The sequence below is a fragment of the Mobula hypostoma genome, chromosome 1 (assembly GCF_963921235.1).
Source record: "Mobula hypostoma chromosome 1, sMobHyp1.1, whole genome shotgun sequence".
Lineage (NCBI taxonomy): Eukaryota > Metazoa > Chordata > Chondrichthyes > Myliobatiformes > Myliobatidae > Mobula > Mobula hypostoma.
The window spans coordinates 156,036,908-156,108,996 of record NC_086097.1 but is presented as its reverse complement, the minus strand read 5'-3'; the positions used below and the strand labels follow the sequence as shown (position 1 = coordinate 156,108,996).

The 72,089-nt window shown below is 41.8% G+C and overlaps 1 long non-coding RNA gene across 1 annotated transcript; it reads right to left on the bottom strand.

Annotated features, from left to right (window-relative positions):
- Positions 1 to 17,648: 17,648 nt before the first annotated feature.
- Positions 17,649 to 66,694, bottom strand: LOC134342409 (uncharacterized). The gene is made up of 3 exons (XR_010017020.1): positions 66,588 to 66,694; positions 37,919 to 38,035; positions 17,649 to 17,998 (listed from the first exon to the last, which is right to left on the bottom strand). It is a non-coding gene; the product is annotated as an uncharacterized LOC134342409 (long non-coding RNA).
- Positions 66,695 to 72,089: the final 5,395 nt, after the last annotated feature.

Sequence of the window (72,089 nt, the reverse complement as noted above, 5' to 3'; positions counted from 1 at the left end):
GGACATGCATTTTGTCTCAGTGGGATAGGTTCATCACCCCTGCACTCAGAGTTGCCAGTGTGTACAGTGGGTTACATGACTCAGTAAAGAAATTAATCACACTGTTCCATTGTCGTTCTTGTTCTTGTTCCACGCATAGGTAACAACATGTAGATAAAGTAATGAAGAAGTCATACCAGTTTTGCCTTAATTAATCAGGGCAAGGAATTCCAAAGCAAGGGGATTATGTTACAGATTTATAAAACACTGATTAGTCTACAGCTATAGCACTGTGTGCAGTTTTGGTCATCACACTATACAACAGATGTAAAAGTATTAGAGAGGGAGCAAAGGATGTTGACTGAAATTGAAGGTTTCATGTATAAAGTGAAAGATACAGTCTAGCTTGTCACACATGTGTGCATTAGTAAGCTTTTGCACAACACGTGAGTGCATGTTTCTTGTCAACTAAGGAAGAATTCCAAGTAGGTCTCAGTCCATGGAATCAAGTAGGCCTATTCCCTGGTGACCAATGTTCCCTCTAAGGGGTGCACAAGTGGAAGTACACACAACTTATGCAATTAGCACACAAGGGAATTTAAACTGCGCACAGAAGGTTGGCACCCTCTACCTCATTGGCATGTTAAATATATTTCACAATCATACACAATCAAATATCCTTTCCTGGTTTCTGATGCAGACGGTCATCAACACCATGGAGTGTGCATTGATTTGCCTGCAGATTTTAGAAATGACTTATTTATACTGTTTTTGTTGAAGAAATCATTGATTCACTATGTTGAATTCCAAAGAAGCAAATGGTATGAAGCACAGAAGAACTGCTAGTTCATTTAGAGTGGAATGGCTTAATGAAACAGCAAGAACTGCTACACCAGAAGCTCATGAGGTCAGGAACTTGTCAGTTAGCTTTGAAATTTTATGTTTTGTTTGACCATTTCAAAAAACTTTAATAACATGTGAGAATATTGTTATTATATTTCATGGTGTCACAGTAAATCAGAAATAAGACTCATTGATGTGTATTATATTATTTTTTTTAAACAATGAACAACAAACTGGTCTTGGTAGTTTATTATCTTTAGAATAGCTTCAGGTTTACATCCACTTAAAAATTCAGTGTGTCCATGTTGTTGTTGCTGGGCAATTGCACAGAACAAGATTTTTGTGTATACAAATTTGTGTCATTACAAATTAGAGTGAACATTAGTGGCAACCGTCCCTCAGTCCCATTAATCTGCATCATTTCATCCTAACATACATCCTAACTATAACCAACAACAAACAAATGGGGTTTTCCAATCAGAAAACTTTTAGTTATTTATTTCTATTTCTACCTCTACCATGGTAGAATTATGATCAGTAGGCAGAAACATATTTTGCACAGGTTGATATGACCATTGATAAAACAATGTAGTTATGAGACACGTATCTTCTAATTACAAACTTCCATCCAGTTTATTTTGCAGCTTTGATGTAATATTATTTTTTATGTTATCCCTTCCGTATGTTCATTAACATCACCTTTTCGCCATGTCCCATAAGAGCTAACTAAATATATGAAGTTACCTAAATCTTACAAAACTTGAAGCCACAGAGCAGATTTTTAGCTACATCACCTGGTTGGTTATTTAGAACAACTAATCCACTGGAGATTCCATTAACATTAATATAAATCAGAATTGATTTATCAATGGTAAGTGATCTACTGTGATAAATGACTGCCAAACCCAAGACATCCCAGTTACAGTAAGTGAGCATTCTGTGCACATCACACAAAAGCTGTATTATCTCTTTATGCTCCATTGCACTGACTGTTTGCTCCTATTACTGCTGATAGTTTCATCTTCAGAACAAGATGCCTCTCCCATCTTTCATTCATACTCTGCTTAGAATCTGATTGCTTCTTCCACTCTTCCGATCAGAATAAATACACACCAGTGATTGTCATTTGTTGGCCAAATTCCCACTTTATCTCAATTGATCTGAGAGCTAACATTTTCTTTTTTAATGACAGAACATCATTGTGTATGCTTATTTACCTTAATAGAATTAACTATTATTTATCTAACCAGGAGCAAAACTAATAGGCTCAACATTTGCATCAAAACTAGTAAGTACTTAATAGAATTCTGAATGATAAGCAACTTATATAAGCAACATTCAACATCATTGAACATGTTTCATAACACAAATAAGAGACCAATTCTCCCTGGACAGTTTGTGAACATGCACCGAAGTAATTTTCTACCAAGATAAAACATATCACTTTCAAATTCCCTTCTTCAGGTGAGCCTGGTCAGTGTATTCTATTCTGTACTTCTGCTGCAGTATTCAAAACTGTGACTAACCTGTCCATATTGGCTTGGTATTTTTTTTTAGCAGCAAACAAAATTATAAACAGAATAAATGCAAAAAAAGGCTGAGAAGGGATTTGGATATCAGCTTAGGCTACAGGGACAGGGATGTGGGGGAGTTAGAAGAGAGGCCGGAGTCTCCGCATCAGCTCAAGATTCGAAGGTTAGTGACATGGACATCCAGATGTTGGGCCTTAAGAACAGTAAGGACAAGGGCTGCAGTAATCAACGTCATCCAGGATCTAAGTTCCATTTGAAAACTAATGACACCCTTGGTATGAGGGACATGAGACCAGGCTTCATGGTTAGTGTTCAGGGTTCCGTCATTGGTGAGTCTGGAGCTCAAGGCCTGGGTCTTCATGCGTCGTCATTGGGAAATCTGTATCATTCCTGAGGATTAACACCGGCGGATCAATTGGAAGTTCAAATTAAAGTCCAAGGGTCAATCAGAAGTTGAGGCCCAATTGTTGTGTGTTTAATATTTCAATAATGTTTGAGTAATCTTGCTTATATATTGGTTGATTAAACATTCTTGTAAATTAAAATAATTAATTACCGGTTACTGTAAATGTAAAGATATATTAATTGCGCACATCATCCCATTACCATGTAATATGTGCACACCTTGCTTAAAGTAAGGACGAAGTTACACCTGTATTTCAGACTCCCTACCTTGCTTTGAACTAATTTAATGTTTCGAAGTTACAAAACTTAACATCGGTGACAAGATGTGATTTAAAACAAACCCATTACATCTTCCAACCCATTTATGTACAGTGAAACGTTCAAGTAAAACAAAACGTAATGGTCGAGCTACAAAAAGCACAGGCAGATACTATCTTCAGAAGGGAAGACATGGTCAAGTTTTTTATTAAAGTCAAAACAGAAAAATTCATGAGTTCATAAAGAGAATGGAAGGATTCATGGTTTATAAAGAGTGAGTACTGGGTGCTAATAATCATAAAAAATAATCAGATGTGGTTGGCTGCATCAGAAAGATGGGCGGGTTTGCTTACACAATGGGGACATTGAGGACATTATAGCAGCAGGTGCAGAAAGAAGGCCTGGAAGATCATCGGGGTCACCAGTCATCCCAACCATAATCTGATTCAGCTGCTTCTATCTGCAAAACGGTACCGCAGCATTAAAGCCAGAACCAACAGGCTATAGGACAGTTTCTTTCTACAAGCCATTAGACTTCTAAATTCACATGTCCGTACATTGTGACAGAGTCATAATGCAAAGATTTTGACTTCCTCAAGTTGTGGTTTTAATGTAAGATTTGAATAAATTCTAAATTCTAATTGGCTCATGTATACGGAGCTATTGGAACAGTATTTTGGAGCAAACGAAATAGCTAATGAGAAGCGAGTGCCAATTTTGATAAGTTCAGTGGGCTTAAAGACATGCAATTTGCTTCAAAGTTTGACTGCTGCAATTAAACTTGCAGAAATGAGCTTTTCTGATATTATCAAAGAGATACAGGGACACTTAGAACCAAAACCATTGTTGATTGCAGAACACTTTTATGGTTCGTAAGTGGAAGCTAAAAGAAGGCGAGTCCATTTCAGCGTACGTGGCTGAGCTGAAGTGATTGTTTGAGTATAGTCAGTTCAGTGATGAGCATAATGACACACTGAGGGAATGTTTAATTTGTGAAATCTTACAAGAAAACATTCAAAAATGGCCCCCAACTGAAGCACAGATTACATTTAAAAGAGCAGTCAAAATCCCTGCATCAATGGATACCATAGACTGAGATGCAATTGAATTGCCGTCAGGAATGAAAGTGAGCATGAATAAAATTGCAGCAGCTAAACAGAAACCAGCTAGCCATATAAATTGTGTTACTGTTGTGACAGCGGCTCACACACACAAATAAATGCAGATTTAAAGCCAAAACTTGCAGAAAGTGCAACAGAGTAGGACACATACAAAGAGCATGTTAAGCAGACAAAATAAATTTATTACGCATAGAAGCGAAAAAGACACAAGTTCAGTTTGCATTTTCAAAAAGAGTACTAAGCTGGATGCTGTTGATGAAAAATCTGCTAATGCTCAGTGTGATTGTGTAGCCTTGAGATTTACAGTGTAAAAATTACCAATGGACAAGCAATATGGCTTATGCCAGAATTGAACAGCAAATTAATTTAAATGGAATTAGACACTGGTTCAGCTGTTTCAGGCAATCCAAAAATGAGTTTGAGTAGCATTTCAAACATACCAAACTGAAGCCTGCAGATACCAAACTAAGAATGTATACTGAAGGAAAGATACGTAATTCCCGTGGTAAAAGACATCTGCAACAATAATATACAGCAACCAATAAACCACCTTGTATATGTTAAAAACAGAAGGGCCAGCATTGTGCGGACATGATAGGCTGAGACAACTACAGCTTGACTTGAGATCCATTGACCATTGGCATGCCATATCCCCTGCAATGAAGCCATATGAAAGCAAATTTTGAAAATGTGCTGAAGGATAGCACCTCTGTCTCCACCGAATACCATGAACTATTGACCAACAGAGGACAAAGATGTGTTGGTGCCAACCTCTGGGTCTCTGGTTGGAAAGCATATTGGACATAAAATGGACCATGCTGCTGAAAGGAATTATGACAGTGACATACGCAATGGTCTGACTACAACAGTTTTTGTAGGCGATATATCTAAGAAAGCTTCTAATATATTAATCACTCAGTTACTTGTGAAATGTGTCTTGATTTTAAGCTGTAGGAGGGTTCAAGGTGCTCAAGAAAGTTGCAAGCATTTGCCTTTGTGAATATAGAGAACCATGATCACTCTACATGCATTAAGTTTATTGCACGAGCTTCAAGAGGGAGACTAAAAGCATCCTGTAAATGTAGATTCAAAGACCAAAGTCATTGAGTGGAAGGCCAAAAAGAAAGGAGTCAATGGAGATATGAAAGCAGAGGATTTACCAGATGATGTTGTGGATGAGGAAACCACGAGGAGAGATCAATTGTATAAGGAGCAACAGATGGATTAATAAGAGAATACTCTAGTGAACGCCTAAATGCACCTTCCAGAGATCAAAATGCATAAGCTGGAAGAAGGACAATGAGAGAAGAGATGGAGAGCAAAATGTGAATGAGAAAAATTAAGGTGTGAAAGAGAGAAGGAATGTGAAAAAGAAAAAGGAAGAGATTGAAGTAAGTTCAGAGAGAGAAAAGTGGAAGAAAGGTACCTAGGGCTGTCAAAACAACTTCTTGTTGTCGCAGAGTTAACTCCTACAACCACCACTCCAGAACCAGGGAGTGTTTCAGAACCGGGGATTGTTTTCACAGCCACAAATCTCACCTGCCAAGTAGAATAATCCCCCTTGTCAGGAGAGGCTTTATCCCACAAGAGTAAGGAATCCTCCACAGCAATGAAACCTTTCAGCCTAAATGGGATCATTTAAAATTTACTATGCTGTGGATGTCTGTATATAGTAGTTATATTATATAGTATACTCTGTACATAGTTGAGATGCATTCTATATTGAGTTGGAGTTTATAGCTAAGCAGGGAGGAGTGTTGTGTATTTAATATTTCAATAATACTTGAGTAATTTTGCATATAAATTGGTTGATTCAGCATTCTTGTTCATTAAAATAATTAATTATGGATTACATATAAAATATGTTAATGCATTTGTTGTCACGCTGCCACGTGATACGTGCTTACCTCACTTAAAGTAAAGGTGAAGTTAAAGCTGCATTTTGGACTCTGTACCTTCCTTTGAATTAATTTAATGTTTTTAACACCGGTGGCCTTGCTCTTTAAGATCACTTTCTACATCAATGTTCCTAAGAACCCTGCCATTTACTCTATACTTACCTAATGTATTTGACACAGAATACAACATAAACATTTGACTTAATTAAGCTCCAACAGTCATTTCTCTGCCCGTCTTTACATCTGGTTTGCATCCTGCTTTATCCTTTGAGAACAGTCCCCAATATCCACAACTCTACCAATATTTGTGTCCTCTTCAAGATCTCTTATCAAAACACCTTTGTTTTCATCCAGATCATTTATACAGATATCTCACTAACAACAAAGGTCCCAACAGTAAATCTTGTGGCATGTTACAGGCCAAAGATCACTACCAACTATCAAGCCATTGTGTGTGCAATTTACCAACTTACTGTGGATCCCAAGTAACCTGATGAGGCACGGTAGCATAGCAATTAATGTAACACTCGTACAGTGCCAGCGATCCAGGGTCAATTTTACCTCCATCTGTAAGTAGTTTGTACATTCTCCCCATCACCACATGGGTTTCCTCTACATGCTACAATTTCCTTCCACATTTCAAAGACAGACAGGTTAGTAGGATTATTGGTCACATGGTTGTAATTGGGTGCTGCAGACTCATTGGCCCAGGAGCGCAAACTACCATACTGTATCTCTAAATTTAAATTATGATTAATCTCTGGACTAGACTACTATGAGACATCTTGCCTTGTCCTTTACCCATGTATATGTTGGCAACAGGTATTGCCCTACCTCTGTCAATCATGTTCATCACTTACTCAAAAAACTCAATCTGATTTATGAGACGGAATCTCTGTAACAAAAAGCCATGCAGGCTCCCCCTAAGAAGATAATTTATTTTCCAAATGAAAGCAAATCCTGTCCTCAAACCTGTAAGTGAAGGGGAAATTAACTAAATTAATGAAAAAAATTCATAAGCACCGGCTATGTTTATTCTCTATTGTGTCTACAGACTGACTTCCAGATAAACAGTAAAGATTAAATTTCATGAAAAATCAATTCTAAAGACATCAAGGTAAGTCATGTATAACATACACAAAACATGGAAGGAATTCAGTAGAATATACAGTATCTATGGAGGGAAATAAGCAGTCGACATAAGCAGACCATAAAATATTAGAGCAGAATTAGGTCATTGGCCCATGAGTTTTTCTCTCCCATTCCATCATGGCTGATCTATTATTCCTCTCAACCCCATTCTTCTGCCTTCCCCCCATAATCTTTGAGGCCCTTACTTGGTTTTAAATATACCCAATGATTTGGCCTCCACAGTTATCTGTGGCAATGAATTCCACAGATTCACCACCCTCTAGCTAAAGAAATTCCTCCTCATCTCTGTGTTAAAGGGGCATCCTTCTATTCTGAGGTTGTGCCCTCTGGTCCCAGACTCCTCCACTATTGAAAACATCCTCTCCATGTGCACTCCATCTATGTCTATCAATATTTGATAGGTTTCAATGAGATTGTTCCCTCATTCTTCTCAACACCAGTGAGTACTAGCCAAAGCCAACAAACCCTACTCAAACAACAGGAATTCTGCAGATGCTGGAAATTCAAGCAACACACATAAAAGTTGCTGGTGAACGCAGCAGGCCAGGCAGCATCTCTAGGAAGAGGTGCAGTCGACGTTTCAGGCCGAGACCCTTCGTCAGGACCTGCTCATACATTATTCTACTCATACATTAATCATGTCATTCCCAGTCTCAGCACCAATTATTAAATAAAATAACTAACAGAACTGGGCTCAGCACACACACTTTCTTAGGACTCAAACATATATTTTACTTGTGCACAAGGAGAACAGCATGGCCACTGTCACCCCACTGGTTTAAAGCCAGGACAGAAAATTGCCATTTTTATACAGAATTTGCTTTATCAGTTCGGACACTGAGCATTTGTTAAGTGGTATCTTTGAATTCCTTACTTGCACGACCACGACCAATCACCATTCACAACAGAGAATGTAAAACTCAATAACAACTGCAACCTGATGCTTTGAAGTTAGTAAAACAATTATCCTTTGGATAATGGTGTATTTCACATCTTTCCTTTAATCCTATCTTGTTTGTCTTCATCACATCCCACTGCGGAAAGAGAAACTATGTTCTTCTAGATCGATTACACACTGCCACAGTCCTTCTGTAGTAAGTAAATTTGGCTCAGGTAGTTTCACTTCAAAGGTCTCACTTGCCTATGCAAGACTATGCCATTATTTCTCCTACTGAAGTTATTTACCATACACTTCCCTACACTATATTCCATCTGCCAATTCTTTATCCATCCTCCTAATCTATTTAAGTCCTTTTGCGGACTCTGCTTTCTCAACACTATCTGCGCCTCCACCTATCTTTGTCCACAAACATATCCACAAGGCCATCAGTTCTGTCAATTCCTAAATCATTGACATATAACATGAAAAAAAGCAGTCCCAACACTGACCCTTGCGGAACACCAATACCCACCTCTTGTTCCCACTCCTTGACCCCTGCCAGTCAGCCAATCTGTGATCCATGCTAGTATCTTTCCTATAACACAAGGGGTTATAACTTTGTTTAGAAGCCTCATGTGCGGCACCTTGTCAAAGGCCTTCTGAAAATTCAAGTAAACAACATCAACTGACTCTCCTTTGTCTCTCCTTCCAGTTATTTCAAAAGATTTGTCAGGCAAGATTTCTACTTCAGAGAACGAAACTGACTTTGGTCTATTTTATCATGTGTCTCTAAATACTCCAAAACTTCATACATACTTACTAATGGACTCCAACATCTTACCAACCTTTTGATGCTCTGACCAATCAAGAAACAATCAACTTTTGCCTTAAATATATGCACAGACCTGGCCTCCACTGCAGACTGTGGAAGAGCATTCCACAGATTTACTACTCTCTAGTTCTGGATGTCCCCACCACGGGAAAAATCCTCTCCACACCCACCCTATCTAGTCCCTTGACATTCGGTAGGTTAGGTATAAGCAAGTAGGATCAAATGAGATGCTTATGGAGTACAAGAAATGCAGGAGAACACAAGAAGGAAATCAGGAAAGCTAAAAGAAGGCAGGGAGTTGCTCTATCAGACAAGGTGAAGGAGAATCCCAAGAGACTCTACAGATATGCTAAGGGAAAAAGGATTGCAAGGGACAAAATTGGTCCTCTGGAAGACCAGAATGGTAATCCATGTGTGGAGCCAAAATAGAGGGGGAGACTTTAAATTAATTCTTTGCATCTTTACTTAGTCAGGAGATGGAAACAGAGTCTAAAGAAGTAAGGCAAAATGGCATCAATTTCATGGACCCCGCACAGATTACAGAGGAGGAAGTGTTCGCTACCCAGAGGCGAATCAGGGTGCATAAATCTCCAGGCCCTGACCAGGTGTTCCCTCAGACCCTACAGTAGGGAAGTGCAGAAATTTATGGGGCCCTAGCAGAGATATTTAAAACATCCTTAGCAACAGGAGAGTACCAGAAAACTGGAGGATAGCTAATGTTATTCTGCTGTTTAAAAAAAGCTCTAAACATAAACCAGGAAATTATAGGCCAGTGAGTCTGACATCAGTTGTGGGAAACTTATTGGAAAGTATTATAAGTATTTGGATAGACATGGACTGATTAAGGATAGTCAGCAAGGCTTTGGGCATGGTAAGTCATGTTAAACCAATGTTACAGAGTTTTTCGAGGAAATTACCTGGAACGTGGATGAAGGCAAGGCAGTGGATGTTGTCGATATGGACTTTAGTAAGGTGTTTGACAAGGTCCCACATGGGAGGTTGGTCAAGAAGGTTCAGTCACTCAGATTTCAGGATGAGGGAGTAAATTGGATTAGACATTGGCTTTGTGGGAGAAACTAGAGAGTGGTAGAAGAGGGTTGCCTCTCTGACTGAAGGCCTCTGACTAGTGGTGTGCCGCAGAGATTGGTGCTGTGTACTTCGTTGTTTGTCACCTATTTCAATGACCTGGATGATAATGTGGTTAACGGGATCAGCAAAGTTTTGGATGACACCAGGATTAGGGATGTAGTGGACAGTGAGAAAGACTATCATGTCTTGCAGAGGGGTCTGAATCTCCCTTTCTCTTCACCATTTACACCTTGGACTTCAACTACTGCACAGAGTCTTGTCATTTTCAGAAGTTTTCTGATGACTCTGCCACAGTTGGATGCATCAGCAAGGGAGAGGAGGCTGAGTACAGGGCTACGGTAGGAAACTTTGTCACATGGCGTGAGCAGAATTATCTGCAGCTTAATGTGAAAAAGACTAAGGGTCTGGTGGTAGACTTGAGGAGAGCTAAGGTACCAGTGACCCCTGTTTCCATCCAGGGGGTCAGTGTGGACATGGTGGAGGATTACAAATACCTTGGGATACGAATTGACAATAAACTGGACTGGTCAAAGAACACTGAGGCTGTCTACAAGAAGAGACAGAGCCGTCTCTATTTCCTGAGGAGACTGAGGTCTTTTAACATCTGCCGGACGATGCTGAGGATATTCTACGAGTCTGTGGTGGCCAGTGCTATCATGTTTGCTGTTGTGTGCTGGGGCAGCAGGCTGAGGGTAGCAGACACCAACAGAATCAACAAACTCATTCCTAAGGCCAGTGATGTTGTGGGGATGGAACTGGACTCTCTGACGGTGGTATCTGAAAAGAGGATGCTGTCCAAGTTGCATGCCATCTTGGACAATGTCTCCCATCCACTACATAATGTACTGGTTGGGCACAGGAGTACATTCAGCCAGAGAATCATTCCACTGAGATGCAACACAGAGCGTCATAGGAAGTTATTCCTGCCTGTGGCCATCAAACTTTACAACTCCTCCCTTGGAGGGTCAGACACCCTGAGCCAATAGGCTGGTCCTGGACTTACTTCCTGGCATAATCTACATATTACTATTTAACTGTTTATGGTTTTATTATTACTATTTAATTATTTATGGTGCAACTGTAATGAAAACCAATTTCCCCCGGGATCAATAAAGTATGACTATGACTATGAAAATGGGCAGAAAAAGGCAGATGGAATTTAATGCCGACAAGTGTGAGAGGTTGCACTTTGGTAAGACCAACCAGGGTAGGTCTTTCGCAGTGAACAGTAGGGCACAGAGGGGTGTGGTAGAACAAAGGGATCTGGGAATACAGGCTCATAATTTGTTAAAAGTGGCATCACAGGTAGGTAGGGTCATAAAGAAAGCTTTTGGCCTTCATAAATCAATGTATTGAGTACAGGAGATGGGATGTTATGGTGAAATTGTATAAGACACAGGTGAAGCGTAATCCGAAGTATTATGTGTAGTTTTGGTCATCTACCTACAGGAACGATGCAAGCAAGGTTGAAAGCGTATGGAGAAAATTTACAAACATGTTGCTGGGTCTGGAGGACCTGACTTATAAAGAAATATTGAATAGGCTAGGGCTGTATTCTTTAGAACGTAGAAGACTGAGAGGAGATTTGAGAGAGATATACAAAATTATGAGGGGTATATATAAGGTAAATACAAGCAGGCTTTTTCCATTGAGGTTGGGTGGGTCTACAACCAAATGTTATGAAAGGTGAGACATTTAAGAAGAACTTGCAGGGAAACTACTACACTCAAAAAGACATGAGAGTGTGGAATGAGCTTCCAGCACAAGTGGTGCATGTGAGCTCAATTTCAACGTTTAGGAGAAGTTTGGATAGGTACATGGATAGCGGAGGTATGGAGGGTTATGATCCCAGTGCAGGTCGATGGGAGTAGGCAGTTTAAATGTTTTTGGCGTGGACTAGTTGAGCCAAAGGGCCTGTTTCTGTGCTACATTTCTCTATGATTCTAGGACATTTAGCTCATGAACATATACTGTGAAAAGTAGTGGACCTAAACACCGATCTCTGCAGAACTCTATGATTCTAGGACATTTAGCTCATTAACATATACTGTGAAAAGCAGCGGACCCAAACACCGATCTCTGCAGAACATCATGAGTCACCTGCAACCAACCAGAAAAAGTCCCCTTTGTTTTTGCTCTTTGCTTTCTGCCAGTCAGCAAATCTTCTGTTAATCCTAGTAATTTTCCTGTAATAACATAGGCTCTTATCTTGTTTAGCAGCATCATGTGTGGAACCTTGCCAAAGGCCTTCTGAAAATCCAAGTAAGCAAGAGCCACACTCTCCTTTTTCCTCAAATAATTCCAACAGGCATTATTTCTCCTTAATGTATTCAGACTGACTCCAGGTTATTTTATCATATACCTCGAAGAACTCCATAGCTTCATTCTTAATAGTGGACTCTAATATCTTGGCAATCACTGAACTCAGGCTAAACGGCTTATAATTTATTGTCTTTTGCCCCCATTTCTTCTTAAAGTGTGGAGGGATATTTGCTATTTTCCAGTTCTCTGGAATCTGCAGTGGTCAGTGACATGACTTATCCTGTACAAGTTCGGCTTCCATGTGTAAATGACAAGTTAAGTTTTTGAGCACTTTGATCCAAATTTTGGGCACATCTTAATTTCTAGTTACCTTTCCTGTGTTGTATACTGAACTTAGAACATGGAAGACTACAGCACAGCAACTGGTCCTTTTACCAATCACCACTGTGCCATCTATGAAAGCAAATCTCATCTGCCTGCATGTGATCCATATTGTTCCATCCCTTTCATGTTGATGCTTGCCTAAAAACCTCTTAAAACCCACTATCATGTTTGCTTCCACCACCCCCGCCCCCAGCTATGTAATATAGGCACCTACCACCCTCTTTGTAAAACACTTGCCCCATACATCTCTCTTAAAATTTCCTCTCTTTCTTTAATGTTATGGCCTCTAGTTTTTGACATTTCTACCCTGGGAAATAGATTCTGATTCTCTACCCTATCTATGCTTCTCATAATATTATAAACTTTTATCAGACCTCCGTTCAGCCTCCAATGCTCCAGAGAAAACAATCCAAGCCCGGATCTCTTTATAGCTCATACCCTCTAATCCAGGCAGCACCCTGCTGAAACCCATCCGAACGCTCTCCCGTACCTCCACACCTTTACTGTGATGAGGTGACCAGAATGGAACACAACACGCCAAATGTGATGTAACCAAAGTTTTATAAAACTGCATTCATTATCACTTTGATATAGTATAACATTGAAAGTGATTTATAAATACAAGCTATTGTTGATATTGCTAATATATCAGACTTCATTGGGTGCACTCTGCTTAGAGTTCATCAAGGTCAGTGAATTAAATACAAGTTTTGTTTAATCAACACAGCAGCTTATCACTAGGAGAATAAAATGCGTAAATCATGATCTCATGCAGTGGTTCCCAAACGTTTTTGGTTACAGCACCCTTGGGCTCCAGACCACATACGCAGTGCCTCTTCTCCCTTTCCAATCATTATATGAAAGCTGTGAAGAGTTTTGATTTACAGTGCACAATGAAAAAAATAGGATTTGCAAATTCAAAACAGTAACAAATAATTTTAAAAAATATTCAAATCTATTTAAAGCTACAAAAAATTATTTCTTTATTTAATTACAGTAAATACTGTCATCAACAATTTCACAGCATACATTCGTAGTCCAATTATTCACTACTTCATTACTTTTATACCTTTAAATGAGGTGGATTGGCATGATGCAGTGACTCCAGCTTCAGAACAACAGGGTGAATGCCACTCAGGAGTCTCAAATCCCATATTCAGTCATTTGTGTTCTGTTTCACTGCTTTGAGAGAAGTTTGGTGATGGCACTGAAACTGTTCTCCACTAAAAATTATGTTGGAAAGGCAACAAAAAAAAAACCTTGACTTTTTTCCACAGTGTAGGATACCACTCAGAGGTTTCTTTCTGCAATCAGAAGTCTTGATATGATTTTTTCGAATCTTGGCTTCAACTCACAGTTATTTTGTAGCCAGGTCAGTTTTCTGCCATCCTTCCTGTTAGTTCCTCATCACAAGTGGAATGGATTTATCACCCATTCAATAATTTGGACCAAGGGAAGATACTGAATCTTTATGACATACCTTTGTGCAACTCTCCTTGATGGACAGTGTACATGAATATCATCATTTGGTGTTCTTTCTTCCTCTTCCAACTCAGAGAGGCTCGGAAATTAGAAAAGGCTGTGATGGCCAAATTTGCATTTAAATAACGTTAACTTTGACAGAAATGTGAAGATAACTGATTTGACATTGATAATATTCACATTTCTTTGCAATTGAAGGTTGATTTCATTAAACTTTGTGAATAATTCTGAAAAATAAACTACATCGTATTTCAAGTGTCACTGGTTAATCTGTTCCATACCTTACAATATTTGATATTAGTGCATTTTAGTTTGCTGTTTAAGTGTGATTTGTCTGTAGATTTTATCCTTAGACTTCATAAATTATCTTGTGTTATGTGTGTTATCTGTTTGACTGTACTTTACACCCTCATTCAGATTAAGGTTGTCTCAGTTTTATGTACATTATATGGTTATATACAGGAAATGTATATCGTTGACTGACTATAAACTTGACTCGACTAACATTTTTTAGTTAGTTACTGAATGAAGCATTCAAGTCTTCAAAGAATTTTATTACATTTTCAAACAGTGCATAAAAGCATCTCAGGCAGTTTCTTTTTGAGTGCCATCTGACTTGTGTGTGTAAAAACAGGCATTCAAACAGTTCATCTTAATCAATACAAGGCTCTCAAAATAGTTGACAGTTAAGAGCATGGGATGTGATTTTATTTACCGCTGTGGTAACAGTACTTAATAATTTGTGCATCTGAAAACTTTTTTTTTGTGACAAGATATTGTATGCGAGTTACACAGTGAATATTAAATATGTTAGGTACAGCTTTTTTCCAGAAAGTAATGACTCCATGGTTGTGCCCTATCAGTGATGATGCCCAATCTGCTGCACAAGCAAGACTGTTGATGAGCAGAATATCCTTTTCATTGCAAAATCGCTCAACAACCTGAAATATTGAAGCCCCCTTCATATTTGTTTCTAGTCTGCTTAAAAATAACAACTCCTGAATCATGCTTTTTTCTTTTCTGAAGCGAACATAACCAAGAAGCAAAGATTTATTGCCTGTCAAAGTTCACTCGACCAACAGCACAGCAAATTGTGCTGTCTTAAATATGTTGAACAATGCGTCTTCCACATTCTCAGATATTTCATACATGTATTCATCTTTGAACAGAATTGTCACTGAGTGGAATTACTTTAATTATTTGGCTTGCTCTTATGCAAGAACATAGTCAGGACCTCCCTTATTGCTGGCAGAACCAGTTCTCTAATTGTGCAAGGATTTTCAGATTTAGCAAAGAGCAATGAAAAATGCAAACCATCAGTGTTTTGTTGTGAAGTTCTGGCAAGCATGTTTCGAAGTGTTGAAGTGTTTTCTGTTTTTTAAATGCTTTCATGAAATGATGGAAAATAATCCTAGTTTTCATTTTATTTATCAGAGTGCATTCTCTTTACATTTTCAAGGAGCCTGGATAGTTTCATTGCCTCATCAAAAAAATACTTTTCACACGATAGACACATTGGTTGCTTGGTGCTGGTGTGAATCCATATTTCAGAGACTCGACGTTACACTGTCTACTCTTCCTCTTCATTTGGTCTGCTTCCGCCATTTTCATCAGGGATTAAGCACCACTGTCAATTGCCTATTGTTTAAGTCCAACCTCAAATACTGCGATCAATAAAGGGGAAAGTAATAAGGTACTGAGGATCAATTGTTATAATAAGTGATCCATTTCTTAAGTTAAACTTGTAATCCCTTAGCTACCACCCCCCAACCCACTACTGAGCTCTCAGGGGGACAATATTACCCACTTTGGGAACAACTAATCCGGTGCAAGTGTAGAATTATGGAAGTTCTTTTTAAATTCAGGTTGCCCTGCAGTCAGTTACGGTGCACATTTCATTTTTTAATGTACATTTAAACAAGACTTACAGTAGAAACACTGAAATAAAAGCAAGATGGTACTGGAACTGAGAGTTTGCAGATATCTGTAATGAGGTGTTTTAGTAAAGCAAAAATGCTCAGGATGCCTGACAAATTCAAAGATTCAAAGTACATTTATTATCAAAGAATGCATAAATTTTACAATCTTGAGATTTGTCTGCTTACAGGCAGCCACAAAGCAAGAAACCCAATTTAAAAAAATACCAACACCCAATGCACACAGAAAGAGAAAAATACACATACTAATGCAAACAATAGAAGCGAGCAACAGCATTATGAACCAGATCGAGTCCTTAGATCCCAATCCCTGGAGCAGCCTGGCAGAGGCCCCAGCCTCGGTCTTAGTTCATTATATTAGTGGGGCTACTTACCACAAAGCTCACAGACACAAAGCACAACAGCCAGGACAGTCTCTGAGCCTCAGTGTTGTAGAGAGAGCAGTGAACACTGGGGAGAGTGAGCAAAATCAGCCCGACTCCCGCCTCTGATCCCAACACCCTGCCTTTCCCATCTATCTAGGCAGCCGTTTAACTTGTCCAAACAGTGGATTGTGCCTCGCATTAAGATACGGGCCCTGCCACAATGATTTTTATTTAGCATTGGTATCTCTTTTATTTATTTTATTTGTTTATTTAGTGTTACAGTGCAGAGTAGGCCCTTCCAGCCCTTAGTGTCATGTTTTCCCAGCAACCTCACAACCCCGATTTACCCTAACTTTATCACGGGCCAAGTTTACAATGACCAACTAACCTATACAGTATGTCTTTGGACCATGGAGGAAACCAGAGCACCCGGGAAGACCCATGCATTCCATGGGGAGAATATATGGAGACTCCTCACAGTTGTGTGAATATTGTACAGGATAAATCAATCCTTAACTCTTAGTAGAAAGATATACTATGAATTCCAAGGCTATAACTTTGAATGATTGGTCAGTTTTGCCGTGTTCACCCTTGGTCACTACAGTTCCCTAGTTTGTGTCTTCAACAAACTTTGCTTGTAATTTCTTTAACTAGCAGCCAACGTCTCACAGCTCTATGTAATCTTTCATTTCCTTCCTTTATTAATCTATCAGCCATGGCAATCCTGGCATAGGATATAGAACAGTACAACTCAATACAGGCATGCTCCCTAGCCCACGCTATTTTCATTACTCTAAGATCAATCTTACACTTTCCTCCCACAGAGCCCTCCATTTTTCTTTCTTCCACATGCTGATGTAAGAGTCTCTTAAATGTTTCTAATGTATCTGCTTTTGCCGCCACCCCAGGCAGTGCATTTCATATACTTATCACAGACATCTCCACTATACTTTCCTCCAATTGCTATAAAATTACGTCCTCTTGTGTTAGCCATTGCCACCCTGGGTAAAAGGTGGTAGTTAGCCCTTCTATCTGTGACTCTTATTATCTTATACAACTCTATCATGTAACTGTAACCTCTTATCCTCCTTCACTTCGAGGAGAAAAGTCTTAGCTCACTTAGCCTTTCTTCATAAAGCTTGTCCCTAACCCAGGTTACATCTGCACCCTCTTTAATGCTTTCACATTCTTCATATAATGAAAAAAACAGAACTGAATAACTGACCTTACTCTATTATTCCTTGTCTAATCTAACCTTCCTTAACAAATTAAAATAAGCAGATTTATATGATGAAGTGTTTTTGATGTGAAATGTCATCTTTGTATCCCTTTTCACAGATGCTGTCTGGGCAGCTGAGCGTTTTTAACATTTTCTGCTTTTTTATTAGTTGATTAATATCTAAATTTTCAAAATTCTTTCAAAAGAATTTATTGTTATTCTCTCTAGAAATCTTACTTAGAATAATGATTTGTAAATTAATTTGCGGAATCACTACATATAGTTTTCAGAACAATCATTCCTTTTGCTGATAAAGTCTTTCAAGATATCCTATGGTCTGGTTGTGAACTGCAGCAAAAGCTAAAAAACAAAATGGAGAGACAATGTAAATACAAAGATAAGCTACACAATAATATAGAGGTGTATACCAAAATTTTTACAGATATATAAAGAGTAAAAGAGAGGCAAGACTGGATACTGAAACACTAGAAAAATGATGCTGGAGAGGTAGTAATGGGGGACAAAGAAATAACGGATAAACTTAATAAATATTCTGTCGGTGTTCACTGTGGAAGGCACCAGTAGTATGCCAGAAACTCAACAGTGTCAGACCATAAGACCATAAGATATAAGAGCAGAATTAGGTAATTTCATCATGGCTGATACATTTTTCTTCTCAGCCCCAATCTCCCCTTTTAATTTTGCCCCATGATACACTTCAGCTGATCCCACTGACTGCAATTTTGCCCTATCATCTCCCTGTCCTTCCTCACAGTCTCAACATATACTGCACTTCCATGTGTACCAATAGCTCCAGTCTCAGTCCTATCACCCTAATTCCTATCCTCTTGTCAAATTAGCTTAAACCCTCCACAACAGCTCTAGCAAACTAGCTCGCAAGGATATCAGCGCACCCCTCCCCACGCCCCCCCCAGATTCAGGTATAATTCATCCTTTTTGCACAGGTCATAACTTCCCAAAAGAGATCCCACTGTTCCAAAAATCTGAAACCCTGCCCCCTGCACCAGTTCCTCATCCATACATTCATTTACCAAACCATTCTATTCTTATCTTCATTGGTGCATGGTACAGGCAGTAAACTAAAGATCACGATCCTGAAGTTCCTGCTTTTCAGCTTTCTACCTATTTCTCTCTTCAGGACCTCATCCCTTTTCCTACATACGAGGGGTGATTGATATGTTCATTGCCTAAGGTAGAAGGAGTCAATTTTAGAAAACCTAGCACATTTATTTTTCAACATAGTTCCATCTTACATTTACACTCTTAGTCCAGCGGTCGTGGAGCATATGATCCCTTCTTTGTAGAAGTTGACGTCATGGATCTCCAGAAGTGGTTCACAGCAGGGGTGATTGATAAGTTTGTGCCTAAGGTAGACGGAGATGAGTTATTGACTTCAAACTTTCTGCATAATCACTCAAAGAGTTGAACTGCATGTGCATGTAACGAGAGCTGTATAACTCATCTCCATCTACCTTAGACCACAAACTTATCAATCACACCTGCAGTGGACCACTTCTGCAGGTCCAAGATGCCGAGTTCTACAAAGAAGGGATCATATTTCGATGATGTGTTGGGCACGTGGCCAAGTGGTTAAGGCGTTCGTCCAGTGATCTGAAGGTTGCTAGTTCGAGCCTCAGCTGTGGCAGTGTGTTTGTGTCCTTGAGCGAGGCACTTAATCGCACATTGCTCTAGTGTCTGTGCGAGGACTGGCGCCCCACACAGACTTCCAATCTGCGCCTTGTAAGGCATGAAAATGTCCCGACGCGGGCCTCTCTTTGTCTGAGTCGACGTTCCCTCCCCTCCCTCCTCCGATGGTGAAGATAGTAGTACGTGTACTTGGCTCGAAGCCCATTCGTCATATACAAGAAAGCACTAGATTATTTTTATGTTATTTTTATTGCTGGATGTGAATGGAAATTAGTGCAGGTGAAGTGTCAAAAGTTCATACTATTAGGAAGATGGAGACTTTCTGAGGTATTTTTTCAAATGACCTTGTCAAGCTTGATTAAAGGTAAGAAATATTTACCTTTATTTGTCAGATGTAAATTGAAGCATACAATGAAATGCTTTGTTCACATCAATTAACAACATAGTCTGGGGATAGTGCTGGGAGCAGCCCACAAGTATCTACACACTTCCAGCACCAACATAGCATGCACACAACTCACTAACCCTAATTCTAGCAGTATCTTTAGGAATGTGAGAGGAAACTGCAGAACCCAGATGAAACATTCATAGTCAACAGACAGTGTAGAATTAAAATATTTTTGAAAATTTTTGTAATGAATCAGAGATTAGGGAGCATAAGGTAAATGAACCATTAGGAGGCAGTGATTATAACATGATAGAATTCATACTCCATAAAGCAGATACCAAAAGAGTTAAGAGTGGACATTGTATCACTGGAAAATGACAATGCAGAGGTAGTAACATGGTACACAGAAATGGTGGATGAACTCAGTAAGCATTTTGCATCAGTCTTCATTGTGGAAGTGAGTACAGAGGCAATTACTAGAGAGAAGGTGCCTAGGAAGCTGAAAGGTCTGAAGATAGGTAAGTCAACTGGACCGTATGAAGTACACCCCAGGTTCTGGAAAAAGTTAGCTATAGATGCATTAATAGTGATCTTTCAAGAATCACTAATTTCTGGAATATTTCTGGAGAACTGGAAGATCTCAAAAGTCACTCCGCTCTTTCAGATGATATGGATGCAATAGATAAATAATTGTAGGCCAGTTATTCTGATCTCAGTGGTTTACAAGACATTAGAGTCCATTGTTAGAGACTCTAATTATTATTATTTTTTATTATTATGTAGGCCAAAGTCAGCATGGTTCCCTTAAAAGGAAACCTTTTGGAATTCTTTGAGAAAATAACAAGCAGGATAGACAAATGAGAGTTAATGGATGTTGTTTGCTTGGATTTTCAGAAGGCCTTTGACAAGGTTCTGATCATGAGTCTGCTAAGCAAAATAAGAGCCATAGCATTACAGAAACAATACTAGCATTGACAGAGGATTTTCTGATTGGTAGAACAAATGGGTAAGAATAATGGGGGCTTTTTCTGTTTGGCAGCTGGTGACTAATGGTGTTCTGCAGAGACTGATGTTGGGTTCACTACTTTCCACATGATAAGTTAATGGTTTTTGTGGCCACGTTTGTGATGAGATGAAGATATGTGGAGGGGCAGGTAGTGATGAGGAGGCAGGACGTTTGCAGAAAGACTTGAACAAATTAGGAGAATGACCAAAGAAGTTACAGCATAGAGAATTATGTAGCCATGGACACTGGTACCAGGAAAAAAAAAGTTATAAACTATTTTCTAAATGTGGAGCAAATTCAGGAATCAGAAATTCAGATTCAAGATAACATTTATTTACTTAGACATACAGTGCAATGCGTGGTCCAATCACAAACAAGAGAGAATCTGCAGATGCTGGAAATCCAAGCAACACACAGAAAATGCTGGAGGAACTCAGCAGGCCAGGCAGCCTCTGACTCCTCATCTTTTTTTTCCAGTCCTGATGAAGGGTCTCTACCTGAAATGTCATCACTACTCTTTTCCATTGATGCTGCCCGGCCTGCTGAGTTCCTCCAGCGAAATGTGTAGTTTGTGTGGATAAACAACAACACCTTAGGATGTGTTAGAGCAGTCCATAAGTGACACCACTCATTCTGGGGACAACATAGCATGTCCACAATGTTCGGCGGACCCACTCAAACACAGGGAAACACCTTTAACACCACGATAGGCCTCTTTCAGGCCTCCAACAACCATTCCCTGGCCTGGACTTGAAGAACAGCAGACAATGGCCTCAACCACCAGTACCGCTGCCTTCGGTGTTCGACCTCAGGGCTTCAACCTCCAGTATTGACCCTAGGATTCAACAATCATGGGATTTGAACTCCTGGACTTGAGCAAATGAATTGCATGAACCTCGAAACCTAGGCAGTTGCTGATCTGGGGTGCTGCCTGCCCAGGAGAAAGAAATGCAAACTAACCTTGGAGTTCTAGTGCAGAGTTCCCTAAACATTAAATTGTAGGCTGAGTTGGTACTTAGCATTCATTTCCAAACGATTAAGGGTATAAACGCAAAAATGTCATGTTGAGGCTTTTAAGGTGTTGATCAGACAGTATTTACATTACTATGAGCAGTTCTGGGCCCCATATCCGAGAAAGGACATGCTGGCCTTGGAGAAGGTCCAGAGAGATTCAAGAAAATAATCCTGGGAATGATAGGGTTAAAGTGGGGCTGCACTCACTGAAGTTCAATAGAATGAAGTGGGATCTCATCATAATCTACAGAATATTGAAATACTCAGATAGAGAGGACTCATGGGGGTGAGTCTACTTGTGGGGAAATCTAGGACCAGAGCTTGCAGCCTTAGAATAGAAGGACATCCATTTGCAACTGAGTGGAATGGAAATTCATTAGCCAAAGATAGTGAATCTGAGGAATTCACTGTCACAGACAGTGCGGAGGCCAAGACATTAGGTACAATTAAAGTGGAGTTTCAAGGGTTCTTGTTTAATAAGGGTGTCAAAGGTTAAGGGGAGAAGGCAGGAAAGTGGGTTTGAGAGGAAAAATAAATGAGCCATGATTGAATAGCAGAGCAGACAAAAGGAGCTTTTAATACCTGCAAATCATTGATGAGTGAAGTAATTCTACAACGTTGGGTCTGAATAGCTACATTTAGTATTCATCGAGATTAACTTACAGCAACATAAGGTGAATACACTGATTCCTAACACGTAGAGACGGAAGCCATATTTGATATTGATCAATGTAACCAGTATCATCTTATAAAGTGAATGCACTGATGTTTACAGTAAATCGCTGACAGTAATTAAGGTGACGAGTATGTGCTACGCTAGATTTAGTCCAACATCAGCTCTGCTGATCCATCTCCTTCAGAGTGGAGAGGAAAGGGGGGCTAGAAGTGTCTGATGAGGTGATGACTGGTTGAATAAATGGTAGAACAACTGCTTGACTGACTGCTAAAATGAATGGTAGACACTACATGGGAGAGATGAAGATGGATGCTAATGAAACAACTGGTAGCTATTCCAACACAAGGAGAGTATGATACAGATTTATAAAATACCGATTGGTCTACAACTATCATATTGTGTGCAGTTCCGGTCATCACACTATATAGAACAGTTGCAACTACACTGGAGAGAAGACAGAAGACTTTCACCAAGACAATATTTGAAATAGGATGGTATGAAGTGCAAATAACAGGCTGGCTTTCAAACATGTGTGCATAAGTAAGCTTTTACATGACTTGTGAGTATTTGTTTCTTGTAACCTAAAGAAGAACTGGTCATTTCATGGAATCATGTAGGCCTATTCCCTGGCAGCTGCCGCTCAGACCCAGTATTCTACATTATTCCTTGCTAACACATCCTAACTATCATCATTAACCACAAACGGGTTTTTAAATCAGAAAACTTCTAGTCATTTATTTTCAATTCTGTCTATCCCATGGTGGTGTTACAGTGGCAGAATCATATTTGCACAGGATGATATAATTGACTGGTGACAAACAATGTAGTTATTAGTTAAATATCTTCTAATTACAAACTTTCATCCCGTTTACTTTGCAGTTTTGATGTAATATTCTATCCAATGTTACTATTTCATATTTAAATTAACATCAACTTCTCATGATTTACTATGAAAGCTAACAATGTATTTATCTAAAGTTTCAAAGCTTGAAGCCACAGAGCGGATTTTTAGCTACGTCACTTTGTTAGTTATTTAGCTCAACTAATCCATTGGAGAACCATTAACATTAATTTACATGAGACCTGATTTATTATGGGTGAGTGATCTGCTGTGATAAATGATCACCAAACACAAGACATCCCAGTTACAGTAAGTGAGCATTCCGAGCACATCACACAAAAGCTAACCATGCTGGCTATTATCTCTTTATGCTCCATTGCCCTGACTGTTTGCTCCTATTACTGCTGATAGTTTCATCTTCAAACTGCCTCTCTCATCTTGCATCTCTACTCTGTTTAGATTTTGATTGCTGCTTCCGCTCTTCTGATCTGAATAAATACACACCAGTGATTGTCATTTGTGAGCCAAATTCCCACTTCAGGTTAATTCTTCTGAGTGTTAGCACTTTTGTTTTGACCGACAGAACAAAATTGTATATGCATTTTACCTTCATGTTACCAGAATTGACTCTATTATTTATCTAACCAAGAGAAAAAACTAACAAGCTCAAAGTTGACATGAAAATTAAAAGCACTTAATTGAAATCTGCATAATTAACAACTTATTTAAGCAACAGTGAACACTGTTGAACATGTTTCATAACACAGATAAGAGAACAATTCTCCCTGGACAGTTTGTGATTATCCCCCATCGTAATTCTCTCTGGAGGATAAAACATTTCATTTTCATGTTCTGTTTTTCACGTGAGCCTGGTCAGTGTGTTCTACACTTTCTTTGTTCTCATCAATTTACTGCTGCAGTCATCAATGCTTTGACATTTAACCTCTCTATATTGGCTTTTGTATTTTTTTTAAATAGCAGATGAAATTCTGAGCAAAACAAAAGCAAGCAAACGACAAAGAAGTGTGTTAGGTATCACATTAGGCTACAGGGACAGAGCTGTGGGGGAGCTAGAGGACAGGCCAGAGTCTAAGCCTCGACTCCGCGTTCGAAGGTTGTTGACATAGGCATAGTCCACAGACCTGTAAGGAGAAGGGCTGGAGTAGCCGACATGTTCCAGGACCTAAGTTCCATGCAGCATGAGGAAAGAAGAGAAGTGAAACCTTTGGTGTGCAAATTGGGAACCCAGGGTTTGATGCTAGTGTTCGGAGTGCTATCATTAGTGAGTCTAGAGATTGACGCCTAGATTTTGAGTCTACATTCATCATCACTGGAGAGTCCTGTATCAATGCTGAGGATCAAAACCTGGTGGGTGGGGGGGGGGGTCCATTGGAAGTCTAGATCAAAGCCTAAAAGGTCAATAGGTAGTCCAGAAATCAAAGCCTGATGGCCACTGCTCCAAGTTTACGATTCTCGGTTAATCTACTGGGAATTCAATGGCTCAATATCTGCAAACCATAAGTTATGTATACAAGATATTAAGAGGAATGGATAGAGTGAACAGCCAGCGCCTCTTCCCCAGGGCACCACTGCTCAATACAAGGGGACGTGGCTTTAAGGTAAGGGGTGGGAAATTCAAAGGGGATATTAGAGGAAGGTTTTTTACTCAGAGAGTGGTGCGTGGAATGCACTGCCTGAGTCAGTGGTGGAGGCAGATACACTAGTGAAATTTAAGAGACTACTAGACAGGTATATGGAGGAATTTAAGGTGGGGGGGTTATATGGGAGGCAGGGTTTGAGGGTCGGCACAACAATGTTGGCCTAAGGGCCTGTACTATGCTGCACTATTCTATGTTCTACGTTCTATCTATATTAATTGGAGATTGGAGGCGAAAGAAGATACCTGTCCTGGGGTTGAAGCACTGTTTATGTTTGTGTATGGGTGCGATGGAGAAATGGGGCTTGTTTTGATATTGATGTTTTGTCACTTCATGTATTCTGTTCTGTTGTGTCCTGTGTTGTTCTGCTGAGCATGATAGACATGCTCATTTGGTTCCAGAATGTGTGGCAACACTTGGGAGCTGCCCCCAGGATATCCGTGTAATGCAAACAATACATTTCGTTGTATGTTTCTTTGTAATCCACCTTATAAAGCAATACCGAAGTATCAATGAATCAGGAAGGTAAGTCAAACCATCTTGATTCTGTCATATAGTCACGTTGCACCACCCCCACCCACTCCCAACAATACAGCAAAAAAACTTATTATTTTTATAAAACACAAAACATATGAAACGTATTGTGAAAGAACAAGTCCTTTAGACCATCATGTCTGTGATGCCTATAATGTCAACCTAACATTCAGGATGGCCTGTAGATAATGAACACAGAGCTGAACTGTACTGAAATGTGCCTTTTTTGTTTTATATTCTACGTTTTTGCTCATTTTTCTCTTGCTGTTTGATGTTTTTGCACATGGGGCGATAGAGGGTTTTGATGTTTGATATTTTTCTTTGAACGGGTTGGTTCAATGGTTCTTTGTTTCTTGGCTTTCTGTGGGAAAGATGCACTTCAGGATTGTATACTGCATACATGCTTTGATAAAAAATGTACTTTGAACTAATCTCATCCATTTGCAACTGATCTGCATTCAATCAGGTCCTGCCTGTTTATATGTCTGCCCAAATGCCTCTTAAATGCTTCCCTTGTATCAGATTCCAGGCATCTACAACTCTGAATGCAGAATAAAATCGCCTCACACCTCTCCTCCAACCTTTCCCCATCTCTCCCCCGATATCTGACATTTTCACCCTGTGAAAAAGCCTCCATCTGCCCTGTGTACACTTCTCATAATTTTATATATTTCACTCAGATCTCCCCTCAGTTTCCAATGCTACAACAAAAATAATCCAAGTTTGATGGTTATCACAATCTCATCCAGACATCACCCGGTAAACCAATTCTGCATCCTCTTCAAAGCCTCCACATCCTTCTTCGAGTGTCCATCTGTAAATTTTTGGTCCATTTTCCTATTTGGTTTATATCCTGCTGTATCCTTTGACATCCATGCTCAATATCCACAACTCTACCAATATCAGTGTAACCATGTGACCATCGGATCTTACTCAGTATTGTTAAAAGTGTACTTAGGCATCCATCCAGATAATGCTAGAATAGTTGTCTGTGCCTTTAAGGAAGACGGTGATGTCATTACGCATGTGCGGGATAGTGGGGAGACCATTTTGTTTCTGCTGAAGACGCTGTTGGGGCATTGGAATTGAATTCCTCCCCGAGACTGGGCATGGTGAGGAAAGGTGAGCATTAGTTGACGATATCCATGTGAATTCATTTATGCTTGTTGGCAAATCGAGAATATCGGTAATTTGACATGTTTTACATGTGGATGCTTTCGATTTTCACGAGTAATGGCATCGACACTGGATCGTGTGGCTCATGCAAAGTTTCTCACCATCCAAGTAGGTCAGTTTTCCTGTAATTTAACTACCAGGCAATACCTTGTGAAAGTTGTGCCAAAGTGTACCTTTTGTCTAACTTTATTATACCTGGACTGATTGTGCATGTAACAGCGTAACATGAATGTTTAGTCTCTGTTCAGAAGTTCAGCACGTGTGTACATCTTAGATGAGATGTATTCGCTTACATTTTTCGCTGTTATGTATAAAATGCAGGGTGGGTGGGATTCTAATGTTGTTTGTATTGTGTTCCTTCAGAATTGCCACTACTGTATTTGTACTGGTATTTTTTATACTGCATACGCAATTCTGTCCATACACAAGGGTGTGGATCGAACGTTAAACTGAGATTGTAACAGCAAGAACTGGTTGTAAATTCGTTCGTTTTGTTTTGCGACCCTCTTCTGGAACTTAAACATCTAAAACAGATAAAGGAATTAAAACCCAAAAAAATATTTGTTGTCCTGCATGTGTACTTTTCCCCAGGCTATATCTGTGTCATTTTTAAGCTTTCTTATCAAAACACCTTTGTTTTCATCCAGATCATTTACACATAGTTCTCACTAACAACTAAACTCCCAGCAGTGATCCGTGAAGCACAATACTGGTCAAGGGTCTCTAGTGTGAAAGTTCAAAGGTTCAAAGTAACTTTATTGTCAAAGTCCATATCGGTCACCAAATACAACCCTGAGATTCATTTTCTTGCAGGCATACTCAATAAATTCATAATAGAATAATAACTATAATAGAATAAGTGAAAGACTGCACCAATGCACAAAAGACAACAAACTGTGAAAATGAAAAGATTATATGGTTAGTAAGGAATAATAATAATAATAAAGCAAGCAATAGATATTGAGAACATGAACTTAACAGTCCTTGAAAGTGAGTCTATAAGTTGTGAGAACATTTCAGTGATGGGGCAAGTGAAAATGAGTGAAGTTATCCCCTTCAGTTCAAGAGCCTGATTGTTGGGAGTAATAACCGTTTCTGGACCTGGTGGTGAGAGCCCCAAGACTCCTGTACCTTCTTCCTGATGGTAGCAGTGAGAAGAAAACACATCTTGGGTGGTAGCAGTGAGAAGAAAACACATCTTGGGTGGTGGGGGTCTCTAATGATAGATGCTTCTTCCCTGTAACAACTCTCCATGTAAATGTGCTACTTTTCTTAGGAATTTCCATTCAAGGGCATTGGTGTTTCCATACCAGGCTGTGATGCAGCCAGTTGATATATCTCCACCACACAGCTATAGAAGTTTGTCAAAGTTTTAGATGTCATGCCAAATCTCATAAACTCCTAAGGAATTAGAGGTGCTCCCATGCTTTCGTTGTAATTACACTTATGTACTGGGCCTAGGACATGTCTCCTAAGTGATTGTCCGTGAAATCCACATTCCGGTTCACGGTCCGGTCCATGTTCCTTATTCCAGGTTTTCCGGTCTTCCCCAGTTTCTGTTGAGGCAGCTGATTCTCGTTTGTGCTAGCTTCATAAATAGTTTCAGGATTCAGCCTCTGGTTGCGGGCTGGTTGAATTGAGTTGTGACTGGAAAATGGCGGAGAGAGAGAGAACATCAAGGAAAGGGCCAAGCTGTTGAAGGAAGTTCTTGACGAGAGTGGAAGCGAACTAGAGATGGAGGTTGGTGGGAAAGAGGAACGGAATGGAAAGAGGAAGAAAAGAAAGCAGAGGTACGGCATATGAAACTCTGAGGAATCAGCGGATGATCAAAACAGGACAGCAAAACAATGGAAAGAAGATGAAATTAAAACAAATATAAAACTAAGTGAAGACGGGACATCATTTAGTGATTGGAACCCGATTCGTTTGACAAAGATGCTCAACAAAACTCTACGCGAGATTAAAGGAGCAAAGATTTTATGAAATGGATCGCTATTAGTGATTTGTCGGGATAGTTCTCAGCAAGGTAAAGTGATAACACAAAATAATCTGCAGATGCTGGGGTCAAAACAACACTCACAACACGCTGGAGGAACTCAGCAGGTCGGGCAGCATCCGTGGAAAAGATCAGTCGACGTTTCGGGCCGGAACCCTTCATCAGGACTGTAGAGGGAAGGGGCAGAGGCCCTATAAAGAAGGTGGGGGGAGGGTGGTAAGGAGAAGGCTGGTAGGTGATAAACCAGTAAGGGAAAGATAAAGGGGTGGGGAAAGGGAGGCAGGGAGGTGATAGAAAGTGATCAGATTATGTAAAATAGACGGCAAAGAAGAACAATGCTCAATACCCAAAAATAGAAAGTGGACTAGAGGAGTTATTTTGGGGATATCAACAAAAGTTGCTATGGATGAGATTAAACAGAACATAAAAGGAGCAAAAATTATTGAGGCCAAACGTTTGAAAGTTACAAGAAACGGGAAAAAGTGTGATAGTTTATCGGTAATGATTAACTTTGATGAAGAGAGATTGCCGACTAACATTTACTTAAGGTATATGTGTTGTGCGCTTAGAATATATATACCACCTCCTTTAAGATGCTATAAATGTCAGAAATTCGGGCACATTGCGGCAGTCTGCAGAGGGAAACAAAGATGTGGAAGATGCACTAGAGAACCTGAATATGGGAACTGTGAGGCAGGCGCTAGGCTGAAATCCTGCAATTGTGGCGAGGAGCACAGCGCAGCTTATCAAGGGTGCATTTATAGTAAGAAGGCGGCTGAGATACAATATGTAAAAGTAACTCAAGGAATCAGTTATGCAGAGGCAGTGAAAGAAGTTGATGAAAAAAAGGCTGTCAAGCAAACAAATACAGGGAATAATAAACTGGTGAATTGTAAGAGCTGTAGTATGAAAAATAAGGATACACTATTAATGAGTAGAAAGGAGTTCATGCTTTTTATGGTGGATGCAATTAATTGTTCAGCGCAAACAAACAAAAGAACTGAGAAAATTAAAATTATCATCAAGCCTGCAGAAAAGTATCTTGGTATTAAAGGAATTAGGTGGGAAGAAGTCAAAGAAATGCTGAATGGAGGATCCAACAGTTCACAGGGCAGGGGAGATGGAATCTTAATGGCAGTATATTTATCGCAAATGGTCAAGAATTTAAGAAATGTTTCAGAACTTAAGGAAAATCCTCAGATTTTATGGTTGAAGCCCAGGGTAAATGTGCAGAACTCCAACAACAAATAGAAGTACCCGACAAGAACAACAGTGAGTTGGAAAGAGATTGGAAAATGGAGGAAATTATTACAAGGATACAAAAGGAAAAAGAATTTGTTGCAAAGTGAATTATCTACATTCATATTATAAAATGAAAACATAGAAGCGAATGAAGAAGAATTCCGAGGTCTCAGTAAACAACTGCAGGCTACGATCCAAGAAAAGGAAAACCTGAAAAAGCAGATAGACTTGGAAAAACAAGTTTAAAAGTATAGCGTGTGATAATTACTATTCTTTAACAAGATGATTTTAGTCTTACAAGTGATGTAGATGAAATCAGTGTAATTGAGGTAATGCGAAAACATGTGACATAATTAGGGAAGAATAGCAGTTTGTGGCATTATCTAATGAGCGCATTAAGCATTCACGAGGAATTGCAACTACAGAGTGATGCTAATAGAGAACTGCAGGCTGAACTAGATTGTCTAAAGTAGAGAACTCCAGGACATAGTTGGTTGAAACACCACAAGTCTAGCAGGTGGCAGTAATGCACTGAAAACTAGTTGCCAACCGCCATTAAACAAAAAAGAAGAAGAAGAAGAAGAAGATGCCTCTGGTTGCTGGATTGTTCCTATCCAAACTCCCTGTTTGTATCCCTTCTCTGCTCCTACCTCCTGAAGCCTTGACCTGCAACCAGTGTCTGAAGCCTCGCCTCACCTGAAGCCTTGCCTTGTCTTGCCTCGCCTCGCCTGAAGCCTTGTCTGCACCCGCTGTCTGGTTCAATTGCTGGAGCAAGATAAGGAACTGTCTATCATTGTTTTCAACTGTCTCTGTGTCCACACCTTCACTAGGTAGGTCTGGCTGTTTGCTGCTACCTAGTGTTGCGATTTGTCTTTGTGTCCTTGCCTTTGCTAGGTAGGTCTGGCCGTTTGCCGCTACCTAGTGTTGAGAATTGTCTGTGTCCATGTCTTTGCTAGGTAGGTCCAGCTGTCTGCTGCTGCCTTGTATTAGGAACTGTCTTGTTGTATTTTGCATTCTGTGTAATGAGTCCTGGCTCTATGTCCTGTACCCAAGGAGGAGTCCCAGCTCTGTGTTCTGTGTATGAGTCCTGGCCCTACATCCTGTTTCCAAAGAGGGTTCCTGGCTCTGTGTTCCATGTTCCTGTCTCTCCCTCGACCGAGGCTCTGCGCTCCCGTCTCTCCCTCGACCAAGGCACTGCGCTCCCATCTCTTCCTCGACCGAGGCTCTGCACTCCCATCTCTCCCTCGACCGAGGCTCTGCGTTCCCGTCTCTCCCTCGACCAAAGCTCTGGATTCCCGTCTCTCCCTCGACCAAGTCAAGGCTTCAGGGTCTTGTCCAGTCCTAGCCACAATCCAAGAACCTTGTCCTGTCCAAGCCGTGGATTTGTGTTCTCGTCTTGTCCATGTATCTCGCCCAACCCTGGAGTACCTTACCAGCCCGGTGCTGGGGTTCCCTTGTCCTGTCCAGGAGTCTCACGTCCAGTCCTGTAGCCACGTCTTGTCCTCGCCCAGTTCTGGAGTCCGAGCCCGAGTCAAGTCCCAGGTTCTGGGACCCTGCCCAGTCTCTGGCTCAGAGCCCGAACCCAAGCCTCGAAGTACCCTCACGCCTCAAGGAACCCAAGCCTTATCATATCTTCGCCTAGATCCGGGCTCTAAGCCCGAATCAAGACCCAGGTTTCGGGTCCTTGTCCAGTCTCTGGCTCGGAGTCCTTGTCCAGGCTCCTAGTTCTTTGTTCCTCATCCTTTTCCCACTTTCCTAGTCAAGTCCTAGCCCAGGTTGGTTTTCTTGCCCCAGCTCCCAGTCTGCATCCAGTCACGTCCCTAACTCTAGTCTCTAGTCCTGTCCTGTTCTTAGTACTTCAGTGCCTGTGTGCCTGTGTCTTGCATTTGGGTCCGCCATCAATGCCCCCCCCCCCATGACAGTGATAACACTGAGGAATTTAAAGTTGCTGACACTCTCCCTCTCTGAGCCCCCCATGAGGACTGGTTCATGGACCTTGGGTTTCCTCCTCCTAAGGTCAACAAACAGTTCCTGGGTTTGCTAACTTTAAGTAAGAGGTTATTCTTGCAACAGCACTCTGCCAGATGTTTAGTCTTCCTCCTATCTGCTGATTTGTCACTACTTTAATTTGGCCAACAACAGTAATGACAACAGCAAACTTGAAAATGCATTGGAACTGTGTTTAGCTGCACAATCATAACAAGTAGAGCAGGGTATTAAGCCTGTAGTGAACCTGTGCAGATGGAGATTGTGGAGGAGTTGTTATTGCCAATCCGATTGACTAGGGTCTGCAAGTGATGAAATTGAGGATCCAATTGCACAAGGAGGTATTGAGGCCAAATTGCTGAAGCTTCTTGGTTAGCTTTGACATGATGATGGTATTGAATGCTGAGCTGTAGTCAATAAAGAACATTCTGATGTATGCATCTTTACTGTCCAGATGTTCCAGGGTTGAGTGAAGACCCAAAGAGATGGCATCTGCAGTGGACCTATTGCTCTGGGGATATTGAAGCAGATCTATGTCACTTCTTAGTTGATATATTTCATCACCATTCTCTCAAAACTCTTCATCAGTGTGGATGTAAGTGCTCCTGATGATAGTCATTGAGGTGGGTTACCACGTTCTTAGATTAGACTTTTTTTAGATTATGAGGATACTCAGTCTTCGTTTATTGTCATTTAGAAATGCATGCATTAAAAAATGATAATGTTCCTCCAGAAAGATATCACAGAAACACAGGACAAACCAAGACTAAAACTGACAAAACACATAATTATAACATATAGTTACAACAGTGCAAAGCAATACCATAATTTGATAAAGAGCAGACCATGGGCACGGTAAAAAAAGTCTCAAGTCCCAATAGCTCCATCATCTCATGCAGACGGTAGAAGGGAGAAACTCTCCCTGCTATGAACCTCCAAGCGCCACAAACTTGTGGGTGCATTGGAAGCACCCAACCGCAGCTGAATCTGAGTCCGTCTGAAAACTTCGAGCCTCCGACACCAAGTACCGAGCATCATCCTCTGCCGAGCGCTTCGACCCTGTCTCGGCCGCTGAACAACAAGCAAAGCTGAGGACTCGGGCCTTCCTCTCCAGAGATTCTGGATCACACAGTAGCAGCGGCAGCAAAGCAGGCATTTCAGAAGTTTCACCAGATGTTCCTCTGTATTCTCACATCCGTCTCCATCAAATCAGGGTTGTGCATGGCACCCTACTTGACAGATAACAGATATCACCACTGGAGTGGCTGCTGGGAGCTGCGTCACGCCACCATCTTCTCCTCCCACCAGAAACTGCTATAATTGAAGCGTGCTTGAAGCAGGTGGGTACCCCAGTCTGCCAAAGCGAGAAGTTAAAGATCTCACTGAACACTTCATTCCGTTGATCAGCAAAAGTCTTTAGTACTTGACCAGGTACCCAATCTGGGCTGGATGCTTTTCATGGGTTCTTCCTCCTGAAGGACATTTGCACGTTAGCCTCAGAGGCTGCAATCACAACATCATTGGGGGCTGTGGGAGCTTGTGATGATTCCTTCAGGTTTTGATGGTCACAAGATATTCTACAGATGGTGGAGGTGTTAACTAACACACACAAGAGAATGGAGGATCCCAGTAGGATAAGAAACATATATGGAGTGAAATAAACCATCGATGTTCTGGTCTTCAACCCTTCATCTGGACTATGGATCAATCAGGGCAATGCATATAACTGAATTTCGATTTACCTAGGAGTAATTTGAAGTTTCAGAAGACAGGAGTTATAATTTAGAACAGATGAAATCCTATTGAAATATTGTTGATTGCTAAAGAACACAATGGGAGAAGAAGAAAACCCACCCTCACATTTACAGGTACCTGATATATAGATGTTTAATACAGCGATTGATTACTTTTTGTTTGAACGCATTCCTATGATTGCAGTGTTTGTGATTATAAAGTGATACCTTTTGCATCACATTTCACGTCAATTTGTTTTTCATTAAATTGGTCCCAGAAGAGTCACAAGACCTGCTGTATTAGTCCGACTGAAGAAAATTCCATGATAATGACAAGGGATATTATGTTCATTAACATGAATGATACTGCCAGTGTTTCAGCATGAAGTATCAGCTGCAGAAACCTTGTGTCTGTGTATCATGGATAATACATGAAGTTTAAATTACTCTTCATTAACAACCTAGTTTACCTCTATAATTATGAGCAGATCTGTATGATATTTAGTATTACCAGACCACAACAACCAAGAGGATATCCTGCAAATTCTATATACTGGATAGGGTAACTATATTTAGTGCAACACACCCAACATACCAGAACTCAGTAGGTCTGGCAGCAGCTATGGAAATGAACAGATAATCAATGATTTGTGCTGTGACGCTTCTATGGGACTGAGAAAGGTGGGGAAGGTACGAAAATAAAATGATAAGGGGAGAGGAAGGAGGCCAGCTGGAAGGTAATAGTTGAAGACAGGTGGGCAGGAAACATCAAGGGCTGGAGAAGAAGGAATCTGATTGGAGAGGAGAGTGGACCATAGGAGAAAGGGATGGAGGATGGTACCTGGGATGGGGAGCGGGGGAGTAATAGGCAGGTGAAAAGAAGTGGAGAAGAGATAAACTGAAGAAGGGGGAGGTCAGTTGTTCAGTTCTGGTCACTTCATTATAGGAATAATGTGGAAGCTTTAGAGAGGGTACGGAAGAGATTTACCTGGATGCTACCTGGATTAGAGGGCAAGATTTGTGTGGAAATGTTCAGTGAACTAGGTCTTTCCTCTTGTGAGTCAAGGAGGATAGGTTATTTGATGTAGGTATGTTAAATTATAAGAGTCATAGATAGAGTGAATAGCCAGCACCATTTACCCAAACTAGCAATGGCTAATATGAGGATACAATGGGGTCTTTTAAGAGACTCCTGGATAGGTACATGAAGCTTAGAAAAATAGAGGGCTATGGGTAATCCTAGGTAATTTCTAAAGTAAGTACATGTTGGGCACAGCATTGTGGGCTGAAGGGCCTGTATTGTGCTGTAGGTTTTCTATGTTTCTATGAGGAGATATCATCTGAAGCTGATTGGAAGAAAGTATAGGGACGATGCCAGAGGCAAATTTTTTACACAGAGTGGAAAGTGCATCAAATGCATTGTCAAGAGTAGTGGTAGAAGCAGATATATAGGGACATCTGACAAACTCTTAGATTGGCACATGGATGAAATAAAGATAGTGGGCTATGTGGCAGTGAAGTGTTTACTTTATTGATAATAAAGTAGGTTCAAGTGTTGGCAGACATAATGATCAAACAATCTGTACCGTTCTATGTTCTATGTTCTCAGGAAGGATAGACATAGGAGAGTCAGTTGATGTTGTTTACTTGGATTTGCAAAAAGCCTTTTACATGTTTCTACTCCTGAGGCTGCCAAACAAGGTAAGAGCCCATGGTGTTACAGAAATGATACCAGCATCAACAGAAGATTGACTAAACAGCAGAAGTTGAAGAGTAAGAATAATGGGGACTTTTTCTGGTTGGCTGTCGGTTACTTGTGGTGTTCCGCAAGGGGTCGGCATTGAGTCAGTTACTTTTCACTGTCTATGATAATAGTCTGGACAATGGAATTGTTGACTTTGTAACCAGTTTCTGGATTACAGAAAATTAGGTGGAAGGCAATGTAATTTTGAGGAATTAGGGAGTCTACAGAAGGACTGGGAAAGATTAGTAGAATGGGCTAGGAAGTGGCAGATGGAACACTAATCCACTAGAGAAACCATCAGCAGTGTAAATTAGACCTGATTTATTATGGGTGAGTGATCTGCTGTGATAAATGATCACCAAACCCAAGACGTTCCAGTTACAGAAAGTGAGCAATATGAGCATATCACATGAAAGCTAGCCATGCTCTGCATTATCTCTTTATGCTCCATTGCTCTGATTGTTTGCTCTTATTACTGCTGATAGTTTCATCTTCAGAACAAGATGCCTCTCTCATCTTGCATCCCTACTCTCTTTAGATCCTGGTTGCTTCTTTCACTCTTTTGATTGATCGGAATATATACACACTAGTGATTATCATTAGTTAGCCAAATTCTCACTATCTCTCAATTCTCCAGAATACTAACACTTCCTTTTTCACCTACAGAACACAATTGTGTATTCTCTTGCAATCTTTCTGTTACTGGTGTTACGTACCCCGTAACTGGGTTGCCAAACCAGCAGAAATGGATCACTCAGTTGGAGTCTGGAGTACTAGAACTAAGAAAGTTTTATTAAAGAAACAAGCAACACAGTAATCGAAAGGATAATAAATGCAACAGTTCAGTGATGATAAACACACATGTGCACAGAATTAAGATAACAGCATCAATCAAGCTCTATCGTTGTCTAGGGGTAAATGACCAATTTCAAAATGACTCAAAGTTCAGTCCAGTTAGTAGTTCAGTTCGCAGTAATCGTTGCCATGGCGATGGACAAGGTGGGGGAAGAGAGACATAGAATAGGAACAACTGACCATTCAGAACGGCTTCACTCACAGACCAGCGAGTTGGCTCACAAACAGCATTTGGGCGGGTCCTTGGTGATGTCACCTGAGGTCACCGACTGTGACCCCTCCTCCAGATGCGGTCGATCCTCTGCAGTGAACCCGGCACCCAGGCAAGGGCGGACACACACCGGGTTCCCGCTGATCGTACCTTTCCACCCTGGCCGTTGTCCGATTCTTCTCACCCACTCGTGAGAGGCGCACCGCTTCCAGGGTCTCGTTACCTCGGGTGGCGTGTGTGTCTGTCTTAGCGAACCTGTCCCTTTTTATCCCCCTGCTGGGGTATCACCTGTCCATCACTTCAAACAGTTCAGGGTTCAAAGGGGGGAGCCGCTCCAGACAGCGCTCTCTCCCACATCCCTTCATTACACATCTCCAGACGCTGCTCCATTGTTCCTTATCTCTCCTTCCCCTGAGGGCAGGTGGCAGACCAACTGCTGATGCCACTGATGCTAGCCCAGGCCAGCAAACATCTTAACTTTATGTGTATTCTCGTAACACTGGAAATGACTCTTATTTATATAACCAGGAGAAAATCAAACAAGCTCAAAATTGATGTCAAAATTAATAAGCATTTAATTGACTTCTGAATGACAGACAACTTATTTAAGCAACACTCTAAACTCGTGGAATCCTGTATATGGTTATCAACCTCCTCTAAGCCTACTTTGCCATAAGGAGAAGAAATTTGCCTTTTCATATCAGTGGATTCCCATATTCCTCCAACTACCTGACAAAAGTATTTCTAGCATTGAAAAGGGTAGATTGGTTGAGTGGAAATCGAGAGGGTGTTTCTAATGGTGGAGCATCGAGGACCAGAGGGCGTAGCCTCAGAACAGAAGGATGCTTCTTTAGGACTGAGATGAAGAGGAATTTCTTTAGCCAAAGTGTAGTGAGCTGTGGGATTCTTTGCCATAAAGGGCTGTGCAGTCAATGTCATTGGGTATATTTAAAGTAGAGGTTGTTAGGTTTTTGATTAGTAAGGGTGCCAAAGGTTACAGGGAGAAGGTTGGAGAATAGAGTTGAGTTGGACAATAAATCAGATGTCATCGAATGCTGGAGCAAACTTGATAAGCTCCATGGCCTAATTCTGATTTTATGTCTTATGGTCTTGTAATATTTCTTTAGTAAACTGAAGCACATTCTTTAGGAAATTGCAAATAAAATCTTGGTCATAAATGAGCACCCCAAAGGTAAAAATGTATCTAGCATTTATCGACAGCTCTGCTGAAGCATCTCCATTAGATTTGACAGGGAAGCGAGTAAGCTTTAAAAATATCTTGTGCGGTGTTGACTGCTTGAACAAATGGTAGAATGAATGCTTGAATAAATGGTGGACAATAAATGGGACAGATGGGATAAATGGGTTATCACTGAAGAGATGTTGCATCATCACCAAAGATGAACATTCTATTTATGAAGAAAGACAACAATGAGAGTGTTTATTACCAAAAACACGGGATGCTTTTGAATCACTCTTACTCTTTTTGTCTAGATATGACATGTGAATAATATAAAGGAACAGAAATTCCTCGTGTATTGATCAAACTCACCAATACCAGTGATACGATCAAGAGAGCGTCAGGATATTCTCCTTATAAGGTGATATCGTACGCACCTTGATGAACACCACTTTGGCTTCAGACCCAACATAGTAGTTCATGGAATGACTGAAAGGAAATGAATAAGTAATTTTGTAAGATGGATTACAGATGACATCAAGTTTTGGGCTTCGCTGAGGCCACAGCTCAGAATTCATTGTCTTTTACATTTTTTTTAGGTTCATAGGGATAGTTTTGAACACAAAGAGAAGAGTTGGGTATCCATTTAGAGTTTTGGGGGAGGGATGTGGGAGAGTTTGGGATCATTCCAGATTCTAAGCCTTTGCTGTAAGTTCAATGATTAGTGACATGGATGTGTCAGCTAATCAAGTCCGCAGACCTACAAGAACAAGGGCTGGAGTTGTCTGGCATGTTCTGGGATCTTAGTTCCACTCAGTAGCAGGATCAAGGACCAATGATGTTGTGTGTAAACAAATCTCGAGACCAGAGTTATATTCTGCATATGCAAAGTTCTAGGTCTGAATTTTAGGTACTCGTTCATTATTATCAGTAAGTCCTGCATTGATGCCAAGGTGCAAAGCTTGGAATGGGGTTGTGGAGGGGTCAACTGGAATTCCAGATTGAAGCCCAAATGGCAATCAGACCTCCAGAAAATGAAGTGCAATGACTACAGGCCTCAGTCTACAAATCTTTGTGAGTCCCTGGGAAGTTAAAGGCCCAATATATGTGAATTGCTGGTGGTTAGAGGACAGGATAAAATGATTTATCCTGGAGTTGAAGGACTTTATGTGTGGGTGAGTTGGAGAGAGGAAAGGGGGTTATTTTGCTTTTGTTGCTTTGTCACTAGGTGAGTTCTGTTTTGTTGTGTCATGTGTTGTTCTGCCGAGCACATGGAAGGCACGTTACGTTAGTGCCGAAATTCATGGCAACACTTGTGGGCAATTCCCCGCACATCCTTGGGTATGTTGTTTGGTCACGCAAATGACACAGTTCATCATATCCATATTGTATCTACGGATCAGGAAGGTGAGTCAGACCATTTTCATTCAAACATATAATCATTTTGCACCTCTCCCCAACTCCCAGTACTTTCTGCCTGTCATGTGCCTGTCCAGATGAATCTCTTGCATCTGTTTCCACAACTCCCCCTGCTGGTTATTCCAGGCAACTGAAACTGACAGAGCAGGTTCTCTCTCAGTCTCCTATGCTCCAAGCAAAACAATCCAAGTTTGCTGGTAAACACAATCCCATCCCACCAACATTTGGTAAACCAGTTTTCTATCCTTTTCAAAGCCTCCACAACTTTCTTATGTGGCAATCAGAACTGCAGGCTTCTGACCTAATCAAAACTGTGGTATATTCCAATTTGTGGTCTAGACCACCAAATGTGGCTTGCTTACTCAGCTGCAATTGGCTTCCCGACTTTTACAACCAATCCTCAAACCGATAAAGGCAAGTGTGCGGTACACCTTCCTTACCACGCTTGTCCCAGTTTCAAATGCAATGGTCATGCTCCTCAAGATCATTTTGCACATCAATGCTCCTAAGAATTATGCCATTTACTCTATATTTAACCTATTGCATTTGACACAAAATGCAATACCTCATATTTGTCTTAATTAAACTCCATCAGCTATATTTCTGTCCACATTTCCAACTGGTTTATATCCTGCTATATCCTTTGACCACCATGCTCAACTGTACCAAAGTGTCACCTTCAAGATTTCTTATCAAACCCTCTGTCCTGCCTTTCAGGCAATTGATTTATGTTAAGCACATTCAGCTTTTATTTTAATGAGCAGTTCCAGATCTGTATAGGTCACTTCCTGTGCAGCCAGGAATTAGTACGTATAAAAGCGCATTGGCTGGCTGTCAGCCAGAACTTTGTTAGGGACGAACAAAGTTTTTATCTCAAGTCATCTTGTTGTTTCCCCAGCAGAAGTATTGCTTTTTCACTCCTTCTTCATTATGTTATGCCATTAAATCTGCAATAAACCGTAGGAGCAAGGACACTATATCCTGACTCACATGTTATTTTTGAACAGTTTGGCTGACTGTCTAGCTGAATGTATGACACCTCAGCAAGGGCAGTACACCCCTTACGTTTTCATCGAGATCATTTACACATAGATCTCACTAACAACAGTAATCCATGTGGCACATTACTGATCAAAGATCTCCAATCTGAAAGACACCCCTCCACCACTACCAAATCTCTCATGACCAAAACAATTTTGTATGCAACTTACCGAGTTACCAAGGATCCCATGTATTTTAATGCTGCATAGTGGTTGGCGTACACTGCTGCAATTTCAGGTTCAATAAAGCGGAGCTTAGCAGAATGATGGTGCCTAACAACAACTCCTTTGCTTGCATCTTTGGAAGTAGCTCTATTTTTATCTATAATATCTCTATTTTTCCCTTTCAGTGTTCTTTTGAAGACCCTGAACTGGAGTTATGCTGACTTTGGTTCTTTGCGGGAATGGGACCTGCTCTCAGGGTCTCACGACTGGCTGCTATTCGATATGCCAAGGACGCAGCCTAGAAGACAAGCACGCCTTCAGGGTTCCAGGATTTTGTGACTCTGGAGGCAGGCAGACTCGAGGTCGGTGCCTCCACCTGGTGGGTCGTGGGAGACAGAAGATCGAAAGCAGCAAACTGGCTGCTGGCTGTATGCCCAGAGACTTGAGTTCTTTGGGCAGAGAACTCGGAAGAAGGGATGCAATAGACTTTTAACATCGTAAAACAGCAAGTTGTTTGTTACGTCTCATTCTCGTTGTGAAATGTGTAGTCTTTGGGGTACTTCAAGTCTGAGTCTTTATTGATGCTTTGCTGCACACTTGAGTGCTCAGTGGGAGGTGTCAATGCTTTTTTGTTGGTGGAGGAGGTTGGGGGGGGTCATTGCTTATACGTGGGTAGGGGGAGCTGGGGGGGGGAATTTGAGGTTCTAACATTTAACTGTCAATCATTCTTTGGCGTACTCCTCTGTTTTCATGGATGTTTGCGAAGAAAAAGAATTTCAGGATGTATATTAACACATTTCTCTGACATTAAATGTACCTTTGAAATTTTATTTCTCTGTTGGTATGTTCTCTCCATGACCATGTGGGTTTCCTTTGTATGCTCCAATTTCCTTCCACATTCCAGGAACATATAGGTTAATAGGTTAATTGGTCACCTGAGTGTTATTGGGCAGTACTTGCTCTTTTGGCCAGAAGTTCCTGTCCTCATGCTGTCTCTCTAATTTAAATTTAAAATTAATCTTCTGCACTAAAGTACTAAGAGAGACCTTGGCTTGTATTTTACTAATGTCCATGTTGACATTCATGTGCACTTCCTGATAAAATTCAATCTAATTGATGAGAGTAAATCTACCCTGCATAAACCCGTGCTGACTTTCACAATGCCATATTTTGCAAATGTAAGTAAACCTTATCCCTGAACTTGTAAGATAAACTTAATAAAACTAATGAGAAAAGATTTCATAAGGATTAGATATGGTTGCACTCACTTAATGTCTGCAGATTGACCTCTAGACAAACTTTAAAGACTATTTTTTTTAATGAAAAACAGTCTGCCTAAAGGCATCAAGGTAAGTCATGTTTAGCTTAGACATAATACTGGAGTGACTTAGCAGTACCAGCAATATCTATGGAGGGAAACGATCAATTGTTTGAACACAGGTACATGAAATATGATTCTTATGTTAGAATGTATTACATCTGTTCTCCCATAATTCCATAATTTCTACCGTTATGGTATCATGCGGATATCTTCTCTATATTTTCCCTTTCCATTTTGCCTTTTTCTTTCTCTCTTCCACCTATTAAATACTTTATACTTATTAGAAGTGTATGCAGGGCCCTTAGCATTGTTAGTGATCCCTCCCTCCCTCCAACAATCTCTTTGACCCCTACCATCAGGCAGAAGGCACTGTAGCATTAGGATAAGAATTGTTAGGATGGGAATCAGTTTCTTCCCCCAACTGAACTCCCTGCCACCACTCAGATCTCATCACTTATTAGATTAGATTATGAGAACACTCAGTCCTCTTTTATTGTCATTTAGAAATGCATATATGCATTAAGAAATGATAAAATGTTCCTCCAGAAAACAGGACAAACCAAAGACTCACACTGACAGCACCACATAATTATAACATATAGTTACTGCAGTGCAAACCAATACCATAATTTGATGAAGAACAGACCATGGGCACGGTAAAAAAAAAAGTCTCAAAGTCCCGAGTCAATCAACTCATGAGTCCCCGATAGCAGGCGGCAAAAGGGAGAAATTCCCTGCCATAAACCTCCAAGGCACCGACAACTGCCGATGCCTTGGAAGCAGCCGACCACAGCCGACACCAAGTCTGTCCATCCGAAAACTTCGAGCCTCCAACCAGCCCCTCCGATACAGCCTCCTGAGCACTATCCTCTGCCAAGCACCTTCGACCTAACCCCGGCCACCAAAACAAGCAAGGCCGAGGATTCGGGGCCTTCTGCTCCGGACATTCCAGTTACCACACAGTAGCAGCGGCAGTGAAGGGAGCATTTCAGAAGTTTGTCACGTTAAACTGTTTAGTTCTTAACTTGTATCATTTATGGTCCTTACTATTGTTAATTTATTTGTGGTAATATTACTTTTTTGTTTTATGTGTGTGAGTTATATGTACTGTGTTGTGCACCTTGTCCCAGAGGAATGTTGTTTTGTTTGGCGGTATACATCTATACAGTTGAATGATAATAAACTGATTTTAAACTTTGACTTGTACTTTGGATTCAGGTATAGTTATATCTCAGCCAAATTTTCTTATGCTGTATATTCTGTCACATTCAAAGTAAGAAGTTGAACCACCCAAGTACGAGTTTCTTGTTACCCCGATGTGAAGATTTTTGGATCCTACACCTTAATATCACATGAGCAGGTCATTACAAAGGGTTTATTCTGGTTATTTTCAAATACAAAGAATTACACAGATGTAGTTAGATAATATTTTCCATTCCTCTGGTAAATTCTGAGCCTTGCTGATGTAGCTTGAAAATCTTTAGAAATACATTGCCACATCTCTCATTTTCTGATATCCCACTAAATCTGTGGAAATCTCTCTGTATGCTTCACTTTTCGAGGTGTTATAAGCTACACAGGAAAATTCTTTCAATATGCTATTATTGTTTGCATTTATTGGAATACATGTGCAAAGATTTCTACTTTAAACAGAGGAAGTTTGTAGTGTTTTAGAATTAGGCAAAATTACAATAGTGAGACCAAAAATATTATTCGTGGAATATTCGCATAGGATAGATTACTGAGTTTTAATTAGAAACTCACATTATGTTGCATTTAATAATCAGTCAACTGCATTAAATGTTCATTATGAATCCAATGAGATAGGTATCCCTCCTCCATTTTCTCTATGTTGTGGCCGCTTTGCTCTATCAACCAACTCCCATATCTTTCAGTCAGTGTTGCCAAGAAGATGACATTTCGATCCTCTTTGATGAGATGGTCTCCAGCAGGAGCAAGGATAGAATTAGTGGATTTTGCTGAATATAATCATTATTAGGTCCTGGTGATAATCATTGCTGTAAAATGCTTTTGACTTTCTGCTTTGTTTTCTTTAATTCACCTATTACGATTATGAAATCAAATCTAATGCAAACCATTCCTTGTCATGGTAACGTTAATCAAACTCCCTTCCACTTGTGGGTTGTGAGTCTATGCCATTGGAATAGGTGGACTTTGCCATTCTTCAGGTGTTACACTGATCTTCCAAATCTTTGCATCACTACGAACCACAAGTTCATCCAAATATTTTAATTGTGGGTCACAATTTAATATATTTAAGACTACCTTGGCTATTTCATCATTTTGATTAAATTCAAACTGTGTTGAACTGTCTGATAAAATAGTTTCATTCGAAAATCAAGCTGGGTGGGACACATAGCAGCCCATCTCGGGGTCTAGCATTGGCTTTGTGTACTTTTGAAATCTTTATTGTTTCAATCAGCTGTCATATTTTACTGTTTTAATAACATACTATTATACACACAGTGGCCACATTATTAATACACCTGTACACCTGCAAATTATATGCAAAAATAACTACATGTTACAATAACAATATGCAGAAGTACATCTTTGAACAAACAACTTGATGTCGATGGACTACAGCAGCAGAAGACCACGAATATACACTCAGTGAGCACTTCCTGTTTCTGCTAAAGTGGCCACTGAGTGTAGATTGATTATATAATTAATTTTAATTTATTTTATAGGGTCATACATTGACATAGCCTATTCGTCCCATCAATAGCACATCTGTGTACATACATCTATTGATGCTTCTGGACACATCTTCAGTGATGTTCCTGGAATCATCGGGTGTTTCGGGTCTTTCAACATCATACAACCTCCTCCATTTGACCCAGCCGGGGCTGATCAGACCCCAGCTTGTATCCAGATGGCTAGCTACTTATGACTCCATGGCTCCCCTCTTTTGAGCCACAGCCATCTTGAGGCCCTCTCTGCCGCATCGGTGGTACTGCGGATGGCCCTCCTCTTCCCCTCTCCCTCGATGCCCAAAATGCTGAAGGCTCTAACTAAAGAACGGGCTATGAATCCCCTACAACCAACCTCCACTGGGAGACACCTCGCTCTCCATCCAGCCTGCTGACAGTTGCTGACCAGTCCTGCGTACTTGGAGAGCTTCCTTTCAAAGGCCTCTTCCAAGCTATCTTCCCATGGGACTGTCAGCTCCAGCAGCACCACTTGCTTAGTAGACTCAGACACTAGGACAACGTCTGGTCGCAGGGTGGTGGCTGCGATATGGTTGGGGAACTTCAGCTGCCCTTCGAGGTCCACCAACAGCTGCCAGTCCCTTGCAGAGGTCAGGATGCCTGTAGATGTTCTTTTGACCGGTATTGGCTGCTCCCCAGCTCTGACAAAGGCAATGGTCTGCCTGGAGGGTCGGGACCGCTTCGCCCACTCAACTCCTGCGCTGACAGCTTCAGCGATGGTCTTCAGGACCTGATCATGCCTCCACCTGTACCGTCCCTCACCAAGTGCCCTTGCACAGCCGCTGAGGATGTGCTCCAGGGTTCCTCACTTGGAGCACAGTGGGCACGCCATGACTCTGCCTTGCCCCATGTGTGCAGGTTTGATGGGCTTGGAAGCACATCGTACACTGCCTGGATGAGAAATTGGATGTGGTGTGGTTCAGCTTTCCAAAGATCAGCCCAGGTCACTTTCCTCTCAACCGCATTCTCACATCTTGTCCAAGCTCCCTGTTGCTTCATTCCCACCACCTTGCAGGCTCTCATCTCCTCCACTTCTGTCCTCACCTCCTCCTGAACTAGACGATGCCTTTTCTTCCCTCTGGTGTCCATTTGGGGAGTTGGAAAGGACCCAAGCCCAGCTCGGCCTTGTGTGACCACTCCCACCAGCCTCCTGTGACGCAGCCTCGCCTCTGCCTCCTGAACAGCTTCCTCTGCCCTCCACTTCCTGCCAGTACCTACTTGAATCCCTGCTCTAGCCACCTTTGGGTCACTTGAGTCCCTATACTGTAGCACTTCTCTGGCTCTTGTTACCTTGAATTCTTCCTCCAAGGATTTGAAAGGCAGTTGCAGTTTGTTGTGGTGTCCGTAGAGTGCGATGCTGCTTAGGCTCTTTGGCAGCCCCAGCCATCTCCTGAGGTGGTTGCTAACCCTCCTCTCTAAGGTTTCGACTGTCGAGATCAGAACTGCACAGATGAGGAGGGGCCACAGGATTCTGGGAAGAATGCCATGCTGATACACCCAGGCTTTAAACTTCCCAGGTAGGCCAGACTTGTCCACAGATTTCAGCCAGCCATCCAACTCGGTGCAGGTTGCCTGAATGAATGTTGTGTCCCTTAAAGAGCTGTCAAAAACTTTGCCTAAGCTCTTGACTGGCTTTTCTGTGATGGTTGGGATGGCTGTGCCTGAGATGCTGAACCGGAACTTGTTCTCCACCTTCCCTTTCCTCAGCACCATCGATCTTGATTTGGCAGGTTTGAAACGCATCCGGGCCCACTCCACCAGCTTTTCGAGCCCTTGCAGAATCCTCCGGCAGCCTGGGACTGATTCTGTGGTGACTGTGAGGTCATCCATGAATGCCCTGATAGGTGGTTGCCGTTGAGCGGAATTCATTCTGGGCCCTCTGTACTCTGGTTCAGCAGACTTAGTGAGCATGTTCATGGCTAGGGAGAACAGTGTCACTGAGATGGTGCACCCTGTGATGATGCTGATCTCCACCTTGTGCCAGGTTGATGTAATTGCTCCTGAAGAGACCATCATCCTGAAGTTGCTGTAATAGTCAGTGATAAGGTCTCAGATTCTGCTGGGGACGTGATATTTGGTCAGTGTGAGCTGCACCAGCTTGTGCGGAATGGAGCCATATGCATTTGCCAGGTCCAGCCACAGCACTGACAGGTTGTGCTTGTTCTCTCTGGCCTCCCTGATGAGCTGTGTCACCACACCGATGTGCTCCAGACAGCCCAGCATCCCTGAAATGCCACCCTTCTGGACTGATGTATCAATATAGGTGTTCTTTGCTAGGTAGGTGCACAGCCGGTTGGAAACTGCACTGAAGAAGATCTTCGCCTCGACACACAGCAGGGAGATGATGCGAAACTGATCTATCTGGGTGGCATTTTCCTCCTTCGGGATCCACACCCCTTCAGCCACTCTCCACTGTTCTGGGATCTTCCCCCTTCTCCAGAAGATTCTCAGGATCTTCCACAGACGCAGCAGGAGTTTGGGGCAGTTCTTGTACACTTTGTACGAGGTTTTGCTTGGTCCTGGAGCCGAGCTTGCCTTTGCTTTGCGGACGACCTCTCTGACTTCCTTTAGTTGCAGCTCTGACATGTCAAACTGCACATCTGGTTCAGGTGGGTCTATTAGGACGTCGCACTCTCCCAACTCCTGCTCTCTTTCAGGATCATTATATATCTTCTTCAGATGTTGGTCTATGTCTTCCTGCGAACAGGCCAGTTTCCCACTGCGCTTCTCCCCCAGCGACTCCTTGGTGAACTTGAAGGGGTTGGCGATAAAGGCAGCACGTTTTCGGGCCCTTTCACGACGCCGCCTCCGATGCCACTCTGCCCGGTGGAGGACCCTGATCTTCTTTCTTAGTATGCACATCAGCTGGGCCAAGCCAATGCGCTCCTCTTCTCCTGCCTCCTTGTATTGGGACTTCAGTGCTTTCATCTCCTGCCTGATGTTATGGATCCTCAATGCTCTTTGGTTCTTCGAGTAAGATGTTTTGGAGCCTTCCTTCTCCTCTTCTCCAAACCGTTCCGCTGTGTTACTAACAATAATTGTTGTCATGGTTTGCAGCTTCCTATCAACCCCTCCCTTTGCCGTTGCCTCCAGAATTCTGTTAACATCTTCATCAAACTGCCTCCACAGTGAAGTCATATTAGCTGCAGGCCATTTGATCCACCTCCTGTTAGACTTCATGTTAGAGGGATTAGTTTGCAACACTTGGAGGTTCTGGGCACTATGGGGTGACTCTGGGCCTGGCCCCTCCTTCGTCTCACCAGGTTGGACACCTGCGCGTTGTGCTGCTCCTACTCCCGCCGAACACTTCATCCTCGCTTGGTGGATCTTCAAGCCGCGATCGTTCTTGCAGATTTTGCCACATGCACACTGCTTCCTCATCGTCGTTTGTTCATCGCCTGGGTCTGACGTCGTTGTGTCCATCTGACTGGGGTGCTCATCCTCCCCACCTCTCGGGCACCCCTGGGGGTATCTTTTCCTTAGATTCTTTGTGGCTTTTGTGGGGGTCCTCCTCTCAGAGGACGCAGATTGAACATCAATACTAATCACAGTTACCTAATCCTGTTTTTTCTGTGCCTTGGGTGATTCAAGTGTTCGTCCTGAAGTATCCCTGGTTCGTCCGCCCCTTCGGATTAAAAATTCAAAGTTCAAAGTACATTTATTATCTAAGTACATATACTAAATACAACTTTGAGATTCATCTTCTTACAGTCAGCCACAAAACAAAGTAAACCAATAGAACCCATTAAAAATACCGACAAAAACACCCAATGTGCAGAAATAAACAAACCATTCAAGAATAAAAGTAAGCAAGTAACATTCAGAACTGAAGTTCACAAAAGTAAGACCACAGACATGAGCCAATTCAACAGCCCATTAGTTGTAGACGACAGCTTCAGTTCAGCACAGAGGCGAGTAAACCCCATGGATCAGTGAGTTGAACCAGCTTGTCTCTCCGGCCCTACACTGTGACCTTTTCAATATGGCCTGGCACTTAAATCATCCAAACCTCAGATCATATCTCGCTCTTGGAGCTGTGCTCTGCCACTTCAATATGCTGTCGGGCCCAGAACCCTGGCTCGTTTCAGGGTCCCAACCATTGCAATTTAGCCCAGCATTTAAATTGATTACACCTTGGGTCGTTCGTCCCTCTTGGACTCATACCTGAGCCCCTCCATCTTGATTCTGCATCATCTCTGCTCACCTCAACTCGAATTTGAGAGGCGGAACTAAGTAGTTATGGCGCCCAACGGCGATTCCTTTGCTTGCATCTTCAAAAACAGTCCTATTTCTATCTTCTATATCTCTATCCTTCCTTTTCAGGGTTCTTTTGAAGACCCTGACCTGGAGTTACACGCTGACTACTGTTCTTTGTGGGAATGGGACCCGCTCTCGGGGTTCCACAATTTGCCGCTATTCGGCATGCCAAAGTCTTCGCTTAAGGTTTTGGCATGGTTTCAGAAGCCTACGATCTCGAGTAACTGTCATTGGGGGAGTCGGAACATCTGCTGTGTGCCTGGGGACCCGGGATCCTGGCGATTTCCAGGCACAGAGCTCGAAAAAAGTGACGTAACGGACTTCTAACATCGTAAACCAGTGACTTGTTTGTTATGTCTCCCCGCTCGCTGGAAAATGGAATGGAGTCACCTCTTTCTCCCTTATTAGGAGAGAGAGAGCCTGCAGCAATGTCGAATTATCGGATGAACAACGTAGTCTTTGGGGTAAATGCAAGTCTGTGTCTTTGCTATTTCTTTGCTCACGCTTGAGTGCTGGTAGCGGGTGCACTTTATTTTTGCTGGTGGGGGGAGGGGGGATTGTTGCTCACTGCTGCTTACGCACCGGAGGGCAGCTGGGGGGACTTTGAGGTTCTAACATTTAACTGTCGTTCATTCTTTGGGGCACACCTCTGTTTTCATGGATGGTTGCGAAGAAAAAGCATTTCAGAATGTATATTGTATACATTTCTCTGACATTAAATGAAGCTTTGAACCTTTGAAGTCCGTTCCAGCAATGGCCAAACATTAGCTTATTTCCTGCTCTCGTGCTCAGACTAAGCTGCCTTGATTCTGTCCACACACATCACACTGCAACCGTCCGGCACCTTTGAGATTTCAGTTCACATCTTAAAAATGTACGTGCTGGTTCAACGGCTCAACTCTGAAAGTGTTACATGCTATACATTATAGTGATCATATCCAAGAAAAGTGTGATTAATGCAGTTTGTTTTGTTTGCCACCCACAAGTTGTCATTCTGCTTCACCCGTACCATCTTAAATCATACAAAAAATTACACCCACTTGTTATTTTACTTTCCTTAGACTTTATTTACTTCTCACCTTCATCCTATGTCATACCATTTTAGACATCTCTGTAATTGGGAAAAGTTTCCTTTTATTTGTTCCAACTACGCCCTTCATATCTTTATCAGCCCTCAACCCCTCCTCTTCAGCTTCCTCAGCACCAAGGAAAATGAACCTAGCCTATCCAGGGCAACACACACAAAATGCTAGAGGAACTCAGCAGGCCAGGCAGCATCTTTGGAAAACAGTAAACATCGGTATTTCAGGCCAAGACCTTTCATCTCATATTTGCGAGCCGATCCAGGCATTCCTAAGAAATGAAATCTCCAGGGCAACATCCTAGAAAATCTCTGCACCCTCTCAAAAGCAACTGCATTATTTCTACAGTATGGGGACTGAAATTACACACAATAGGCCCCATGTGGTCTAGCCAATGTTTGGTAAAATTTTACCACAGCCTCTATCCTCATATATTCTATGGCCCGGCTAATGAAAATACTGTAAGTACAGTATCTTTACCACTCAACCTATATATTCTGCATTTCTGCTATTATTCATGAGTATGTGAAGAGCAAGAGGACAAGACGTAACAGAATAGGACCAATCAAGTGTGACAGTGGAAAAATGTGTATGGAACCAGAGGAGTTAGCAGAGGTGCTTAATGAATACTTTGCTTCATTATTCACTACGTAAAGGATCTTGGTGATTGTAGGGATGACTTACAGCGGACTGAAAAGCTTGAGCATGTGGATATTAAGGAAAAGGATGTGCTGGAGCTTTTGGAAAGCATCAAGTTGGATAAGTCACCAGGACCAGGCGAGATGTACCCCAGGCTACTGTAGGAGACGAGGGAGGAGTTTGCTGAGCCTTTGGTGATGATCTTTGCATCATCAATGGGGACGGGAGAGGTTCTGGAGGATTGGAGGGCTGTGGATGTTGTTCCCTTATTCAAGAGAGGGAGTAGAGATAACCCAGGAAATTATAGACCAATGAGTCTGAATTCAGTGGTTGGTAAGTTGATGGAGAAGATTCTGAGAGGCAGGATTTATGAACATTTAGAGAGGCATAATATGATTAGGAAGATGTCAGCATGGTCTTGTCAGAGGCAGGCCGTGTCTTACAACCCTGACTGAATTTTTTGAGGATGTGACTAAACACATTGATGAAGGCAGAGCAATAGATGTAGTGTATATGGATTTCAGAAAAGCATTTGATAAGGTACCCCATGCAAGGCTTATTGGGAAAGTAAGGAGGTATGGGATCCATGGGGACATTGCTTTGTGGATCCAGAACTGGCTTGCCCACAGAAGGCAAGGAGTGGTTGTAGACGGGTCATATCCGGCATGGAGGTTGGTGACCAGTGGTGTGCCTCAGGGATCTGTTCTGGGACCCCTACTCTTTGTGATTTTTATAAATGACCTGGATGAGGAAGTGGAGGGATGGGTTAGTAAATTTGCTGATGACACAAAGGTTAGGGGTGATGTGGAGGGCTTTCAGAGGTTACAGCAGGACATTGATAGGATGCAAAACTGGGCTGAGAAATGGCAGATGGAGTTCAACCCGGATAAGTGTGAAGTGGTTCATTTTGGTAGGTCAAATATGATGGCAGAATATATTGTTAATGATAAGTCTCTTGGCAGTGTGGAGGATCAGGAGGATCTTGGGGTCTGAGTCCACAGGACACTCAAAGCTGCTGTGCAGATTGACTCTGTGGTTATGAAGGCATACGGTGCATTGGCCTTCATCAATCGTGGGTTTAGGTTTAAGAGCCGAAGGTAATGTTGCTACTATATAGGACCCTGGTCAGACCCCACTTGGAGTACTGTGATCAATTCTGGTCGCCTCACTGCAAGAAGAATGTGGAAACCATAGAAAGGGTGCAGAGGAGATTTACAAGGATGTTGCCTGGATTGGGGAGAATGCCTTATGAGAATAGATTGAGTGAACTCAGCCTTTTTTCCTTGGAGCGACGCAGGATGAGAGGTGACCTGATAGAGGTGTACAAGATGATGAGAGGCATTGATCATGTGGATAGTCAGAAGCTTTTCCCCAGGGCTGAAATGACTAGCATGAGAGGGCACAGTTTTAAGGTTCTTGGAAGTAGGTACAGAGTAGATGTCAGGGATAAGTTCTTTCTGTGGAGAGTGGTGAGTGTGTGGAATGGGCTGCCAGCGACGGTGTTGGAGGCGGATGTGACAGGGTGTTCTAAGGGACTCCTGGATAGGCACATGGAGCTTAGAAAAATAGAGGGCTATGGGTAACCCTAAATAATTTCTGAGGTAAGTACATGTTCGGCACAGTTTTGTGGGCCGAAGGGCCTGTATTGTACTGTAGGTTTTCTCTATTTCTATATACACTCAGTGGCCATTTCATTAGACACAGGATGCATTTCTCTATGTTCTTGGTGTTCAGCTGTTGTAGCTCATCCACTTCAAGTTTCAACGTGTTCTGCATTCAGAAATGTTCTCTGCAAACCACTGTTGTAGCATGTAGTTATTTGAGTTACTGTAGCCTTCCTGTCAGCTTCAACCACATTGGCCATTCTCGTCTGACCTCTTTCATTAGCAAGGCATTTCCACCCACAGAACTGCTGCTCACCGAATGTTTTTTGTTTGTTTTTTGCACGATTCTTTGTAAATGTTAGAGACTGTTGTGCATGAAAATCTCAGAAAATCAGCAGTTTCTGAATTATTCAAACCATCCCATCTGACAACAGAAATCATTCCACATTCTGATGTTCCTGATTCCAATGTTTGGTCTGAACAACAACTGAATCACTTGACCATGTCTGCATGCTTTTATGCATTGAGTTGTTGCCACATAATTGGCTGATTAGATATTTGCAATAACAAGCAGGTGTACCCAGTAGTTGCTACTGAGTGGATTTCCTATTTTTGTTAGACCTTCCAAAATAAATTAGTTCTAATTTATTCAGATTACGTTCTATCTGCCATTATTCTGCCCAACTTACAAATTGATCAATGTTTTGGACAATGTCTTGCATATCATCTTGGACAATGTCTCCCATCCACTACATAATGTACTGGTTGGGCACAGGAGTACATTCAGCCAGAGACTCATTCCACTGAAATACAACACAGAGCGTCATAGGAAGTCATCCTGCTTGTGGCCATCAAACTTTACAACTCCTCCCTTGGAGGGTCAGACACCCTGAGCCAATAGGCTGGTCCTGAACTTATTTCCTGGCATAATTTGCATATTACTATTTAACTATTTATGGTTTTATTACTATTTAATTATTTATGGTGCAACTGTAATGAAAACCTATTTCCCCCGGGATCAATAAAGTATGACTACGACTATGACTATGACTATCAATATTGTTCTGGGGCCAGAGGCCACCCTCCTCACTATAAACACCACCACCAATGTTCTGCTATTTTGTTCCCAAGCACACAATGCTTGTAGTCATATTACCTTCTCAGCGTATATTCCAATTCAGCCAGTAGTGGTCTATGCGATCAATCGGTGTGATTGCCTTCACACAGCCTTATCAATTTATTTCCCATACAAGTATTACCTGATGGAGATATAGGAAATACTGAATTTATGCCATTGAGTAAACTGTTATCCATCCCTGGAAGATTCTAATCCACATTTATCTTTCTTCTATTACCTCTATCAGATAGATACCAGAAATCAGTGATGGACAAATCACCTGGGACCTTGGTCCATTTCAGTGTGGAAAGTCTATTTATTATGAAAGGTGCCAAAAAATTGTAGGCAACCAAAACCTCAAAACCATAGACCGTAAGACACAGGAGCAGAAATAGTTCATCTAGCCCATCAAGTCTGCTCCGACATTCAATTGTGGCTGATCCTTTTCTCTATCTCCTCCTCAACCCCAGTTCCTGGTCTTCTCTTGACTGGATTCCAATCAAGAACCTATCAATCTCTGCCTTAAATATACCAAACGACCAGGCCTCCAGAGCTGCATGTGGCAACAAATTCTACAAGTTCACCACCCTTTGGCTAAAGAAATTTCTCCGCATCTGTTTTGAAAGGGCACCCTTCTATCCTGAGGCTGTGCCCCTTTGTCCTAGACTCTCCCACCATGGGAAACATCCTTTCTGCATCTACTCTGTCTTGGCTTTCCAACATTTGAAAGGTTTCAGTGAGATCCCCCCTCATCCTTCTGAATTCCAGCAAGTACAGACCCAGAGCCATCAAACGTTTCTCATATGAAAACCCTTTCATTCCTGGAATCATCCTTGTGAACCTCCTCTGGTCTCTCTCCACTGCCAGTACATCTTTTCTAAGATGAGGAACCCAAAACTGTTCACAATACTCAAGGTGAGGCCTCACCAGCACTTTATAAAGCCTCAGCATCACATTTTCGCTCTTGTATTCTAGACTTCTTGAAATGAATGCTAACATTCATGAATGCTAACTACGGAAAAGGATGTTGGCGAGGGTAGGAATGACTTGCAGCAGACTGAAAAGCTTGAGCAGTAGATATTAAGGTAGAGGATGTGCTGGAGCTTTTGGAAAGCATTAAGTTGGATTAGTCACCAGGACTGGACGGGATGTACCCCAGGCTACTGTGGGAGGGAGGAGATTGCAGAGCCTCTGGCAATGATCTTTTCATCATCAATGAGGATGGGTGAGGTTCCGGAGGATTGGAGGGTTGGGGATGTTGTTTCCTTTTTCAAGAAAGGGAGTAGGGATAGCCCAGGAAATTATAGGCCAGTGAGTCTTACTTCAGTGGTTAGTAAGTTGATGGAGAAGATCCTGAGAGGCATGATTTATGAACATTTGCAGAGGCATAATATGATTAGGAATAGTCAGCATGGCTTTGTCAAAGGGAGGTCGTGCCTTACGAGCCTAATTGAATTTTGTGAGGATGTGACTAAACACATTGATTACGGTAGAGCCGTAGATGTAGTGTATATGGATTTCAACATGGCATTTGATAAGGTATCCCATGCAAGACTTATTGAGAAAGTAAAGAGGAATGGGATCCAAGGGGACATTGCTTTGTGGATCCAGAACTGTCTTGCCCACAGAAGGTAAAGAGTGGTTGTAGACCGGTCATATTCTGCATAGAGGTTGGTGACCAGTGGTGTGCCTCAGGGATCTGTTCTGGGACCCCTACTCTTTGTGATATTTATAAATGACCTAGATGAGGAAGTGGAGGGATGGATGAGTAAATTTGCTGATGACACAAAGGTTGCGGATGTTGTGGAGAGCTGTCAGAGGTTACAGTGAGACATTGGTAGGATACAAATCTGGGCTGAGAAATGACAGATGGAGTTCAACCCAGATATGTGTGAGGTGGTTCACTTTGGTAGGTCAAATGTGATTCCAGAATATAGCATTGATGGTAAGTCTCTTGGCAGTGTGGAGGATCAGAGCGATATTGGGGTCCGAGTCCATAGGACACTCAAAGCTGCTGTGCAGGTTGACTCTATGGTTAAGAAGGCATATGGTGCATTGGTTTTCATCAATTGTGGGATTGAGTTTAAGAGCCGAGAGGTAACGTTGCTACTATATAGGACCCTGGTCAGACACCACTTGGATTACTGTGCTCAATTCTGGTCGCCTCACTACAGGCAGGACGTGGAAACGATAGAAAGGATGCAGAGGACACTTACAAGGATGTTGCCTGGATTGGGGAGCATGCCTTATGAGAATAGGTTGAATGAACCTTTTCTCCTTGGAGCGTCAGAGAATGAGAGGTGACCTGATAGAGGCCAGTGAGTAAGTGGGCTAGTGAAGGAGTGGACCTTTGAGGCTTTGACTCGAGAGGCTTCGACGAGAAGAGGCGGAGGACAAGCTTCCTCACAGTTAGTCTTTACAATGTTTCCTGAGATGTTGATGTTCCTCTCATGTGAGATGTGGCAGTCTTGGGGAAACGCCCGTCTCCCGCAGAGTCACATCTTCCAGAAGTGCTTATGGCTGGGCGATCTGGAAGATCGTGGAAGGAATCTGGAGCAGCAGCTGGTTGACCTTCGACTCATAAGGGAGAATGAGGCAGTCATAGATGAGAGCTTCAGGGAGGTAGTCACACCTAGGCTGTCAGAAGCAGGTCATTGGGTGACAGTCAGAGGGGGGAAAGTGAAGGTGAGCAGACAGGTAGTGCAGAGCACCCCTGTAGCCATCCCCCTGAATAAAAAGTTTACTGTCCTGGATACTGTTGGCGGGGACGACCGACCAGGTGTGAGCCATGGTGGCAGGGCCTCCGGCACTGAGTCTGACCCGGTGGTGCAGAAGGGTGGGATGGAGAAGAGGAGAGCTGTCGTTATTGGAGACTCTATAGTCAGGGGAGCAGACAGGAGATTTTGTGGATGTGAGAAGGACACCCGCATGGTTTGTTGCCTCCCGGGTGCCAGGGTCCGGGATGTCTCTGACCAGGTGCACGACATCCTGGTACAAGAGGGAAAGCAACCAGAAGTCGTGATACATGTTGGTACCAATGACATAGGCAGGAAGTACGGGAACGAGGCAGAAGGCTGAAGAACAGGACCTCAAGGGTGGCGTTCTCAGGATTGCTTCCACTGCTACGTGACAGTGATGGTAAGAATTGGAGGAGATGGCAGTTGAATGCGTGGCTGAGGAGTTAGTGCAGGGAACAGGGTTTTAGATTTTTGGACCATTGGGATCTCTTCTGGGGAAGTTGGGACCTGTACAGATTGGATGGGTTGCACCTGAACTTGAGGGGGAGCAATATCCTTGCAGGAACGTTTGCTAGCATAGTTCAGGAGGGTTTAAACTAATTTGCAAGGGGGATGGGACCCGGAGCAATAAACGGTGTAAAGGCAGTAAGGTAGAAGGGCTGAAATGTGTGTACCTCAATGCAAGAAGCATCAGGAACAAAGGTGATGAACTGAGAGCTTGGATACATACATGGAATTATGATGTAGTGGCCATTACAGAGACTTGGCTGGCACCAGGGCAGGAATGGGTTCTCGATATTCCTGGATTTCAGTGCTTTAAAAGGGATGGGAGGGGGAGGGGAGGAGGGGCGGCATTCCTGGCCAGGGATACTATTACGGCTACAGAAAGGGTAGGTAATGTACCAGGATCCTCTTTTGAGTCAGTATGGATGGAAGTCAGGAACAGGAAGGGAGCAGTTACTCTACTGGGGGTATTCTATAGGCCCCCTGGTAGCAGCAGAGATAAAGAGGAGCAGATTGGGAGGCAGATTTTGGAAAGGTCAAAAATAACAGGGTTGTTATCATGGGTGACTTTAACTTCCCTAATATTGATTGGCACCTGATTAGTTCCAGGGGTTTAGATGGGGCAGAGTTTGTTAAGTGTGTCAGGACAGATTCCTGTCACAGTATTTGGACAGGCTGACTAGGGGGAATGCCATATTAGATCTAATACTAGGTAATGAATCGGGTCAGGTCACAGATCTCTCAGTGGGTGAGCATCTGGGGGACAGTGACCACTGCTCCCTGGCCTTTAGCATTATCATGGAAAAGGATAGAATCAGAGAAGACGGGAACATTTTTAATTGGGGAAGGGCAAATTATGAGGCTATAAGGCTAGAACTTGCGGGCATGAATTGGGATGATGTTTTGGCAGGGAAATGTACTATGGACATGTAGTCGATGTTTAGAGATCTCTTGCAGGATGTTAGGGATAAATTTGTCCCGGTGAGGAAGATAAAGAATGGTAGGGTGAAGGAACCATGGGTGACAAGTGAGGTGGAAAATCTAGTCAGGTGGAAGAAGGCAGTATACATGAAGTTTAGGAAGCAAGGATCAGATGGGTCTATTGAGGAATATAGGGAAGCAAGAAAGGCGCTTAAGAAGGGGCTGAGAAGAGCAAGAATGGGGCTTGAGAAGGCCTTGGCAAGTAGGGTAAAGGAAAACCCCAAGGAATTCTTCAATTACGTGAAGAAAAAAAGGATGACAGAAGTGAAGGTAGGACAGATTAGAGATAAAGGTGGGAAGATGTGCCTGGAGGCTTTGGAAATGAGCGAGGTCCTCAATGAATACTTCTCTTCGGTATTCACCAATGAGAGGGAACTTGATGATGGTGAGGACAATATGAGTGAGGTTGATGTTCTGGAACATGTTGATATTAAGGGAGAGAAGGTGTTGGAGTTGTTAAAATACATTAGGACTTCCGGCGTCGAGTATGGAGTGAGTTGGTGCGTGTGAGTGTGGCTCCCGATTTTTATTGAAAATCTACCTATTTATCTTTACCGTATGCTCGAGATAACTGGATACTTACCATTGTGAACAACGCGGGACATAGCTGGACATTGAAATGGCAAGTAGAATGTACCTTCGAAGTAAAGCTGGGGAAAAAGATAGCGAAGCCTCGAGCAAGCAGACTGATGTTACAGTAATGGTGCCGTTGCACGCTGCTGGAGCTGGTCCCGGACCTGCCCTACCCGATGACTTGGAGAGGCTTCGTTTAGTGCTTATTACTGACATGACGCAAGCGGTGCATTCTGCCCTAAAAAGAGAACTTGAAGATGCATTATCACCAGTGACTGCTACCATGGAACAAATTATGTCTGCTTACGAGACACACGACGAACACATTCGTGAGGTTGAAGACGGCCTGAATGATTACAATGACCGACTGGTGAGCGCCGAAGCCGCCATTGCAGCGTTGCAGAGCGAAAACGCAGTTCTGAAGGGAAAGCTTGATGACCTCGAAAATCGGTCGCGGAGATCTAATTTGAGAGTGGTCGGCATTCCTGAAAATTTGGAAGGTTCGGACCCTGTTAAATTTATGACCGAGTTTTTTGACGAAGTGCTGGGGGCAGATTTTTTCCCAAGTCCTCTCGTACTTTCGCGTGCTCACCGAGTCGGACGTAAACCATCCGGTGCCTCTGGAGCCAAGCAAACGAGACCAAGAATGTTCCTGGTTTGCTTTCACTCCTTTCAAGATAAGCAACGCATCATCAACAGACGGAAGCAGGAGCTGTATTTCTGCGGACACCGCGTGCTTTTTTATGAAGATTTTAGTGCGGAGCTGGGTAAAAAACGAGCAGCTTTCAAGGAGGTGAAATCCCTGCTTTACGGGAAAGGGGTCAGGTTCGGCCTCTTGTATCCTGCCCAGCTCCGGGTCATGCATGAAGGTGAAAAGCATTATTTCCATACACCAGAGGCGGCCAAAGAGTTTTACCATTCACGCTGGGGAGAACAAGAACGAGAAGAGCAATGACTTTTTTTTAGGTTATTCGTGCAGCATTGAAGGGGCCTCATGCCGAAGCAAACTGTTAATTTTCACAATCCACTTCTTTGTTCATTTTTTCCAGTTTAATTTGTGGAACGCGATCGGGTCGAACTGCTATGCTGCCGAAACTGATTAACAAAAACTTTCAACCAGCAAAATGTAAATATTTGGGATTTATATCTCGGGTGTTGCCCAGTGTGTTTTTTTTTGTTTTTAATGCTTAGCTTGACCTGTGTTATCTTTAGCCTATATGTTATATTAAAGGTAGTATAAGTGATAGGATAAATTTTAGGGAGGGGAGCCACCCTAGATTAGATTGAAAGTTGGGTTGTATGGGGGACGCCTTGCAAGTTTTTTGTTGGGTACTGCCTGCGATCATCCTCAATTGGGGAGGTAGATCTAGGCTTCGGGGGTTAATTGGGTTTTTTTGTTTGTGTAAAGGGGTGGGGGGAGTGTTTTGGGGGATTACCATGGCAGTTTATTCTTTTGTGTGTTACGGATTGATCAGACTTTCTTTTTATTGTGCGTTATTGTGTGCAACTTATACCCTCGCACTGTTTTGGATTGTAGGCCCTGTGTGTCTTTTGATATGGTTAACATGAGTGCAGCTGATGGAGGTCACCCTGTGAGGTTTATTTCTTGGAATGTAAAGGAGCTTAATGGTCCGGTTAAAAGAGCTAAAGTTTTCTCACATCTGAAACAATTAAAAGCTGATATACTATTTCTACAAGAGACACATTTAAGAGTGGAGGACCATAATAGACTTCGTAAAGCATGGATTAGTCAGGTTTTTCATTCCAGATTTAATAGTAGGTCCAGGGGGGTGGCAATATTAATCACCAAAAGAATGCAGTTCACACCATCTGATGTAATCAGTGACCCTAATGGTCGCTTTATTATAGTCTCTGGCTCTCTCTTTCAGATACCTGTTATTTTGGTAAATGTTTATGCTCCTAATTGGGACGATGTCCAATTTGCAAATAGGGTTTTGTCATTAATACCTAACCTGAATACACATAAGCTAATCTTTTCCGGAGATTTGAACTGTGCTATTGACCCACTGCTTGATAGGTCTTGCCCTAGGGGAACATTTTCTGGTATGGCAAAGGCCTTCTCGATGTTTATGCAACAAAATGGTTATATGGATCCTTGGAGATTTTTGAATCCATCAGTTAGGCAATTCTCTTTCTTCTCTCATGTTCACCACTCCTATTCCAGGCTAGACTATTTCTTTATAGATAATTCCTTGATACCTATGATTAGACAAATTGAATACACTGTTATAGTTATATCTGATCACTCGCCCGTGAAACTGGACCTATGTTTTCCTTTAAACGTTAGAGAACGGCCTCTGTGGAGACTTAACCCCCTTTTGCTTTCTAATGAGAAATTTTGTAGTTATATATCGGCTAACATTGACACATTCTTCGAGACTAACAAAACTGAGTCGGTATCGTACTCTTTACTTTGGGAAACTTTAAAAGCTTGCTTGAGGGGTCAAATAATATCTTATACTTCACATGCCAATAAAGAGCGTAGGAAGGAAATGCAAGTGTTATTGAAATCTATTTGGGACCTGGATAGAAAATATTCTGAGGCACCCACTGCGGAATTATATAAAAGTCGGGTTGATTTGCAAGCGAAGTTTAATCTTCTATCTACAAACCTATCAGAACAATTAATTCTTAAGACACGTGGCCTCTATTATGAATATGGTGACAAGGCGAGCCGGCTTATGGCTCATCAGTTGAAACGTCAAGCTGCATCACGACTTATTCCTCAGGTAAGAGACATGCACCAGAACTTGACAAGCAATCCAAAAGAGATTAATAACATCTTTGCAACTTTTTATTCCTCTCTGTATGCCTCAGAGTTCCCCTCAGATAAAACAAATATGGAACGTTTTTTAGATAATTTGGAAATACCAACTCTTGAACCAGAGGAAGTGGAGAACCTAGGTCGGGCTCTTGGGCAGGAAGAGATTAATAATGCCATTATGGCTATGCAGAGTGGTAAGTCCCCAGGTCCTGATGGTTATCCAATAGAATTTTATAAGAAATTTAAGGATAAGCTCACACCGGTCCTTCTAGAAGTGTTTCAGGAATCTTTGGAGAATGGCTCCTTACCCCCTTCTCTTTCACAGGCAGCTATTTCACTACTTCTTAAAAAGGACAAGGACCCGACTCAATGTGGATCATATCGCCCCATTTCACTTTTGAATGTAGATGTGAAAATTTTGGCTAAAGTGCTTGCATGTCGTTTAGAACATCCCCTTCCCAAGATAATTTCAGATGATCAAACAGGTTTTATTAAAAATCGCTATTCTTTTTTTAATATCCGTCGACTGGCTGATGTGGTTTATTCACTGAGTGATTCTCCAAGTCCAGAGGTTGTTATCGCCTTGGACGTGGAGAAGGCATTTGATAGAGTGGAATGGGTATATTTATTTAGTGTTTTGGAGAAATTTGGATTTGGCAGAATATTTATAGCTTGGGTTAAGCTATTATACCACTCGCCTTCAGCGTGTATACAGACAAATTATTTTCGATCTGGCTATTTCCCATTAAAATGTGGCACTCGCCAAGGCTGCCCACTGTCCCCTCTTCTTTTTGCAATTGCAATTGAGCCTCTTTCTATTGCAATTAAGTCAACTACATTATTTCAAGGTGTTATAAGAGGGGACATGGAACACCGTGTTTCCCTATATGCTGATGACCTCTTACTTTATGTTAGCGACCCTATAGGTAGTAGTCCTGCTATTGTGTCATTATTAGGTCAATTTGGAGCCTTCTCTGGCTATAAACTGAACTTTCAAAAAAGCAAATGCTTTCCCATTAATAACTTGGCCCTACAGATCCGACAGGAATCCTTGCCCTTTCCTTTATCTCAAGATGGTCTTGTATACCTAGGAATACATATTACTCGCTCTTTTACATCTCTGTTTGAAGCTAACTACAGGCCTCAGGTTAGCCAAATGAAGGCTGATTTCGAGAGATGGCGCAGTTTACCCCTTACTATAGCTGGGAGAATTCAGTCAGTGAAAATGACTATACTTCCTAGATTTCTCTATTTGTTTCAGTGTTTGCCAGTTTTCTTATCTAAGTTATTTTTTAAATCAGTTGATCAAGCTATAACCTCCTTTATTTGGGAAAATAAGGTCCCAAGGGTTAATAAGCGCATTCTTCAAAGAGGTCGTGACATAGGTGGAATGGGTCTTCCCAGCTTTATTCATTATTACTGGGCATCGAACATTCAAAAAGTATTATTTTGGCTTCACCGGCCAGATATAATCTGGTGCCTGCTTGAGTCACGATCTTGCCACTCCTCGTCTCTCCCAGCTTTGGTGTATTCTTCCTTACCATTGAAATCCTCTCAATTCACATCTAACCCGGTCGTGCTCTCCATCCTCAAAATTCTTAATCAATTTCGCTGCCACTATAAGTTCCTATCAGCTTCAGTTTTGGGCCCCATTCATAAAAACCATTTATTTCCTCCCTCCACATTCGATTCAGCTTTTAGACAATGGGGTTTGAATGGTCTTATGCGCATTAAGGATTTGTATACTGATAACATATTTGATAGTTTTGATAACCTGCGCGGTAAGTATGGCCTTCCGCATAATCATTTTTTTAAATACCTGCAGATTCGCCACTTTGTCAAGGAAAAATTTCCCTCTTTTCCTGTTCTACCACCTGCTATGTTATGGGAAAAATTCACTCTTAGCTTTAACAATAAGGGGCTGATTTCTGAACTATACTCTCAGCTGATGTCTTTGGGAGTTCAAGATCTAAACAAAACTAAGAGTAGGTGGGAGGACGACCTCGGTATGGACCTTGCGGAGGAATATTGGGCAAAAGTATTGAATAGGGTTCATTTCTCATCATCATGTGCTAGACTGGGGCTCATACAATTCAAAGTTTTACACAGGGTACATTTAAGTAAAGCCAGACTGGCAGACATATACCCTGGGACAGACGCTGGCTGTGACAGGTGTTCCTTCTCTCCGGCTGGTTTAATACATGCATTTTGGTCATGCCCTCGGCTTGATGACTATTGGGCACTGGTTTTTAAAATTATCAGTGAGGTTTTGGGGGTGACACTGAGACCTTGCCCACTTATAGCTGTATTTGGTGTGGCAGATGATGATTTGGGTTTAAATGCAAGCCAGTCGGATATCATTGCATTTACATCGCTATTGGCCCGTAGGAGAATTTTGCTGGTTTGGAAATCTGCCACTCCCCCAACTGCTGCTGCTTGGTTAGAAGATGTAATGTTTTTTCTGAAATTAGAAAAGATTAAATTCACTTTGAGGGGGTCTGTGAAAAAGTTCTATTCAAAATGGGGACCTTTCTTATCATATTTTGGGAGTCTTAAGGAATTACCTACTAGTTGAGGGCATTTGATTGTACTTAGGAAGTTGCCTCCCATTTAACACACTTATAATTTACCTCACAGGGTGGTTGATGAATTGTAAATATGAGTGTATTTTGGATCATCTGACATGTTGCAGATGTGTATGAGCTGTCGTATTGAAGTAGTGTGGGGGTACGGTTGTGAAATGTCCGTACTTGTATTTGTGAATTGTTGTGTTGTAGATATATTAGCTGCCATGATATGTTCGGGGAGGGTGGGTGGGGGGGAGGTTTGTTTTGGGGGTACGATACTAAAGCAAAATGGAGGAAAATGTAATCCATTATATATTCTGTATTGTGTCATTCCTTCAATAAAAATAAATATATTTAAAATACATTAGGACGGATAAGTCCCTGGGGCCTGATGGAATATTCCCCAGGCTACTCCACGAGATGAGGGAAGAGATTGCTGAGCCTCTGGCTAGGATCTTTATGTCCTCGTTGTCCATAGGAATGGTACCGGATGATTGGAGGGAGGCGAATGTTGTCCCTTTGTTCAAAAAAGGTAGTAGGGATAGTCCGGGTAATTATAGACCAGTGAGTCTTACGTCTGTGGTGGGAAAGCTGTTGGAAAAGATTCTTAGAGATAGGATCTATAGGCATTTAGAGAATCATGGTCTGATCAGGGACAGTCAGCATGACTTTGTGAAGGGCAGATTGTGTCTAACAAGCCTGATAGAGTTCTTTCAGTAGGTGACCAGGTATATAGGTGAGGGTAGTTCAGTGGATGTGATCTATATGGATTTTAGTGAGGCATTTGACAAGGTTCCACACGGTAGGCTTATTCAGAAAGTTAGAAGGCATGGGATCCAGGGAAGTCTGGCCAGGTGGATTCAGAATTGGCTTGCCTGCAGAAGGCAGAGGATGGTGGTGGAGGGAGTACATTCAGATTGGAGGATTGTGACTAGTGGTGTCCCACAAGGATCTGTTCTGGGACCTCTAATTTTCGTGATTTTTATTAACGACCTGGATGTGGGGGTAAAGGGCTGGGTTGGAAAGTTTGCAGATGACATAAAGGTTGGTGGTGTTGTAGGTAGTGTAGAGGATTGTCAAAGATTGTAGAGAGACATTGATAGGATGCAGAAGTGGGCTGAGAAGTGGCAGATGGAGTTCAATCTGGAGAAGTGTGAGGTGGTACACTTTGGAAGGACAAACCCCAAATTAGAGTACAAAGTAAATGGCATGATACTTGGTAGTGTGGAGCAGCAGAGGGATCTGGGAGTACATGTCCACAGATCCCTGAAAGTTGCCTCACAGATGGATAGGGTAGTTAAGAAAGCTTATGGGGTGTTTGCTTTCATAAGTCAAGGGATAGAGTTTAAGAGTCGCGATGTAATGATGCAGCTCTATAAAACTCTGGTTAGGCCACACTTGGAGTACTGAATCCAGTTCTGGTTGCCTCACTATAGGAAGGATGTGGAAGCATTGGAAAGGGTACAGAGGAGATTTACATAGAAACATAGAAAATAGGTGCAGGAGTAGGTCATTCGGCCCTTCGAGCCTGCACTGCCATTCAGTATGATCATGGCTGATCATCTAACTCAGAACTCCTGCACCAGCCTTCCCTCCATACCCCCTGATCCCTTTAGCCACCAGGGCCATATCTAACTCCCTCTTAAATATAGCCAATGAACTGGCCTCAACTGTTTCCTGTGGCAGTGAATTCCACAGATTCACCACTCTCTGTGTGAAGAAGTTTTTCCTAATCTCGGTCCTAAAAGGCTTCCCCTTTATCCTCAAACTGTGACCCCTCGTTCTGGACTTCCCCAACATCGGGAAGAATCTTCCTGCATCTAACCTGTCCAATCCCTCTGGGATTTTATATGTTTCAATCAGATCCCCCCTCAATCTTCTAAAATCCAACAAGTATAAGCCTAATTCATTCAGTCTTTCATCATATGAAAGTCCTGCCATCCCAGGAATCAATCTGGTGAACAAGATGCTGCCTGGTTTAGAGAGTATGGATTATGATCAGAGATTAAGGGAGTTAGGGCTTTACTCTTTGGAAAGAAGGAGGATGAGAGGCGACATGATAGAGGTGTACAAGATAATAAGAGGAATAGATAGAGTGGATAGCCAGCGCCTCTTCCCCAGGGCACCACTGCTCAATACAAGAGGACATGGCTTTAAAGTAAGGGGTGGGAAGTTCAAGGGGGTTATTAGAGGAAGGTTTTTTACCTTGGTTCATGGTTGGTGCGTGGAATGCACTGCCTGAGTCAGTGGTGGAGGCAGATGCACTAGTGAAGTTTAAGAGACTACTAGACAGGTATATGGAGGAATTTAAGGTGGGGGGTTATATGGGAGGTAGGGTTTGAGGGTTGGCACAACATTGTGGGCCGAAGGGCCTGTACTGTGCTGTACTATTCTATGTTCTATGTTCTATAAGATAATGACAGGCATTGATCATGTGGATAGTCAGAGGCTTCTCCCTAGGGCTGAAATTGCTAGCACGAGAGGGGATAGTTTTAAGGTGCATGGAAGTAGGTACAGAGGAGATGTCAGAGGTATGTTTTTTACGCAGAGTGTGGTGAGTGCATGGAATCGGCTGCTGGCGGCAGTGGTGGAGCTGGAAACAATAGAGTCCTTTAAGAGACTCCTGGATGGCTAAATGGAGCTTAGGAAAATAGAGGGTTATGGATAAAGCCTAAGTAGTTCTAACGTAGGAATATGTTCGGCACAGCTTTGTGGGCTGTATTGTGCTGTAGGTTTTCTATGTTTCTATTCATTTAATAATATTGATTATTATACATTTGGACAGCCTTTCCCAGTTTATTAAAAAGCCTTAATGTTAACAATCGATCCTATATATTATATCCACACACTAATGTTTTTATTACAAAAAAAAGAAAACAGCGTTACTATCTCACAGACAACTGATAGACAGCTTTTGAGTCTATCCACGATGTTCACCTGATGCCTTGTTCATCTGTCACTGAGAAGAACAATAACCTTATGTAATATGTCCTTGTATATGAAGCTCTTAGTGCTAATAATGCAGACCTAGCTAAGAAGTTCTGTTTAGGCGTGCTCATAAATTGAATGTTATCAAGTCTCGCAATACCTAGTCAGTTCTTCATTTTGTAACATAATATATGACTATTCATCAATTTGCAACATATCTACTTATGCATTTTGACTCGTCTAACTCTTTCACCCTCGCTACCTCTAACAATCGTTTTTACGAGGATATATTTGCACCTGTTATCCTTTCCCTAGAGGTGTTATTACTGTTCAAAGGATGTGCAAAGTACAATTCTGTGGAGCATGTTCTGAATTTCACCACTTTCTCCTGGCCAGTGATTGTTAATGAGAATAATTGACTTTGGAGATCACATGTTCATTCCACATGATTCCCAAGAGAAATGCCAGCATTCTCTCCTTCTATTTTCTGTTGAATAAAGGGCAGCTTCACATTTGTTGGCCTGTGTTATATAATCAGGATTATGATCAAATTAATTGAACTAGTAATGTACTTTCCTACAATACTTACTTTCCTGTACTTGAATTGAAGACTCTTCTGTTATGATTCAGGTTGTAGCTCTGCTAACATTTGGACTCTTTTCTTCCTTGTTGACATATTAACAAAGAACTTAAAACATAGAACACTCCAGCACAGTACAGGACCTTTGGCTCATGACGTTGTGCTGAAATTTTAACCTATTCTAAGGTCAATCTAACCATTCCTGCTGACATAGTACACCATACTGCTATCATCAATGTGCCTCTCTAAGAGTTTCTCAAATGTCCTTAAATTATCTGCTTCTACTAACTCTGGTAACATGTTCCATGCACCCACCACTTTGTATAAAAAAACTTACCTATGACACCATCCCTATATTTTCCTTCAATCACATTATATTATGCCCCTCTTATTTGTCAGTTCTGCCCTTGGAAAAAAATCTCTGGATATCCTCTCAATCTATATCTCCCATCATCTTATACACCTCCATCGAATCACCTTTCATTCTCCTCCACTCCAAGGAGAATGAATTCAATCCCCCAACCAATCAAGGTCAATACACCATACACTTTCTCAACAACTCTATCTACTTGTGCAACAAATTGAGGGATCTACACATGTGGATCACTCTGTTTCCCTGTACTTTTAAGAATCTTGCCGTAAACCTTGTATTCAGCCTTCAAATTTGACCTTCCAAGGTAAATGACTTCACACATTTCTGGCTTGAATTCCATCTATCACTTCTCAGCACAGCTCTGCATCCTGGTAATGTCCATTAGTAGCCTTCAGCAATATTCTACCCTATCAACAACTCCACTGACATTCATGTTATCTACAAACATACTAACCTGCTTCCTTATCCAAGTTATTTTTTAAAGTCACCAAGAGGAGAAGTCCCAGAACAGATCCCTCCACAATACCACAGGTCACCAATTGTGTTGCTAGTTTCTGAGGGAATAGGAATAGTGCAAGTGCCTTGATGACTGTCCCTGCATAAAGGACCTTGAGGATTCTCTCATGTTCTGTACTGATGATAGACCTTTTGGTTTTCTGTTTTTATTTTAACACAGAGTTTCATCTTATTGATATCAACCCATTTTTTTCTTTTGAGTAATTGTTTTGCAATGCAGCAGGCTATCTTTGTCTATGATATTTTATGGTTTTATACAGCAAGTTAAATATTTCCCCTTGAGTATAATTCAGAACCTGTAGTTTGTGTGGCTCTATAATTTTATTTCCATTGACCTGATGGTTTCTGAAACTCTTCCATGTTGTATGTCCACAAAATTATTTCAGCTGTTTCTTGAACTCTCTCACATAAGCTACTTTATTCTCCTTTATTAAAAATTCAGAACAAGTTCTGGATTCCCATGATGATTCACTGTATCGCAAAGATCATTTAGAGTACTGAAGTATATAGCCATGGAAATACAGCATCCATTTGCAGACATCTAACCACATTCCCTTGATCATAGATAGGTTTCTGCAGACCTGCAAGTGGAAATATAACCCAACTATTTGGAAAGAGAGAGAGAAAACTGGGAATTGCTGACTTGTTAGCCTAATATCAATAATAGAGAAAATATCAAGGTCTTTTCTAAAGAATGTGACAAGAGGACAATTCAGAATTCTCAACAGCAATAGACAAAGTCAACATAGGTTTATGAAAAAGAAATCATGTTTGAGAAATCTACTAACAACACAAAGAAAATTCAAGAGGAACTCAGCAGATCAGGCAGCACCTGTGGAAATGAAAATAAAACAGTTGATGTTACAGGCTGAGACCTTTCATCAGGAGTGGGAAGAAAGGGGGAAGATACTGGAATATAAATGTGGGGGGAGAAGGGGGGACAAGCTAGAGGGTGATAGGTGAAACGAGGTAAGTAGGAAAGTTAAAGGGCTGGAGAGAAAGGAATCTGATAGGAGAGGAGAGTGGATCATAGGAGAAAGGAAAGAAGGAGTGGCACCAGGGGGAGGTGTTAGGCAGGTCAGGTGAAGAGGTAAGAGTCCAAAGTGGGGAATAAAAGAAGAGGGAAGGAGGAGGTGGAAAGAAATCTACTGGAAGGAGAAATTGATGTTCATGCCATCAAGTTGGAGGCTACCTAGATGGAATATCAGGTGTTTCTCCTCCACCCTGAGAGTGGCCTCATTACAGTGGAAGAGGAGGCCATGCACCAACGTGTTGAAATGGGAATAGGGAAAAGAAGTGAAATTGCTGGCCTTTGGGAAATTTCATTTTTGGCGGATGGAGCAGAGGTCCCCCAATTTATGCTGGGTCTCACCAGTGTAGAGAAGGCCGCATCAAGATCACTGGATACAATAGACAACTCCAACAGATTCACAGCTCAAGGGTTGTCTCACCTGGAAGAACTGTTTGGGTCCCTGAAAAGAACTGAGGGAGAAGGTGAATGGGCAGGTGTGGAATTTGGGAAAACGGTGTGTTGGATGCAGAGATTTATAGGGTGGTAGGTGAGGATGAGAAACTCTATCCCTATTAAGGTGGCAGGAAGATGGGGTGAGCATTGATGTCTGGGAAATGGAGGAGATGCAGGTGAGGGCAGCACCAATGGTGAAGAAAGGGAAACCCCTTTCTTTGAAGAAAAGAGACCAGGAATGGAAATCCTCTTCCTGGGATCAGACATGGTGGAGACAAAGGAACTGAGAAACGGGGATAACATTTTTACAGGAGACTGGGTAGGAAGAGGTATAGTCAAGATCATCATGGGAATCAGTAGGTTTATAAAAATATCGGCACACAATTTGTCTCCAGAGATGGAGACAGAGAGATCAAGAAAGGAGAAAGAGGATGATTACATGTCCAGTTATATGACTTTCCTGATATGATTCAGGTTCACTGGTAGCTAACACACATGGAAATGCCTCAACCTGATCCGTAAACTACACTAGTTATTCCCTGCTCCAGAAAGGTGGAGTGATCTTCATTATCCAAGATCAGACTCTTCTGGTCTTTAGCTGTGCTTCTAAAGAGATTATCTTCTACAGGTTTCTGCATTTGAAGCTACATAATTCAGACAATATTTGTAAAATTTTTCATGTTGATAAGAATACAATCTCACTGCATTTACTCTTTTCATTACTTTTGCATTTAGATTACTGCCTATCCTTCTTAAACAATATTGTTGGGCCCTGTATCTAAGGACAAATACAGAAGAGTTTCACAAGAATGATCTGAGAATGAAAGGCTTAATGTATGAGGAGCATTTGATGGCTCTGGGCCTGTACTGATGTTTAGAAGGAATGAGATCTCATTGAAACCTACCAAATACTAAAAAGGCTGGATAGAGTGGATGTAGAGAGGATGTTCCCATTAATAGGAGAGTCTATGATGCAAAGAGACTACCTCAGAACAAAGGGATGTATCATTAGACCTAAGATGAGGAAGAATTTCTTCAGCCAAAGGTGGTGAAATTGTGGAATCTGTGGCTACAGAGGTCAAGTCATTGGGTATATTTAAGGCAGAGATTAATAGGTCCTTGATCAGTAAATGGTTAAGGAATACAGAAACAAAGCAGGGGAATGGGATTGAGGAAAAAATAATCACCCATGATGGAATGGCAGATCAGATTCAATGGCCAAAAGGCCTAATTCTGCTGTTAGTTAATTACAAATAAACATGGAATCTGAACAGAGATTGTATTATGATAGGGTGTACCCTTCTCCATTTGCTGTGCACTCAGATGTATTTGAAAATTTACTGACATACCTATTTTGTTGCTTGGATCTCAAATTCCATATCTCATTTGGCTTTCCCTAGATAACAGAATCCATCCATAAAAGATGTCTTGCCTCAGTATGTAAATGCCTTCTTCTGTTTCTGGTACTCTTTTAACTGTACATTTAGGAGGTTTTCCTTCATAGCCAATATCAGTGGTTCAGTAATTCCATCTTCCGACCAATGACTCTCGTAATGCACATTGAAGGAGGAAGCCCAGTCTTTAAACCTTATCAAGGTGTGACTGATTCTCAGAATTACTACCATGTTTCCCATAAATACAACAAGATTCTTAATTGTCCAATAAGCACCTAGCAAATCTTTCTTAAAGGATGAGAATGTTACCTCTGCCAGAGTTAATTTTAATTTAAATTATCCTCCATATCAATGTACAGCAGGAAGTAATTCTGAAACAGTGCTACTCTTCTTGAAGCTTCTTGTGACATTTTCTTGTTTATGAAATACATTTACAGATTATTCTATTCACTGTCATTTGTCTGATTTCTATCCCTGTATTGTAGAAAACACCCTGCCTAGTTCCAGTACTCATGGAAACATGTTCCACTATGCCCAGTGACTACAGACCAGTGGTTTTGACCACACATGTTATGAAATCATTAGAAAGTCTGGTTCTGACACACTTCTGGGCCATTGTAAATCCATCACTGTAACCCCTGCAGTTTGTTTACCAACCACATATTGGAGTCAAGGACGCCATTATCTTCCTGCATCAATGGGCTTACAGCCATCTGGATGAGCCAGGCAGCATTGTGAGAATCATGTTTTTCAATTTCTCCAGTGCCTTTAACACCATATCACCTGTCGTACTAGGGAGTAAGCTTGCGAAGATGCAGGTGGATGCTCCACAAGTGTCCTGGATTACGGACTACCTGTCTGGACGGCCAGAATATGTGAGATTGCAGAGCTGTGTATCAGATGCTGTGGTTAGCAGCACAGGAGCACTTCAGGGGTCTGTCCTGTCTCCCTTCCTGTTCACTGTCTACACCTTGGACCTCAGATACAACCTGGAGTCCTGCCAACTGCAGAAGTTTTCGGACGATTCAACAGTTGTGGGCTGTATCAGCCAGAGTCAAGAAGCTGAGTACAGAAGAGTGATGGACAACTTTGTTGAGGGGTGTGGGTTTCATCACCTGCAGCTCAACATCACTAAGACAAAGGAGTTGGTTGTTGACTTCAGGAAGGTGAACACATCCTGCATTCCCATCTCCATCAAGGGAACGGATGTGGAAGTCATCCAGGACTATAGATATCTGGGAAATCACCTGGACAATAAACTGGACTGGACTAAAAATACAGGGCCTCTGTGAACAGTAACAAATCATACAGATATTGAATTAGCACTTCTAAATGTTGAGCCATATTGATTGACTGATTCATTTATTTAGGGATACAACATGATAATATTTGTCAGTGAAATTTTGATGAGCTAGTATGCAAGAATAGATATTACGAAGTGGACAACTGCTCTTTAAGTGTGAAGGCATATTTTTATTGATCTTGAACAAAGCATAAAGCAGTAAGAAATTAATGGGTTAAGCAGAAGGTTTGGAAAAAGGGTGATATATATAAGTTGTAACCAGAGAGATAAGAATGGGTAGACAGAGAAATGACTTTGAGAAACCACTATTACGCACCTCCCAGCATAATTTATATGCTGCCAATTGTTCTGGTTCCCTTTCTCAGACTGCAGGGTCTCAATAAAAAAAACAGTTCTCTTATACCTTTTGCCTTCATAAATGCTGCTTAACCCATCAAGTTCTTCAGCATCTTGATTCACT